The sequence below is a fragment of the Bubalus bubalis genome, chromosome 6 (assembly GCF_019923935.1).
Source record: "Bubalus bubalis isolate 160015118507 breed Murrah chromosome 6, NDDB_SH_1, whole genome shotgun sequence".
In the NCBI taxonomy this organism is placed as follows: domain Eukaryota; kingdom Metazoa; phylum Chordata; class Mammalia; order Artiodactyla; family Bovidae; genus Bubalus; species Bubalus bubalis.
The window spans coordinates 8,707,454-8,778,444 of NC_059162.1; the positions used below are offsets into that span (position 1 = coordinate 8,707,454).

At 44.2% G+C, this 70,991-nt stretch overlaps 2 protein-coding genes and 4 pseudogenes across 2 annotated transcripts; 3 read left to right on the top strand and 3 right to left on the bottom strand.

Moving 5' to 3' along the window:
• Positions 1–1,397: 1,397 nt before the first annotated feature.
• Positions 1,398–11,932, top strand: LOC123465871 (intelectin-2-like). Its single transcript, XM_045165988.1, has 8 exons — positions 1,398–1,527; positions 1,756–1,819; positions 2,431–2,541; positions 3,517–3,764; positions 4,091–4,249; positions 4,653–4,773; positions 6,050–6,153; positions 11,596–11,932. Exons 1-8 carry the CDS (start codon positions 1,516–1,518, stop codon positions 11,746–11,748), a joined length of 972 nt encoding a protein of 323 aa, XP_045021923.1. The 5' UTR covers positions 1,398–1,515; the 3' UTR covers positions 11,749–11,932.
• Positions 11,933–15,152: 3,220 nt separating this feature from the next.
• LOC123465870 lies at positions 15,153–15,989 on the bottom strand (annotated as a pseudogene).
• A 12,033-nt stretch (positions 15,990–28,022) lies between these two features.
• LOC102402805 (intelectin-2) lies at positions 28,023–35,019 on the top strand. Its single transcript, XM_045166213.1, has 8 exons — positions 28,023–28,034; positions 28,324–28,387; positions 29,020–29,127; positions 30,077–30,324; positions 30,654–30,812; positions 31,207–31,327; positions 32,328–32,431; positions 34,756–35,019. Exons 1-8 carry the CDS (start codon positions 28,023–28,025, stop codon positions 34,906–34,908), a joined length of 969 nt encoding a protein of 322 aa, XP_045022148.1. The 3' UTR covers positions 34,909–35,019.
• Positions 35,020–37,832: 2,813 nt separating this feature from the next.
• LOC102403777 lies at positions 37,833–40,727 on the bottom strand (annotated as a pseudogene).
• A 6,565-nt stretch (positions 40,728–47,292) lies between these two features.
• LOC102403457 lies at positions 47,293–47,864 on the bottom strand (annotated as a pseudogene).
• A 21,488-nt stretch (positions 47,865–69,352) lies between these two features.
• The window catches only part of LOC102402167, an 8,974-nt pseudogene continuing 7,335 nt past the window's right edge, over positions 69,353–70,991 (top strand).

Genomic DNA, 70,991 nt, shown 5'->3' on the forward strand with positions numbered 1-70,991 from the left:
ATTGCCTGATTAAGTGGTATTAGTTGTCATTTCCCTATGGCTGTAGCAAACAGCAGACATGTATGGGAGACAGGTCAGTCCTCTCTCCATCTCTCTCTGCAACCCTGTCCTCTCTGAAAACAAATTCAGATGGTTGTGATGTAGTAGAGTGCACGGGTAAGTGTAAGTTATTAATAACATTCCAGGCCTTGGATTAGATAGCTGTTTGTATGTGTGTAAGGCATTTGCCTTCCTCTGCACTGAACAAGCATGGTGGCTCCTGTATCTTGGACAGCAAAGAGATATGCTGCTGGAGGCCCAGGAAGGACAGGAAGTAATGTCCTGAGCACCAGCAACTGATCCCCCAGAGCAGCCCCAGCAGCAGAGGTGGCGGAAATGAGGTATCACAAGGTCAGTGGTCAGCCAGAGTCTGGGCAGTGGACACTGCTGAAAGGAGTTGGGCTGGCATGGGTGTGGAATGGAGATGTAGAACATTGTAAGCAGGTGTACCCTGGGGATTATGGGCTTCAAATTATTCCCTCCTAATAATGGGAGGGAATGATACCCAGAGAAATTTCAGTTTACTATGGATGCTAGTTGAGCTGAGTGGAACTCCCAGGCTGGTGGACCCTAGAAAGTTACACTGCTCCACTGAAAAGTGTTAACGATAATTGCAGTGTGGTTATATATGAGATATCTCTATTAATAAAATACAAACTTATCTATGGGTAAGAGCCTTCATGCATGTAACTTACCCTCCTTTTGCCCAGAAAAAGTGTTGTGTACGTTTGTGTGTGAATATAGAGAGAGGGTACACATGATAAAGGAAATAGGGCGAAACACAAACAGTAGGTGGATCTAGGTAAAGGCTATATTTGTGTTTATGAACTGTTTTTATTTTTACAATATTCTGTAAATTTTCAATTATTTCTAACTCTAAATAAATACAAGAATGACATGACAGTGTGACATCACATAATTAGGGGTTGGAAAAAGGCCATAGCAGGACAGGAGAGTATCCATCAGCTTCTCCAGGGGGTGAGGGTGTCAGGGAGGGCTTCATGGCAAAGTTTCAGGAGAGACTGGAAGGATGATGACTTGACAGAGGTGTGTGAGGCCTGGGGCATCTGACTGAGGTGGGAGCAGGAAAGGCTGCAGGGGAGAACCGTGAGGCCCCGTCCATCCCCAGAGTCTGTTATGGAAGGGAGCCCTGTGTGAGTGTCACCTGTGTGCCCAAGAGTGCTGCCTCCTGCCCCTCCAGCCAGCCACACATTCCTTCTCATTGCCTGGGCCTGAGGCTCCGGAAGCTTCAAAGGAAGAATGCTCGAGGGCGGGGCCTGCAGCCCAAAGTAGGCTGGGATGGGCGGGGCCCATATGCTCAGCACTTTAAGTACCTCAGACCTCCCTGCAGAGGCAGCAGCTCTGAGACTCCTCCTGGTTGGGTGCTCTCAGCTCCTGGCATCTGTGAGGAAGGAAGCAGAGAGCTAGCTCCCTGTGCTGAGTCTGAGACAGGATCCCAGTGTGTGAGGAGCCACAATGCCAGCTCAGGTCTGGTCTTGGCCTTAAGAATGGGGAGTTTAAGAGAAAGGAGACTGTGGCCCCTTAAGGATTTGTAGGGTTGAATGGGGTGGGGTCTGTTCCAGGAGGTTCCAGAGCGCCCAGAATCCCATCACTTTCCGTTTGAGTTTTCCTTACTCAGAGAGTTCAAAGAGAAAGGATGGAAGGGAGAGAAAGGATGAACCAGCCAATGACCTTGTGCATCTCCTTTCTACTTAGGGGACAGGAGTCAGGTTTTCCTTCCTGCTGTTCCTCTCTGTGGTCACCAGAGGGCCGAGTGCAGGTAAGTCACTCAGGAGCAGCAGTTTCATCAGCTCAGATGTGCAGTGGAGTGTAGAACCAGGTTGGATGCTGAAGTCCTGGACTAGAGGGAGAGTCATGGAGATGCAGAGAAGCCACACTTTGCAGCCAAATTGAGCTGTGGCCAGAGTGTTGATTGCTGGTCTCTCTGGATGTTTGGTCTGAAGCTAAGGCCTGTCCTGGGGCTCCATCAGTGCCTCTGTGTGGCTGAGGGGGCTCAGGGGAGCCATGATGGTGAAGACTGAGCTTCCTTCTAGCAGCTCCTGCTCCTATGGCCTTGGCCTTGGGGTTCCCAGAGGGTGCTTGGTGGTCAGGGCTGTGTCCAGGGAGCATCCTTCCCTAGTCTTCATCCTCACAATTCCATTTACCACAGTAGGCATAATGAGAGTTTTTGTGTTTAATTGGTTGTGGAGAAGAATGCAAGTGTTGAGTATGTACTAGATTGTGGTCAGCTAGTCTTAGCGGAGAGAATCCTGACCTCTGGGGCCTTACAGTCTAGTGATGAGCCTGTGAAGTGGGAAGGGGCTAGGAGCCAATGTCCAGGAAGGCTGGTGTGAGCGGCATGAGACTGAGAATTATCCTCACATCCTCTAGCAGGGACACTTTCTGTTGAGAAGGTTTGGGAGGAGGAAACCTGTGCTCCTTACCTGTCTTTCCTTCCAAGAAGCTGCAAGGAAATCAAAGAAAGGTGCCATAAAGCAGGTGGTGAGTAATAACCCAACTCAGCATCCTTTCCTTTTAACCACTTTTTAGCTAAACAGATCTTGGTCATGGAGATCAAGAGGGGGTGTGCCTACCGCTCCTGTCTGCTCTGACTCCAGCTTCCAGCCTAGGAGATTTCTATTGGGAATTTTGAGGCTTTTGGGTCCAGCCTAGTTGTCGGAGACATGATCTTCTGAACACAGGGAGAATGTGGTGTTTCTGGTGAGTCTTAGCATGATGGCTGTAGCTCCAGTGGGTGTAAGATTTTTCCCTGCTTGTAAGCTAAGAAGTTAGTTCTGCCCTAGTGTCATAGATTCTGGTAGAAAACATGAGCCTCCAGAGGCAGAGACATAGAGCTTTATTACTCACAATTACAGAAGTAGCCAGAGCATCAGCCTTTTCCTGTGCTGGTGTTCTGGGTCCCATCCCATCCCAGTGATGTGAAAAGGGCCAGGAGATATCTGCCCATGTAGTTTGGTTGCCAAGTGGCTTTTTTTTTTTTTTTTTTTTTAGCCAAGTGGCTTTTAAATTGGGTTCGTCAAGCAAATGTAAGCCTTTTAGATAAGACAGTTTATTTTCTCTGGGGCTGAGTACAAGGAAGAACTGTGCAGTTAGGGAATCTGAATCTCATATAATGGGCAGTGACCATGCCTGCCCTTACCTCTGAGTTGCAGAGGCTACATCCTGATGTAGACTTGAGATGTGGTCAGGTGTGATTTCTGGCCTCTTCTGGCCATAAGAAGGCTCTATCCCGAGGGAGATACCATCTCTGTCTCCTAGGATGTTCGCTCTACAAAGTCTTTGAAAAGGTAGCATGGAACAAAGGCAGTCAGTGTCCACAGAGAATTGTCCTCAACAAGCGGATATGTGTGGGAGCCTTCAGGATACATTTCTGACTTCCCAGAGTCTTTCTGGTTGTGAGTCTGAGGTGGACCGTGTGCTCTCAGACAGGGGGTCTCTGGCTGGTTCCCTCTGTAGATGGCCTGTATCACCTCCGTACTGAGAATGGTGTCGTCTACCAGACCTTCTGTGACATGACCTCTGGGGGTGGCGGCTGGACCCTGGTGGCCAGCGTCCATGAGAACAACATGCATGGGAAATGCACAGTGGGCGATCGCTGGTCCAGTCAGCAGGGCAACAGGGCTGACTACCCAGAGGGCGACGGCAACTGGGCCAACTACAACACGTTTGGGTCTGCAGAGGCCGCCACCAGCGATGACTACAAGGTACTGAGCACCCAGGTGGGAAAGGGTGGGAGCTGAGTGTGGCTGGAGCAGAGCATGTGGAAGGGAGGATGGGAGATGGGGATGTGGGTGTGGGGCTGGAGAAGATGAAAGACAGAAGTCCATGTCTTGAATGACAAATTCCTCTCACCAAGGTTGTTTGTGTGGTGGGGTCTCATTGTCTGCTGAAGGGAGGTGGGGTTCTGTGCACTGCTGGGCACCTGTTCCCTGGAGACCTGAGCTCTCAGCTCCACTGTTGACTATGTCTATGGGTCTTTGGCTGGTGGCACCTCCTGGGCTGGTCAGGCTGAGTGTGTGTCCCTCTGCAGAACCCTGGTTACTACGACATCCAGGCCCAGGACCTGGGCATCTGGCACGTGCCCAACAAGTCCCCCCTGCAGCACTGGAGGAACAGCTCCCTGCTGAGATACCACACCAATTCTGGCTTCTTCTGCAGACTGGGGCACAATCTGTTTGGACTCTACCAGGTACCTGGTGCTGCTGGCTGGGGGTGGGGGCACTACCTCTGGTGAGCAGAGAGTCAGGTGTTTGGGATGGGGAGTAAGTCTGCTCTGTCCATATCACTAAGGGCCTCTGCTTGGCTTTCTACTACCTCTGGGTCACTATGAACTAGTGTGCCGCCTCTTTCAGAGGAACTGTGAGCCAGGCAGGGGAAGAAGCCTAGGGGAGAGGATTGGGGGCGGGTAGAGAGTGAAAAGGATAGGGGTCTTGAGGCTGGTTAGGGTCCTAGCTATGGGTGGCAGGGGGGAAATACACCAGCATTATTCATACTGATTCCTGAATAACACCACATGAGGGTATAAAGCCTTTACTGCCCAGAATGGCAGTATCTCTGTTGTCTTCCACAATCTGTGTTTTGGGTCCCTGCAGAAATACCCAGTGAAATACGGAGCAGGGAATTGCTGGACTGACAACGGCCCAGCCATTCCTGTTGAGTATGACTTTGGTGATGCTGAGAAAACTGCATCTTATTACTCACCAAATGGTCAGCGTGAGTATCTGCTTCCAAAGCCCAGTTGTCAACCCTTCTCTGCACTCTCCGGGAAAGTGTAAATAAGAAAAGTTAGTGATCGTTCAGTTCAGTTCAGTCGCTCAGTCATGTCTGACTCTTTGCGACCCCATGAATTGCAGCACGCCAGGCCTCCCTGTCCATCATCAACTCCAGGAGTTCACTCAAACTCACGTCCATCGAGTCGGTGATGCCATCCAGCCATCTCATCCTCTGTCGTCCCCTTCTCCTCCTGCCCCCAATCCCTCCCAGCATCAGAGTCTTTTCCAATGAGTCAACTCTTCGCATGAGGTGGCCAAAGTACTGGAGTTTCAGCTTTAGCATCATTCCTTCCAAAGAACACCCAGGACTGATCTTTTGTAACCCTAATGATCCTTAGCATTTATTAAACACGTACAATATGCCAAGCTGTTTTCTAGGAATGTGACATGGATTTTTGTTATGTAACTATCATGAAAAAACTATAAGCTCAGGCTTCTTAACTAATAACCCTGTTGGATTCTTTTTCCCCCTTAGTTTATTTATTTCTTATTTCCCCTTAGTTTGTTTATTTATTTTAAACCAATACCATATTGTGTTGGTTTCTGCCATACATCAACATGAATCAACCATAGGTATACATATGTCCCCTCCCTCTTGAACCTCCCACCCCATTCTACCCCTCTAGGATGTCACAGAGCCCTGGTTTGAGTTTCCTGAGTCACTGTAAGAATCTTACAATAGTTAAGAGCTAATTAATGTGCACAGGTGAGAACAACTTGCAAAGTAATGAGAAAAATTTGTTTTTGTTATGATGGATAGCTATAATTGTAAGAAGACCTTTTTAGCATGATAAAGCCACAGAACTTGTCTTTGGTGGGAAAATAAGAGTCATTTTACTTTAAAGTCATGGTAATTGGATGAGAAGTGTGCCAGCAGAGACTGATGGCTGCTTCTGATTATTGGTTATTCCTGCTGAACCTCTGGAGGTCTTCTTGCTGATCTGTCAGTGGATTCTCATTTCTCCTATGAGCCTTAGACAGATAAGTGACTTTTGTGAGCCTGAGCCTTGGTCTTCTTGCCCCAGATGGAGGGAGGGTCTCTTTCCTTTTTGAAGGCCAGGATGCAGGAGCCACTGTGGAAAAGTGCTGGGCCCTTTGCCCACAGATTGGCTGTAAGCTGACCTGTTGATTTAGGGAATTCCTGGGCTGGTCAAAGGGAAGATATTTCCAGTTCGTCCTTGGAATCCTTGGCCTTTTCTCTGCCTCTTCTTTTCCAGAAGAATTTGTTGCAGGATTCGTCCAGTTCAGGGTGTTTAACAATGAGAGGGCAGCCCATGCCCTGTGTGCTGGGATGAGAGTCACTGGCTGTAACACTGAGCACGTGAGTTTGGGGAAGATCCCTGGCTTGTCTGGGCGAGTGTATGTGTGTCTATGTTTGTGTGTGTGTGTGTACCTGTCTGGGGTGCTTGATGTGGCTTGCATTTTTACTCTTTTCTGGCATTTTGTAGACATAATTTTTAAATTGTAGCTATTATTTTTTAATTGAGATTCAATTGATCTATAACATTATATTAGTTTCTGGTATACAGCATAGTGATTCTATATTTTTATATATTATGAAATGATCACTGTAACAAGTCTAGCGAACACCCAGCACTACTCACAGTTGCAAATTCTTTTTTCTTGTGACGAGAAGTTTGAACATCTACTTTCTGAGTAACTTTTCAATGTACAATAGTCTTATGACTAGTGCCACGATACCGTACCTTACACCCCAGGACTTGTGTTATGCATGAAAGTCTGGAACATCACCGATGGTCCAGTGATTAGGACTCTGGAACTCCACTGCTGTTGTTGTTGCTCAGTGGCTGCGTCATGTCCCTCTCTTTGTGACCCCATGAACTGCAGCATGCCAGGCTTCCCTGTCTTTCACTGTGTCTCAGAGTTTGCTCAAGTTCATGTCCATTGAGTCAGTGGTGCCATCCAACCATCTCATCCTCTGTTGACCCCTTCTCCTCTTGCTCTCAATCTTTACCAGCATCAGGGTCTTTCCCAATGAGTCAGGTCTTTGCATTAGGTGGCCAAAGTATTGAAGCTTCAGCTTCAGCACCAATCCTTTCAATGAAAATTCAGAGTTGATTGCCTTTAGGACTGAGTGCTTTGCTCTCCTTACTGTCCAGGGGACTCTCTACAGTCTTTTCCAGCATCACAGTTCAAAAGCACAATTCTTTGCTTCTCAGCCTTCTTTATAGTACAACTCTCACATCCATAAATGACTACTGGGAAAAGCACAGCTTTGACTATAGGGACCTTTGTCGGCAAAGTGAGCCTCTGCTTTGTAACACACTTTCTAGGTTTGTCATAGGTTTTCTTCCAAGGAGCAAGCGTCTTTTTATTTTGTGGCTGCCGTCAAATGTCTGTAGTGATTATGTAGTCCAAGAAAATGAAATCTGACTCTGTTTCCACATTTTCCCCATCTATTTGCCATCAAGTGGTAGGATCAGATGCCATGGTCTTTGTTTTCTGAATGTTGAGTTTTAAGCCAGTTTTTTCACTCTCCTCTTTCCCCTTCATCAAGAGGCTCTTTAGTTCCTCTTCACTTTCTCCCATTAAAGTCGTATCATCTGTATATCTGAGGTTGTTGACATTTCTTCTGGCAATATTGATTCCAGCTTGTGCTTTATCTAGGCTTGCATTTTGCATGATGTACTCTGTGTATAACTTAAATAAGCAGGGTAACAACATACAGCTTTGATGTACTCCTTTCCCAATTTTGAACCAGTCCATTGTTCCATATCCAGTTCTAACTGTGGCTTTTTGCCCTGCATACAGGTTTCTCAGGAGGCAGGTATGGTGGTCTGGTATTCCTATTTTATTAAGAATATTTCACAGTTTGTTGTGATCCACACAGTCAAAGGCTTTAGCATAGTCAGTGAAGCAGCACAGATTATTTTTTTTTAAATTGCCTTGCTTTCTATGATCCAGAGTATGTTGGCAATTTGATCTCTGGTTCTTCTGCCTTCTCTAAACCCAGCTTGTACATCTCTGGAAGTTCTCAGTTCTCATACTGCTGAAACCTAACTTGAAGGATTTTGAGCATATCTTGCTGGCATGTGAAATGAATGTAATTGTATGGTAATTTAAACATTCTTTGGCAGTGCCTTTCTTTGGGATTCGAATGAGAACTCACCTTTTCAGTCCTGTGGCCACTGCTGAATTTTCCAAATTTGCTGGCATAATGAGTGCAGCATTGTAACAGCATCATCTTTTAGGATATGAAATAGGTCAGTAGGAATTCCATCACCTCCAACTTTGTCTGTAGTGATGCTTCCTAAGGCCCTTAAGGCTTTATATCTCTCCTTGCTATTCCTTGGAACTCTGCATTCAAATGGGTATATCTTTCCTTTTCTCCTTTGCCTTTTGTTTCTCTTCTTTTCTCAGCTATTTGGAAGGGCTCTTCAGACAACCATTTTGCCTTTGCATTTCTTTTTCTTTGGGATGGTTTTGGTCACCACTTCTGGTAGAGGTTAAGAACCTCCATCCATAGTTCTTCGGGCACTCTATGAGATCTAATTCCTTGAATTTGTTTGTCACTTCTGCTGTATAATCATAAAGGATTTGATTTAGGTCATACCTGAATGGCCTAGTGGTTTTCCCTCCTTCTTCAATTTGAGCCTGAATTTTGCAATAAGGAGCTCATGATCTGATCATGATCAGCTCCAGGACTTGTTTTTGCTGAGTGTATAGAGCTTCTCCACCTTTGGCTGCAAAGAATATAATCAATCTGATTTTGGTACTGACCATCGGGTGATGTCCACGTGCAGGGTTGTCTCTTGTGTTGTTGGAAGAGAGTGTTTGCTATGATGAGTGCGCTCCCTTGGGAAAACTCTGTTAGCCTTTGCCCTGCTTCATTTTGTACTCCAAAGCCAAACTTGCCTATTATTGCAGGTATCTCTTGACTTCCTACATTTGCATTCCAGCCCCATGATGAAAAAGACATCTTTTTTTGGTTTTAGTTTTAGGAAGTCTTGTAGGTCTTCCTAGACTCATTCAACTTCAGCTTCTTCTTAGTGGTTGGGAGATAGACTTGGATTGCCATATTCTGAATGATTTGCCTTGGAAATGAAATGAGATCATTCTGTCATTTTTGAGACTGCACCTAAGTACTGCATTTCAGACTCTTCTGTTTACTCTGAGGTCTACTCCATTTCTTCTAAGGGATTCTTGCCCACAGTAGTAGATATAATGGTCATCTAAATTAAATTCTCCTATTCCCGTCCATTTTAGTTCACTGGTTCCTAAAATGTCCATGTTCACTCTTGTCATCTCCTGTTTGACCACATGGACCTAACATTTCAGCTTCCTATGCAATATTGTTCTTTACAGCTTTGTGCTTTGCCTTCACCACCAGATACAACCACAACTGAGCGTCATTTCCCCTTTGGCTCAGCCTCTTCATTCTTTCTGGAGCTATTTCTCCATCTTCTCAATAGTATATTGGCCAGCTACTGACCTGGGCAGGGGGGTTCATCTTTCAGTGTTATGTCTTTTTGCCTTTTCATACTGCTCATGGTGTTCTCAAGGCAAGAATACTGAAGTGGTTTGCCATTCTCTTCTCCAGTGGACCACGTTTTTCAGGCCCTAATTAGCAGGGACATGTGCTCTAGCCGCTCAGCGTAGCTGGATGACATGCTTAGTACCCTGGCCGTCCTACTGCTAGTCCACATTGAACGTTTAAACCTTCACGAGCCATCAGACATCGGTCAGTATGTGGCTGGGGGTTGAGGCAAAGGCCCTTCTCAATTGGTTCGAAAGTGGGTCCAGAGAAGACAGGAGCTGATGCTGGAGGACTCCCAGGAGCAGAAGGCACTTGCCTTCACCACTGCTGCTGGTCACCCTGGAGCCGATCCGCCACCCTGGAGCCCAGAGTCCATCGTGGAGCTGATCTGCTGCTGCATCTTCATATTTATATTCCTGATGGTTTGAAGATCAATTTCCCACTGTAGGGGGCCCAACTGGATCCCAAGCTGGGGACCTGAGATCTGTAACATACGTGGCATGAACAAGAAAAACGAACTGAAAGTTTATACCTTTTGACCACTGGACATAATTTACTGTATTGAAGTTCAATTTATGTATATTCTCATATATGATTAGCATTTTTATGTTGTGTTTAAAAAGTATTTCTGTTTCTTGGGGTCACAAAGACATTTTCAAATATTTTTAGTAAATTCTAGAAGCTTCAGGTTTTTGTTGGTTTTCCAGTCTTGTAGAAGAGAATACCATAGGTGTGTTGGCTGGAGACTGTCTTTGATGGTATTTTGTGACTGGAGGGGCAAGAAGAAGAGGGTGTCAGAAATATAGAGGTGAGAACATTCACTTAGGCCCTTTTCCTTTCACACCTGCCAGTCTAAGAAATGTGACCCTGAAGGACGTCTTCACCCCTCTCAAATATGTTTGCCCATTTGTCAGTCAAAGTGAGACAACTGTGTCCTCATGAAAGAGCCCTTAGGTTACGATTCTGAGGATAAAGCAGGTGTGGGCCCTGGGAGTGGGGTGGGACGTGTCGCCCCCTACGTTGGCTTCCATGGAGCCTTATCGTGTTCATTGGTGCTCATTTGCATGTACCCTTGCAAGCACTGATTTCATAAAAATACACGATAGAGCACCCACAAAGTGCTTGATATTAGACATGCACAGCGGACAGTCATTTTAAGGAAATCAGACTGAATGGGATGGAGACATAAGTGCACGGTTGCAATGTGGTGTCACCTGCGATAGCAACATAAACAAGGGGCCTGGGGAACAAAATGTAGGAGCTTCTACCTCTAATGATGACACGTAGCTGATTCTCCGAGTTGGGGACATTTTTGTTGAATCTCAAAAGCTGTGTGTAGAGTTCAGCAAGTAACAAGGGCAGAAAGATGCCTGTCTAGCATGAGTGACTAACATTTTCAGAATCACTGGCGTTTGAGAGACCATGGAGGTGTTGAAGGGCCCTTGAGCTGTTGTTTGCTTTTGGAGCATCTCGTGCATTTAGGTAGAAGCAGGAGCTGAAGCTGGAAATACCTACAGGAAGCAGGGTAAGCAGGGACTTATCCATTCTGTCCAGGATGTAGATTTCATGTTGTAGCAGATGTGACTCTTCAGAGGATTTTGAACAGAGGAGTGACCTGATCAGCTTTGATGTTTCTATAACGATGTATAGCCAGGTGGAGGCCATGGATCCAAGAGCAGGGAAATTAGGGGCAGGGAGGTAATGAGGCAGGTGTAAAGATGCAGATGTGAAATGCTGAGGACCCGAGCCAGGGTGTTGAAGGCCAATAAGAGAGAGAATTAGTTTTGTTTTGCTCAACTGGAGTGTTAGATCTAGAGATATGTAGATGGAGACATGCGGCTGCAGTTGCCTATGGGGTTTCAAGCTCAGAAAATATGGACCTGACTTCCGAGATTTAGGAGTTTCTTGACAACGTATGATTATGCTGATACTAGCAAAAGTCATGGGAGAAGATGAGCATCATCAGGAGACTGGTGTGGCCAGAACCGTGGGGAATAGCATTTGTGGGAATCAGTTGGAAATAGCATTTGTGGGAATCAGTCGAGGGAAAAGGGTGCGGTAAAAGGCCTGAGAATAAAGATGAAGGAAGGTAGAAAGGAATTCAGGAAAGAACATGATTTCAGAGTCCACTGGAGGGAGGATTTCTGGCAGTGGAGTGGTCAAGGCCAAGTAGGAAGAGGACCAAAGATTCCAGCGGATTTAAAGATTAAGATCTCCATGGTGTCCACAGTCAACCCCTCCCTATGTCTTCTCTCTGCCCCCCAGCACTGCATCGGTGGAGGAGGATTCTTCCCAGAGGGTGATCCCGTGCAGTGTGGGGATTTCTCTTCCTTTGACTGGGATGGATACGGAACTCACCGGGGTTACAGTTCCAGCCGGGAGATCACTGAGGCAGCTGTGCTCCTGTTCTACCACTGAGACCTGAGTGTATGAGACGTGGAACCCAGCTCCTAAGCCCAGAAACTCAGAGATGGAAAAATGTTTCCATTTTCTCCAACAAGGCAAGGAGAATAAATTACATCATTTGTGACTCTTCAGTTTTTTTGAATTCTTTTTACAAATTGACTGACACCTGGAAGATGTATTAAAATAATGCCTCTTATTCTGGTGACTTTTGATTTACTTTCTGAGTTGGGAACTTCTAGTCTCAGGTCCCAGAACACAAGTTTGCCCCTCTTTCTAGGCAAATCCTGAGTAAGACTGAGGAGCAAGGGAAAGTTTTTCTCATTAACTTTTCCTACCATATTGTTATTGGCTAGTCAAATCAAGCTCTCAATGGAAACATAATGAAGAAAAGGTGAATATTGTTTAGATTCTGTAGGAAAAAAGTTGGGTAGTTGAGACTACCCATTTCTTTTATTTCTGTAGCGTTGACAGTTAAGACATTGTCTCTAAAATGATTCTAGTATGCATTGCAATGTGTGTGTGTTGGGGAGGGTTGTCTCAGCTCCAAGAAATGCTCTGATAACTAGGTGGAGGTCCTACAATTCAACTCAATGTTGACCCAATCTACTATGAGAAATCCTCAGATCCCACATGTGAATGGCTCAGTCCTATACATCTGCCCCTTGAATCCCCCACTTCAACACCAGTTGGAAGCCTGGAAGGACCAGCTATATATTTGAGGGTCCAGTGAATCCCTTCTTTGGTTCAACTAATTTGTTAGAGTGGCTCACAGAACTCAGAAACTACTGGTGATTGATTTATTATAAAAAGATAAAAATTGGGAACTGCCCTATGTAAGAGATGCTTAGTGTACAGTATGGGGACAGTGTAAGGAGATTCCATGCCCTCTCAGCCTATCACCAACCCCGATCGTCCCATCGTTCTCCAATCCAGAAACCCTCTGAACCCACTTCTTTGGGTTTCTTTTCTTTTTCTTTTTAAACAAAGGCTTCATTACATAGGCATGATTGATTTAATCATTTACCAGGGCAATTGTTTCCATCTCCAGCCCTTCTTCCCTCCAGGAGGGTCAGGGTTTGTAGTACTGATAGTTCTAACCCTTAAATCGTGTGGTTAGTCACCTGGCAACCAGCCTACCTCCTTACTGCTACTGCTAGGTCACTTCAGTCGTGTCCGACTCTGTGTGACCCCATGGACGGCAGCCCACCAGCCTCCCCCGTCCCTGGGATTCTCCAGGCAAGAACATGGAGTGGGTTGCCATTTCCTTCTCCCAATGCACGAAAGTGAAAAGTGAAAGTGAGGTCGCTCAGTCGTGTCTGACTCCCAGTGACCCCATGGACTGCAGCCCACCAGGCTCCTCTGTCCATGGGATTTTCCAGGCAAGAGTACTAGAGTGGGGTGCCATTGCCTTCTCCGTGCCTCCTTAGGTGTGATCCAAAAGTTACTTCATTCACATAACACAAGAAACCTTTTTTTTTTGTTTTTTGCTTTTTTCCTCTGATCACTTAAGACATCCAAGAGTTTTAGGAACTCAGTGCCAGAAACAGGATGAAAACAAAATTGATACTTAGTGTAAAGCAGTATCACACTCCCTAGGATGTGAATGGCAGGATCTGGGCTCCCGTCTTCAGTTGCTTACTCAAAAACCGAGCCACGCATTGAATTAGGTCTCAGTGCATCATCTGTACAATGTGAATTCGATGACAACAGTTCTGGCTATGAGCAGAGTGCAAACATTTTATTCCATTTTGTTCAAAAGGCAAATCTGATCATAACTTTCCTCACCTCCCATCTCTGTACTCTTTCTCCATTGCTCCTTGTGGATTAGAGCAGTGATTCTCAAATAGGGTGGGAGATGAAGGAGAAGCAGGTGCTGTTGTCTCTCAGGAGGACTGCCAGATTTGGCAAATACAAACATAGGAGACTCACCTACACTTTATTTCAGATAAAGAATGAAGAATGTTTTTAGTATAAATGTGTCTCCCACAATATTTACCTGGAGACCCTACCCCCAGCGAACACCTGGGAACATTTGGAGACATTTTCATGCCTGGGAGGTGATGTTGTGGGGCTGGAGTGCCACTGGATAGAGGCCATGGCTTCTGGGAAACACCATCCATTGCACAGGACCCCTCCCTCAAATGGAGAGTGATGTGATCTGAAATGTCAGTAGTGTGTTTGAGAAACCCTGGACACAGGAATTGCTTTATTTGTAGAGTATTGACATTCTGAGTTTCTGAACATTTGTAGCTGAGGGCAAAAAGAAAGATTTAAGAAAATGTGTTTAATTTAAAAATTTCACAAAAATCTATTACATTATCGGCCCCAAGTATTTAATAATGTTCTGCATTCAAGTTGATGAAATGGAAATTCATATTCTAAGAGAAGTCAAGAAAATTTAAGTATAAACATTTCTCCACCCCTTGGCCTCCTTGGTCTCCTCTACTGTGCCTTGTGTATCTGCCTTATGCATCCACCAAGCCTCTGTATTGGCAGAAATACTTGCTCAGTCATCAAGAGCACCATTCTCCTAGCACCAAGGCAACTCCTTAATAGGCAAGTTTCCTTCTTGAATTCGTAAGAGGTCACCATGGCTCATCATTTTGTGCTTAGAGATCAGGATTTTATAAATTCTCTACATCATTTAATGTACAGCCGTCTATCTCATAAACCTAGATAGGACTTCCCTGGTGGGCCAGTGGTAAAGAATCTGCCTGCCAGTGCAGAGGACATGGGTTTGATCCCTGCACCAGGAAGATTTCACTTGCTGTGGGGCAGTTAAGCCACGTGCCATGACTACTGAGCCCAAGCTCTGGAGCCTGGGAGCTGTACCTTCTGAGCCCGAGTGCCACCACTACTGAAGCCTGCATCTCCAGAGCCCAGGCTGTGCAACCCGAGCGGCCACCACAGTGAGAAGCCTGCGCACCACCACTAGAGAGCAGCCCCCACTCGCTGCGGCTGGAGAAGGCCTGCGAGCAGCAGCCAGGGCTCAGCACAGCCAGAACACGTAATAAATGAAAAGAGAAAACCTACATAACTAGGTGTGTGCCTCTAACTGGTAGAACAGTCCTTGGAGCTTTTTGAGAGGCTGTTCCTGGGTTACCATCCTCAGTTTAATTTGAATAAAACACCATTTCTTTCATAGATCATTGTATTAATTTCTTCATTGACTAAATAATACATAGGTGACTGGAACACTGCAGCCTTGGCAACTAGATAGATAATTTCTATTTAGCTAGGTAGCCAGTTTACTTAAAATTGTCCACACTTCTAAAATACAGTTCTTTTGTAGATTATCCTTTGTTTTGATGACTGGGTATCAGGAGAGGGAGAACAAAGCCTACTGGTCACAGGGGAATTGTATCAAGATCCATCTTCTGATGTCTCTTCCTAGAGGTTTCTACATTTAGATAAACCTCCCACCCCAGAGAAACTCCAAGTTTATGGCCTCCAACAGTAACGCTCTTCCTGTTTACCAGAAGACACGGCAGCTTCACACCAGATACACTGTCTAAATGAAGCTCATTCCATTTGAACCAGAATTGTTGACTTTTGCAAAAACAGAAGTAATGGGATTCAACTGACATTTAGCTGGAATACCCAAATGAGTGGAGCTGATGCCTAATATCCAAGCAACATTCACTTGACTGTCAAGATCTTTGTATTCTTTTTGTTAAGCGGATCCTCCAAATTCTGTCCCCTGAATCACTCCCTAGCATGCAGCTGGAAGTCCCCAGTCGTGTAATGCACTGCCAAGTTATTCCTTGTCAGGTTGGATTTGGCACTGTACCAGGCCATGGGCTGGAACCCAGCAAGCCAGCCCTCACAGTCAAAACAGCCCTCACCATCAAAGAGAGCTGAACTATGGATTGCAGGTCCAGCAAAACCCAGGTTAATGTCACAACCAAGGTTTATTGACTCTCTCTTGTAAGAAAATTGATTTTACCATTTTTATTTACTATGTTAGTGAGAGAAGGTAGTACCACACTCAGATCCAAGCCTTGACAAATCTGGCCTTCATTTTAATTCAAGTCTGCTCTCAGAGTGTTATCAGTGTTGCACTGTTCTGTGGTAGATCATACAGTATAGGTATTTGGTTCTAAGTTGTCAGGAACTTGACCCGTGTCTGTGTTAGATGATCCAAATGTTGAGAAGGATTTTGTTTTCACATCCAGACAACCCCAAACCAGTCTTCCCTTGAAAATGTCTCTGGCAGATTTTCCAGTGTCACCTCATGACAGAGGAGTACACATCGTTTACACACAGCTCAGTGTGTAGGTCTCAATGGCAAGACTGTGAGAAGAAGTCGTCTGGTGTCTACCGAGGGCGAGCTGCAGCCACAGCTGAGGCCATGGGCTTGTTACAGGTTGGGCGGCAGCTGTCCTGGCTGGAGGGTGAAGTGAAAGCCTTGTGGTTGCTCTTGGCTAAACCTGATTTGTACGGTAGTTGGCCAGCCACTATTCATGTACAGTTGACCCTTGAACTATGTGTGAGTTGTGGGCCAACTCTCCTCACAGTCTAAAATCTACATATAAATTATAGTTGATCATCTGTAACCATAGTACCTCCATATCTGAGGTTCCTCTGTGTTTGTGGCCAACATCTGCAGATTCAATGAGTCACAAATTGTGTAGTCTATATTATTTAATATTGGCAAAGAAAATCCATGTGTAAGTGGACCAGTCTAGTTCAAACCTGCTTTGTTCCAGGGTCAATTGCATTTCCCTCCCTAGTATCTTCTCTTTTTTTCACTTCTTTATTAAATTTTTGTTCCTTATTAGCTCATTCCTAATTTTCCTTACTTCTTATTTATTTTTCATTTCTCTACTTATTTTTGTTACTTCTTGCCTTATTTCACTCTCCTCATGTCAAGGTGTTGCTGAACCAAGATTGAGTCTTATGCCTTGTGTGCAGAAAAACCTGTCTACTGACACAGGGTTGTGGTGAAGGAAAGTGCAGCATTTACTGTAGGTGACAGCAATCATGAGTTCATTTTCTAAGTCTGTCTCTTCCTATTTTGTAAATAAGTTCATTTGTATAATTTCTTTTTAGATTCCACATATAAGGGATATGATACTTCTTCTCTGTCTGACTTACATCACTCAGTATGACACTCTCTAGGTCCATCCATGTTGCTGAAAATGGCATTATTTCATTCTTTATAATGGGCGAGTAATATTCCATTGTGTGTGTGTGTGTGTGTGTGTGTGTGTATGTATGACATCTTATATATATATATATCACATATCTATATCAATATATATGGATCACATTTTCTTTATCCATTCCTCTGTGGATGGACATTTATCTTTTTTCCATGTCTTTCCAACATTGTGTAGTCTTGGCTCCTTTATCGTAGATTAATTTAATCTGATTAATTAGATAGACTATAGGTGCATGAGCTTATTTCTTGGTTTTCTATCCTGTTCCATTGAGCTAAATTTCTATTTTTGTGCCACTACCATACTGTTTTGATGACTGTAGCTTTGTAGTATAGTCTGAAATCAGGGAGCTTGATTCCTACAGTTCCATTTTTCTTTTTTCAAGATTTCTTTGGCTATTTGGGGTCTTATGTGTTTCCACATAAATTTTGAGACTTTTTTTGGTTCTAGTTCTGTGAAAACTGTCATTGGTAATTTGACAGGGGTTGCTTTGAATCTGTAGATTTCCTTGGGTAGTGTAGTCGTTTTGACAATACTGATTCTTCCAATCCACGATCATGGTGTATCTTTCCATCTGTTTATGTCATCTTTGATCTTTTTGATCAGAATCTTATAGTTTTTGAAACACAGGTTTTTGTCTCCTTAGGTAGGTTTATTCCTAGGTATGTTATTCTTTTTGATGCAATGATAAATGGAGTTGCTTCTTGAATTTCTCTTTTTGATCTTTCGCTGTTAGTGTATAAAAATACAATAGATTTCTGTGTATTAATTTTGTAGTCTGCAACTTTACCAAATTCATTGATGAGCTCTAGTAGTTTTCTGGTAGCATCTTTAGGATCTTCTATGCATACTATCATGTCTTCTGTAAACATTGACAGTTCAACTTCTTCTTTTCCATTTTGGATTCCCTTTACTTCTTTTTCTTCTCTGATCGCTATAGCTAACTTCCAAACCTGTGCTGAATAAAAGTGGTGAGAATGGACATCCTTGTCCTGTCTTGTCTTGTTCCTGATCTCAGAGGGAATGCTTTTAGCTTTTCACCACTGAGTATGATGCTAGCTCTAATTCAAGAAAATTAGAGATAGCAGGGGAATATTTCATGCAAAGTTGGGCTCAATAAAGGACAGAAATGGTATGGGCCTAACAGAAGCAGAAGATATTAAGAAGAGGAGGCAAGGACACACAGAAGTATACAGAAAAGATCTTCATGACTCAGATAACCACGATGGTGTGATCACTCACCTAGACCCAGACATCCTGGAATGTGAAGTCAAGTGGGCCTTAGAAAGCACCACTATGAGCAAAGCTAGTGGAGGTGATGGAATTTCAGTTCAGCTATTTCAAATCCTAAAAGATGATGCTGTGGAACTGCTGACTTAATCCATCAGCAAATTTGGAAAACTCAGCAGTGGCCACAGGACTGGAAAAGGGCAGTGTTCATTCCAATCCCAAAGAAAGGCAATGCCAAAGAATGCTCAAACTACCACCTAATTGCCCCCATCTCACATGCTAGTAAAGTAATGCTCAAAATTCTCCAAGCCAGGCTTCAACAATACGTGAACCATGAACTTCCAGATGTTCAAGATGGATTTAGAAAAGGCAGAGGAACCAGAGATAAAATTGCCAATATCTGTTGGATCATTGAAAAAGCAAGAGAGTTCCAGAAAAATATCTATTTCTGCTTTATTGACTATGCCAAAGCCTTTGACTGTGTGGATCATAATAAACTGTGGAAAATTCTTCAAGAGATGAGAATACCAGACCACCTGACCTGCCTCTTGAGAAATCTGTATGCAGGCCAGGAATCAACAGTTAGAACTGGACATGGAAGAACAGACTGGTTCCAAATAGGAAAAGGAGTACATCGAGGCTGCATATTGTCACCCTGCTTATTTAACTTATATGCAGAATATGTCATGAGAAATGCTGAGCTGAATGAAGCACAAGCTAGAATCAAGATTGCCGGGAGAAATATCAATAACCTCAGACATGCAGATGACATCACTCATGGCAGAAAGTGAAGAAGAACCAAAGAGCCTCTTGATGAAAGTGAAAGAGGAGAGTGAAAAAGTTGGCTTAAAACTCAACATTCAGAAAACTAAGATCATGGCATCTGGTCCCATCCCTTCATGGCAAATAGATGCAGAAACAGTGGAAACAGTGTCAGACTTTATTTTTTGGGGCTCCAAAATCACTGCAGATGGTGACTGCAGCCATGAAATTATAAGACGCTTACTCCTTGTAAGGAAAGTTATGACTAACCTAGATTGCATATTAAAAAGCAGAGATGTTACTTTGCCAGCAAAGGTCCATCTAGTCACGGCTACGGTTTTTCCAGTAGTCATGTATGGATGTGAGATTTGGACTATAAAGAAAGCTGAGCACTGAAGAATTAATGCTTTTGAACTATGGTGTTAGACAAGACTCTTGAGAGTCCCTTGGACTGCAAGGAGATCCAACCAGTCCATTCTAAAGGAGATCAGTCCTGAATATTCATTGGAAGGACTGATGCTGAAGCTGAAACTCCAATACTTTGGCCACCTGATGCGAACTGACTCCTTGGAAAAGACCCTGATGCTGGGAAAGATTGAAGGTTGGAGGAGAAGGGGATGACAGAGGATGAGATGGTTGGATGGCATCAGAGACTCAATGGACATGAGTTTGAGTAAACTCTGGGAGTTGGTGATGGACAGGGAGGCTTGGCGTGCTGCAGTCCATGGGGTTGCAAAGAGTTGGGCACGACTGAGAGACTGAACTGAACTGCTGATGGTAGCTGTAGGTTTGTCATATATGGCTTTTATTATGTTTAGCTATGTACCCTCTAGGCCCACTTTCTGGAGCGTTTTATCATAAATGGGTGTTGAGTTTTTCAACAGCCTTTTCTGCATCTATTGAGATGATCATGTGGTATTATTCAAATTGTTGATATGGTGTATCACATTGACTGGTTTGTGGTTGTTGAAAGTTCCTTGCATCCCTGGGATGAATCCCACTTGATCATGGTATGATCTTTTTAATGTATTGTTGGATACAGATTGCTAGTATTTTGTTGAGGATTTTTACATCTATCTTCATCAGTGATATTAGCCTGTAACTTTCTTTTTTTGTGGTATCTTTGTCTGGTTTTGGTATCAGGGTGATGGTGGCCTCATGAAATGAATTGGGAAGTTTTCTTTTCTCTGCAACTTTTTGGAACAGTTTCAGAGGGATAAAGGTTTGATAACTCTTCCCTAAATGTTTGATAAAATTTACCCGTGAAGCTGTCAGGTCGTAGACTTTTATTTGTTGGGAAGTTTTCAATCACGGTTTCAATTTCAGCGCTTGGTCTGTTCATATATTTTCTATGTCTTACTGGTTCAGTCTTGGGAGACTGTACCCTTCTAAGAACTTGTCCATTTCTACAGGTTGTCCATTTTATTGGCATACAGTTGTTCACAGTAGTCTGTTATTCTCGGTATTTCTATGGAGTTATTTGTAACTTAACCGTTTTCATTTCTAATTTAACTGATCTGAGTCCTCTCCCTTTTTTTCTTGATGAGTCTGGCTAAAGGTTTATCAGTCTGGTTTATCTTTTCAGAGAACCAGCTTTTAGTTTCGTTGATCTTTGTGATTGTTTTCTTTGTCTCTATTTCATTTATTTCTACTCTGATATTTACGATTTCCTTCCTTCTACTAATTTTAGGTTTTGTTTGTTCTTCTTTCTCTAGTTGTTTTAGGTGTGAGGTTAAGTTGTTTATTTCAAATGTTTCTTGAGGTAAGATTGTATTGCTATAAACTTCTTTCTTTGAGCTGCTTTTGCTGCATCCTGTAAGTTTTGGACCATTTAGCTTTTGTTTTATTTTTTCTCTAGGCATTTTTTTATTCCTTCAGTGATCCAGTGGTTGTTTAGTAGCATGCTGTTTAGCCACCACAAGTTTGTATTTCTCAGGGTTTTTTTCTTGTGTTTTATTTCTAATCTCATAGTGCTGTCATCAGAAAAGATGCTTGAGATGATTTTGATTCTCTTAAATTTACCAAGGCTCACCTTGTGGCTCTATAAATATCAATTACGTTCAACTTAGGAACCAGAGATTAAATAGCTAACATCTGTTGGATCATAGAAAAAGCAAGAGAATTACAAAAAAACATGTACTTCTGCTTTACTGACTATGCTAAAGCCTTTGCTGTGTGGATGAAACAGACTGTGGAAAATTCTTAAAGAGATCGGAATACCAGCCCACCTTACCTGCCTCTTGAGAAATCTGTTTGCAGGTTAAAATGCAACTGTTAGAACCGGACATGGAACAATGGACTTGTTCAAAATTGGGAAAGGTGTGCATCATGGCTGTATATTGTTACCCTGCTTATTTAACTTATATGCAGAGTACCTCATGTGAAATGCCGGGCTGGATGAAGTGCAAGCTGGTATCAAGACTGCTGGAAGAAATATCAATAACCTCAGATATGCAGAAACATCACTCTTATGGCCAAAAGCAAAGAGAAACTAAAGAGCTTCTGGATGAAAGTAAAAGAGGAGAGTGAAAAAGCTGGCTTTAAACTCAACATTCCAGAAATAAAGATCATGGCATCCATTCCATCACTTCGTGGCAAATATGGGGAAACAAAGGAAACCGTGAGAGACTTTATTTTTTTTCTTGGGCTCCAAAATCATTGCAGATGGTGACTGCAGCCATGAAATTAAAAGACGCTTAGAAAAAAAGCTATGACCAACCTAGACAGCATATTAGTAAGCAGAGACATTACTTTGCAGATGAAGGTGCATCTAGTCAAGGCTATGGTTTTTCCAGTAGTCATATATGGATGTGAGAGTTGGACCATAAAGAAAGCTGAGTACTTAAGAATTGATGCTTTTGAAGTGTAGTGTTGGAGAAGACTTTTGGGAGTCCCTTGGACTGCAAGGGGATCCAACCAGTCAATCCTAAAGGAAATCAATCCTGAATATTCATTGAAAGGACTGATGCTGAAGCTGAAGTTCCTATACTTTGGCCACCTGATGCAAAGAACTGACTCATTGGAAAAGTCCCCAATACTGGGAAAGATTGAAGGCAGGAGGAGAAGGGAACGACAGAGGGCAAGATGTTTGCATGTCATCACTGACTCAATGGACATGAGTTTGAACAATCTCTGGGAAATGGTGAAGGACAGGGAAGCCTGGCTTGCTGAAGTCCATGTGGTCTTAAAGAGTTGGACAGGACCGAGTGACTGAAGAACAACAATGAACATGACAATAAAAAGAGAGCAGGGATGGTATAGTATTATCAGATAAATTAGACTTAAAAATTTGTAAGAGGCAAAGTATATTATATATTAACAATGGTTCAATATGGCAAGAAGATAGAGCAATTATAAACATTTATGCAACTAAAAACAGACCTTCAAAATATGTAAAGCAAAGATGGACATCACTGAAAGAAGAGATAGTGTATAATAAGCACATAACCCCAAAGGGAAAGGGGTGGGAGACTTTTCGCAAAACTGTAACAGTCCGCGAATTCTTCTTCTAAAGAGTGAAGGAGCTTTCCGTTTCTCTCCTTCCATGAGCTTCTTGGAATGAAGTATTCTCTGCCAAGTTGAGAACTTTGGCTTGTTTTGTAAATTCCCTAGAGTTGCTTCTGTGTCTTTTAGGAGGACAGCTTAGTTGTGCTCCTGCTCAAATACTTGCTCAATAGAGATGAAGACTTTGGTTTTCTCAGGGCTAGATTAGGCTCAGCACAGAATCATAAACTTACCACTTACATAAAATTAATTGACTTCATGCTGCTACTGCTGCTGCTAAGTCGCTTCAGTTGTGTTCGACTCTGTGTGACCCCATAGACGGAAGCCCACCAGGCTCCCCCGTCCCTGGGATTCTCCAGGCAAGAACTCTGGAGTGGGTTGCCATTTCCTTCTCCAATGCATGAAAATGAAAAGTGAAAGGGAAGTCGCTCGGTCGTGCCCGATTCTTAGCGACCCCATGGACTGCAGCCTACCAGGCTCCTCTGTCCATGGGGTTTTCCAGGCAAGAGTACTGGAGTGGGGTGCCATTGCCTTCTCCGAATTGACTTCATGTGAAACAATATACAGTTATCGAATTTGTCAGTTAAAGACTAAGAAGCTAAAATTGAACATCTATCATCCATATCATTTTACATGAAAGACATTAAAAGATTATATTGGAGTATAGTTGATCTACATTGTTGTGTTAGCTTAGGTGTACAGCAAAGTGGAAAGAATTTTAATACTAACAAAATAGAAAGGCCATAACCACAGAATAAATATACTTCTTTAGCTTCAATATATCTAGTTCTTGGGAAAAGAATTTTGTATATTGTATGTGAACCAATTGAAGTATCACTACCTGCCACAATCTTTAGATGACATTTTGTGAATATTTGATTCAGTTTAAATTCCCCTTATAATCTAAATATTTGATTTTGTTCATACACTGGAGTCAATGATTTCTTTGAGAAAAAATATTTACCTCCCTTTCCCCGTGACAGAATCAACCACTTCCTCCGATATATTTTCATAATTTTGAGGCAAGCCTTTATTATACAATTGATAACATTGCAATCAAATATTTATTTTTCACTTATAGCAATTCCCAGGAAAGGGTTGATGGGTTCCCATGTTTATAAGCTAATATTTTATATTTTGAGAATGTCAAGGAAATGAATTACTCAATAGATCCAGATTAATTACAAAAGAAAAAGACTGAGGCATCTGGGAGTAAGAGTATTTAGCAACTGCAAGAATAGACTCCATGTAGGTCTAAAACCTGGGTCTGCCACCAGGACGTTGTGACTACAAAACAAGCTTTCAGTACCCCACTGTGGCTGTTGTTCAGTCACTAAGTCGTGTCTGACTCTTGCAACCCCGTGGACAACAGCAAGCCATGCTTCCCTGTCCCTCACTATCTCCCAGAATTTGCTCAAACTCGTGTCCATCGGGTTGGGGATGCTATCCAGCCATCTCATCCTCTGCTGCCCTCTTCTTCTGCCTTTAATCTTTCCCAGCATCAGGGTCTTTTCCAATGAGTCCACTGTTCCCATCAAGTGGCCAAAGTATTGAACCTGCACGTTCATCATCAGCCCTTCCAATGAACATTCAGGGTTGATTTCCTTCAGGATTGACTGGTGATCTCCGTGCTGTCCTAGGGACTCTCAGAAGTCTTTTCTAGCACCACAATTCAAAAGGGTCAATTCTTTGGCTCTCAGCCTTCTTTACAAAACAAGCTTTCAGTATCCCAGTACACTGTGATATTCTGTAAGGTTGAAATGCTAGTGTACTTACTGGGATAAAATCAGGATGGGCTTTTAAGTGAGAATAGATATGGTGACATTTTTTTTTAAAGGAGTGTAGAATTATTCAGTTTGAAAATTTAATGCAGACTGATCCTCAAGATATATACTGTTACATAAAATCAGATTTCATAGTTTTTAAAAAGACAGTAATGCATGCTATATCTGTATACATGTATACATGTTGCTGCTGAGTCATTTCAGTCGTGTCCAACTCTGTGAGACCCCATAGATGGCAGCCCACCAGGCTCCCCCATCCCTGGGATTCTCCAGGCAAGAACACTGGAGTGGGTTGCCATTCCCTTCTCCAATGCATGAAAGTGAAAAGTGAAAGGGAAGCTGCTCAGTCGTGTCTGACTCTTTGCGACCCCATGGACTGCAGCCTACCAGGCTCCTCTGTCCATGGGATTTTCCAGGCAAGAGTACTGGAGTGGGGTGCCATTGCCTTCTCCATGTATACATGTTATTACCCCAAATATTAGGATTTTGGATATCAGGCACACTTTATTTCAGAATGTCAGTTACAGACACAACCCTTCCTTCCCTGGCTGAGGTTTTCGAACTTTCTAAGGTGTCATCTAATAGTTACATATCCTTTTGGTAGAGGTCACTGCATATGCCTTTGGCCACATATTCTCAATTGTTTCATGTTAGAAACAGTATTCAGCAGAGGATGACACCATGCATTGATGGCCAAAGAATGAACATCTGCAAGGTGACTCAATCCAAATACATTGCTTTATTTCCTCAAATTTTACTAGTCAAATTTTAGAAGTTTGCTATCATGCAACAGCAACGTTTCTCAGCTGTTGGGTTGGGTCTGTGTAACTAGTGAGCTTATTTTACTTGGAATATGCTGTGCTTAGTCACTCAGTCGTGTTTGACTCTTTGTGACACCGTGAGTTGTAGGTGTCACAGACTTCTCTGTCCAGGCAGATTCTCCAGGCGAGAATCCTGGAGTGGGTTGCCAAACCCTCCTCCAGGGGATCTTTCCAACTCAGGGATCCAACCCAGGTCTCCCACATAGCAGACAGATTCTTTTCTGTCTGAGCCACCAGGGAAGCCCTGTACATGGGATGCAAAATAGCAAAATACTTGCTCTTTACTGAGGTGCATATGGGAAAATGTTTTGGGAGCTATTATGTGTGTGCATGTGTGTGTGCCCTTGTTGAAGATGATTTATGAAGGAAATTTTCCACACTGTTTGCCTGCTGAAGACCCAGAATTCGTTATTCCTTTCATTTCTCCTTGCAAAACAGACCAGTTTTTCTCCCAGACCATCTCCCTTGTAATACAGAACCAAGACAGCTGACACGCGGCGCTGACATTGTTTCCCTGAGGTCTTCCTTTAATGCCCTGGTGCAGTCTCACCTCCTGAGACACCACAGGCAAAACATTTAACATTTCCCCTAAAACAGAGCACAGAACACCATCCTTCTAACCTCGAAGATTAGTTTCCTCATCAGACATAAACACACCACCAAGCCAGGGCCCCGTATTTTATGGAGTCATTTCCTGAGGCTGAAAAAAGGATGGTGTGGACTTGTGCCCTGCCTGGTAAAGGCTTCAGCCTGAAACTGACCCTTTCTGCTCACATTTCTTGGCTAGGACAAGTCCCATGGGCCACTTAACTTCACAGAGGAGAGGTGCAGTCTTTCCTGGGCCTCCAAAAAGAAGGGAGTTAATCACAGTGAACAACCCAAGTGACTACCTGAGAAATTGCCTGATTAAGTGGTATTAGTGGTCATTTCCCTATGGCTGTAGCAAACAGCAGAGATGTATGGGAGACAGGTCAGTCCTCTCTCCATCTCTCTCTGCAACCCTGTCCTCTTTGAAAACAAATTCAGATGGTTGTGATGTAGTAGAGTGCACGGGTAAGTGTAAGTTATTAATAACATTCCAGGCCTTGGATTAGATAGTGGTTTATATGTGTGTAAGGCATTTGCCTTCTTCTGCACTGAACAAGTTGGATGGTTTCTGCCACTTGGACATCAAAGAGATGTGGGGCTGGAGGCCCAGGAGTGAGAGGAAGCAGTGCCCTGAACATCAGCATCTGTCCCTGAGAGCAGTCCCAGCAGCAGAGGTGATGGAAATGAGGTGTCAATGGTCAGCATGAGCCTGGGCAGTGGACAGAGCTGAAAGGCGTCGGGCTGACATGGGTGTGGAATGGTGAAATCTAGTTTTAAGCTTTGTAAGCTATGATGAGCCTAGACAGCGTATTAAAAGCAGAGATCTCACTTTTCTGACCCTGTAGTCCTTATAGTCAAATATGGTCAAATGTCCATGTAGTCAAAGCTATGGTTTTTCCAGTAGTCATGTATAGATGTGAGAGTTGGACCATAAAAAAGGCTGAGCACTGAAGGGTTGGTGCTTTTTAACTGTGTTGCTGGAGAAGGGTCTTGAGAATCCCTTGGACTGCAAGGAGATCAAGCCAGTCAATCCTAAAGGTAATCAACCCTGACTATTCATTGGAAAGACCAATGCTGAAGCTGAAACTCCAATATTTTGGCCACATGATGCAAGAGCTGGCTCATTGGAAAAGACCCTGATGCTGGGAAAGGTTGAAGGCAGGAGGAAAAGGGGATGACGGAGGATGAGATGGTTGGATGGCATTTCCGTTTCAATAGAGATGAGTTTGAGCAAATTCTGGGAGATACTGAGGGACAGGGGAGCCTGAATTGCTGAAGTTCATGGGATCGCAAGGAGTCGGACATCACTGAGTGACTGAATAATAACAAGAACATCCCCTGGGGATTTTGGGCTTCAGTGTGGACAGGAAATCTCTTAATAATGGGAGGCAATGAAAGCCAGAGAAAATTCAGTCTGATGAATGCTGGCTGAGCTGAGTAGAACTCCCAGGCTAGCGGACCCTAGCCAAGTACCAGTTACATTAAAAAGAATTAATGATATAAGTTGATAATTGCACTGTGGTTAATATGAGAATATCTGTATTGGGAAAGGACATACTTATCTAGGGAAAAGACCTTCATATATGTAACTTATCCTCAATATGTTAAAGAAAGAAAGGCTGTGTGAGTTTTTGTGTGGATATAGAGAGAAGGCATACATAATAAAGCAAATTGGGTAGAATACAAACTATCTGTGAATACAGGTAGAAGCTATATGTGCCTTTGCACTATTCTTATTTTTGCAATATTCTGTAAATTTTCAATTATTTTAGCCCCCAACTTAAAACAGAATGACATGACAGTGTGGCACATGTCATAATTCGGGTGACAAAGCCCATAGTAGGCTGGGGGAGTATCCGTCAGCTATGACTGGGGGTAGGGGATTCAGGGCAGGCTTCATGGAGAAGTTTCGGGAGAGACTGGAAGGATGATGACCTGATGGAGGTGTGTGAGGCCCTGGGGCATCTGACTGAGGTGGGAGCAGGACAGGCTGCAGGGGAGAACTGTGAGGTCCCGTCCATCCCAAGAGTCTGTTATGGAAGGGAGCACTGTGTGTGCTCTGACCCTGCAGGGCTCACTCCCCTCATGGTGAGTGTCACCTGTGTGCCCAGGAGTGCTCCCTCCTGCCCCTCCAGACAGTTACACAATCCTTCTCATTGCCTGGGCGAGCCTCAGGGACCTTCAAGGGAAGAAAGCCTGAGGGAGGGGCTTGCAGACCAAAGTGGGCTGGGATGGGCAGGGCCCATATGCTTTGCTCTCCCCATAAAGGCTCAGCACTTCACTCATGTCAGGACTGTCTGCAGAGGCAGTAGCTCTGAGTCTCCACCTGGCAGGAAACTCTCAGCTCCTGGCATCTGTGAGGAAGGAAGGGGATAGCTCTCCGTGCTGTGGGGAAGCTGAGTCTGAGACAAGATCCGAGTGTGTGGGGAGCCACGATGCCAGCTCAGGTCTGATTTTGGTCTCAGGGATGCAGAGTTTCAGAGAAAGGAACCTGTGGGCCCTTAATGATTTGAGGGTTGGATGCTGCTGCTGCTGCTGCTAAGTCGCTTGGATGAGGTGGGGTCTATTCCAGGAGGTTCGAGAATACTCAGAATCCCATCACTTTCCATTTGAGGTTTCCATATGCAGAAAGTTCAGAGATCATAATGGGAAGATGAAAAACGATGAATCAGCAAGGGTGGAAGGGAGAGAAAGAATGAACCCGCCAATGACATTCTGCACCTCCTTTCTTCTTAGGGGCCAGGGTCCAGATTCTGCCTCCTGCTGTTCCTCTCTCTGGCCGCCAGAGGGCGGGGTGCAGGTAGGTCACTCAGGAGCAGCAGTTTCATCAGCTCACCCAGGTGCACAGTGGAGCAGAGGGAATAGAGCTGGGCTGGATGCTGATGTCCTGGCCCAGAGGGGGAGTCGTGGAGATGCAGAGAAGCCACACTTTGCAGCTAAATTGAGCTGTGGCCTAGTGCTGATTGCTGGTCTCTCTGGATGTTTGGTCTGAAGCTAAGGCCTGTCCTGGGGCCCCAGTCTGTGCCTCTGTGTGGCTGAGGGGGCTCAGGGGAGTCATAGTGATGAAGACTGTTTTCTTCTAGCTGCTCCTGCTCCTATGGCCTTGGCTTTGGGATTTCCAGAGGGTGCTTGGTGGTCAGGGTTGTGTCCAGGGAACATTCTTCCCTAGTCCTCATCCTCAGAATTCCATTTATCACAGTAGGCATAAAGAGAGTTTTCATGTTTAATTAGTTGTGGAGAAGAGTGCAAGTTAAGTTAAGTCTGTACCAGATGGCGGCTCAGCTAGTCTTAGCAGAGGAGACACTGACCTCTGGGGCTGCAAAGCCCAGTGATGAACCTGTGAAGGGGAAAGGAGCTGGGATTCAATGACCAGGAAGGCTGGAGTGAGCCGTGCGACACTATTAATGAGAATTATCCTCACGTCCTCTACAGTGACCCCTTCTGTTGGGAAGTTCGGGGGGAACAAAACCTGTGCCCCTTTCCTGTCTTTCCTGCCCAGAACCTGCAAGGAAATCAAAGAAAGTTGCCATAGCGCAGGTGGTGAGTAATAAACCAACTCAGCATCCTCTCCTTTTGGCCCCTTTTTCACTACAGATCCTGGTCATGGAGATCAAAAGGGGTGTGCCTACCACTCCTGTCTGCTCCGACTCCAGCTTCCAGTCTAGGATATCTCCAGTGGGAATTTTGAGGCTTTTGGGTGCCATCTAGTTGTAGGAGACATGATTTTCTGAACACAGGGAGAATGTTCCTGGTGTTCCTGGTGACTCTTAGTTTGGCGACCAGAGCTCTGATGACTGTAAGATTTTCTCCTTCTTGTAAATAAGCTAAATAGTTAGTCTGCCCCAGTGTCATAGATTCTGGTAGGCAGAGACATAGAACCTTATTACTCACTATCACAGAAGTAGCCAGAGGATCAGCTTTTTCCTGTGCTGTTTCTCTGGTCCTGTCCCATCACAGTGATGTGAAGAGGTCCAGGAGATATCTGCACATGTAATTTGTTTGCCAAGCAGCTCATAAATTGGAATCATCAAGCAAGTACAAGTCTTTTCTGATATTACAGCTTATTTTCTTTGGGGCTGAGTATGAGGAGGAACTCTGCACTTAAGGAATCCGAATCTCATAAAATGGGCACTGACCATGCCTGCCCTTAGCTCTGAGTTGCAGAGGCCACATCCTGATGTGGACTTGAGATGTGGTCAGGTGCTGTTATCAGGCCTTGAGTGGTCAGAAGGAGGCTCTATCCAGAGGGAGATACCATCTCTGTCTTCTTGGATGTTTGCTCTATAACGTCTTTTTGAGAAGGAAGCATGGAGCAAAGGCAGTCAGTGTTTCTGCTCTTAGATTATGCACAGAGGACTATTCTCAAGAAATGGGTGTGTGTGGAAGCCTTAAGGATACATTTCTGACTTCCCAAATTCTTTCTGGTAATGGGGCCTGACAGGACTCCCCGTTCTCAGACAGGGGGTCTCTGGGCTCGTTCCCTCTGCAGATGGCCTGTATCACCTCCGCACTGAGAATGGTGTCATCTACCAGACCTTCTGTGACATGACCTCTTGGGGCGGTGGCTGGACCCTGGTGGCCAGCGTCCATGAGAACAACATGCGTGGGAAATGCACGTTGGGCGATCGCTGGTCCAGTCAGCAGGGCAACAGGGCTGACTACCCAGAGGGTGATGGCAACTGGGCCAACTACAACACGTTTGGGTCTGCAGAGGCTGCCACCAGCGATGACTACAAGGTGGGTGGCACTGAGTTTCCAGGTGGGAAAGGGTGGGAACAGGGTGTGGCTGGAGCAGAGCATGTGGAAGGGAGGGTGGGAGACGGGGATGTGGAGGTGGGGCTGGAGAAGAAAGACAAAAGTCCATGTCTTGAATCACAGCTTCTTCCCACCAAGGCTGTTTGGGTGGTGGGGTCTCATTATCTACTGGAGGAGGGTGGGTATCTGTGACTGCTGCCACCTGCTTCCCTGGAGCCCTGAGCTCTCAGCTCAAGTGAGGGCTGTGTGTATGGGTCTTTGGCTGGTGGCACCTCCTGGGCTGGTCAGGCTGAGTGTGCATCCCTCTGCAGAACCCTGGCTACTACGACATCCAGGCCCAGGACCTGGGCATCTGGCACGTGCCCAACAAGTCCCCCCTGCAGCACTGGAGGAACAGCTCCCTGCTGAGGTACCACACCAACACTGGCTTCTTCCGGAGAATGGGACATAATTTGTTTGGACTCTACCAGGTACATGGCGCTGCTGGCTGGGAGATGGGGATGGTCTTTTGGTGAACAGAGAGCCAGTGTTTTGGATGAGGACTAAGTCTGCTCTGTTCATTGCACTAAGAGGTACCTCTGCTTGGCTTTCTCCTACCTCTGGGTCCCTGTGAACTAGTGTGCTGCCTCTCAGAGGAACTGTGAGCCAGGAAGCACAAGAAGCTGGAGGAATAACAGGGTGGGTAAAGAAGGAGAAAAACAAGGGTCTTGAGGCTGGTTAGGTTCTGAGCTATGAGTAGGGATGGCAAAGAATCACTATCATTCAGACTGTTGTCTGAATAATGCCACCTGAGGGCATTAAATCCTCTACTTCCCAGTACAGCAGTATCTCTACTCTCCTCAATCTGTATTTTCATCCCTGTAGAAATTCCCTGTGAAGTACGGAGCAGGGAAGTGCTGGACTGACAATGGCCCAGCCATTCCTGTCGACTATGACTTTGGCGATGCTGAGAAAACTGCATCTTATTACTCACCAAATGGTCAGCGTGAGTATCTGCTTCCAAAGCCCAGCCATCAATCCATCGCTGCACTCTTGGGGAAAGGGTAAATAACAATAATTAATGATTGCCAGCACTTATGGAACACATATCAATACAAGACACCAAACTGTTTTCTAGAAACTTGTCATGGTTTTGTGTCATTTAATCATCCTGAAAAATCTATGGAGTTAGAAGAATATAAAGCCAGACTTCTTAATCAATATACTGTGTGATGTAATAGTTAACGAAAGAGGCAAGCTAATGTTCCCAGGTGAGAACTACTTGGAAGGTAGTGAGAAAAATTTGTTTTTGTTATGATGGATAGCTATTATTTGAAAGAAGACATTTGTTCAGCAAGATAAAACAGGAGACATGGGTTTGATACCTCAGTAGGGAAGGTCCCCTGGAGAAGGAAATAGCTACCCACTCCAGTATTCTTGCTGGGAAAATCTCTAGGACCCAGGAACCTGGCGGGCTGAAGTCTATGGCATCACAAAGAGTCGACCACGACTGAGAGACTAACGCTACTAAAGTTAACGTTTGGTGGGAAAGTGTGAACCATCAGTTTTTACATTTACTATTTCAGGGAGAGCAGGTAATGGTAGGTAGGGCAAATAAAGTCATGGTAATTGGATGAGAAGTGTGCTAGCAGAAACCGATGGCCACTTCTGATCATTGCCTATTCCTGCTGGACCTCTGGAGGTCTTCGTGCTGATCTCTCAGTGGACTCTAATTTTTCCTATGAGCCCTAGGCAGACAAGTGACTCTTGTGAATATGAGCCTTGGTCTTGTTACCTCAGATGGAAGGAGGTTCCCTTCCAGCCAAATTCAGAGCCAGGATGTAGCGGCCACTGTCCACAAAAGTGCTGGGTTTCATCCCCTAAGCTTGGAGTGCTGGGAGGTAACCTGACCTGTTTATTTAGGGAATCCCTGGGCTGGTCAAAGGGAAATTGTTTCCAGTTCATCTTTTGAATACTTAGGCTTTTCTCTGCCTCTTCTTTTCCAGGAGAATTTGTTGCAGGATTCGTCCAGTTCAGGGTGTTTAACAATGAGGGAGCAGCCAATGCCCTGTGTGCTGGAATGAGAGTCACTGGCTGTAACACTGAGTTTGTGAGTTTAGGGATGATCCCTGGCTTGTGTGTGTGTGTGTGTGTGTGTGTGTCTATGTGTGCATGGGAAAACTTGATTGGGATGTTTGAATGTAAATCTCCTTGCCTTGCATTTTATTCTTTTGCAGGTATTTTGTGGACATACTTTTTAAATTGTTACTATTGCTTTTAAATTGAGATTCAATGGACATAAAATATTTTATTAGCTTCAAGTATATAACATAAAGATTCTATATTTTTATGTATTTTGAAATGATCATCACAGTAACTCTAGCCAACACCCACCACCACAAATAGTTTCAAATTCTTTTGTCTTGTGATAAAAAATTTTAATATCTACTTAGTAACTTTTCAGTGTACAAATCAGTATTATTAACTACAGTCACTAGTCTATATTTTACATCCCCAGGACTTAGTTTATAACTGAAAGTTTGTACCTTTGTCCAATGGATATAATTTCCTGTATTGAAGTCCAATTTATCTGTATTCTCATATATGATTAGTACTTTGAAGCTGTGTTTAAGAAGTATTTTCCTATGTCGAGATCATGATGATATTCTACATTCAATGGAGAAGCTTCATGCTTTTATTTTTTCCCAGTATTGAGAAGAGAGCACTGTAGTTGTGGTTAGTGGAGACTGTCTCTGAAGGACATTTATGGCTGGAGGGCAGGAGGAAGAGAGAGTCAGAGTGCTAAGAGCAAGAGTATTCATTCACTACCTTTTCCTTCCACACCTGTCAGTCTGGGAAACGTGACCCTGAGGTCAAGGACATCTTCACTTCCCCATTCAGTTACCAGTTGTCCATTTCTTAGTCGAGGTGTAATAGCTGTGTCTTCATGGAAGGGTCCCTAGATTATGATTTGGAGGGTGATGCAGGTGTGGGCTCTGGAAGTAGGGTGGGATGTGTTCCCCCTACACTGGCTTCCAAGGAACCTTATCTTGCTCATTAATGCTCATTTGCATGTACCCTTGCAAGCACTGATTCCTTAAAAATACATGCTAGGGAACCTACAAAGTGCAGCTATTAGAGATGCAGAGCTGACAGAGTCATCTTAAGGAACTCAGACTGAGTGGGAGAAAGATATAAATGCAAGACTGCAATCTCATGTGGTATCACATGTGATAGCAACATAAAAAGGGGCTCTGGGAACACAATCCAGAAGCTTCTGCCTGTACTAACAGCACACAGTTGATTCTGCAGGAAGGCGACATCTTTGCTGAATGTCGAAAGATGTGTGTAGAGTTCAATAGGCAGCAAGGGGCAGAGTAGTGTCCTTGAGCATGAGTAACTGACATGTTCAGAATCACTGGGATTTAATAGACCATGGTGTGTTGAGGGGGCAGTGAGCTGTTGTGTAAATTGTATCAAGGTATGCACATGGTGTAGAATTAAGAGCTGATGCTGGAAATACTTGCAAGAAGTAGGGCAAGGAGGGGCTTTTGCATTATGTCCAGGACACAGAGTTTATGTTATAGGTGATGGGACACCTATAATCTGATGTTATGGGACACATCAGAGGAGTTTGACCAGGTTAGTGACTTGATCACTTTGGTTTAGCAAGGAGGGGGACGTGGATTCAAGAGCAGGGAAATAAGAGTCAATGAGACCATGAGGCAGGTGTAAAGGTACAGATGTGAAATAGTGAGGACCTGAGCCAGGGTGGCCTTGGTAAATTTGAAAGAGCAAGCATGGATGCATAGACAGTGAAATCAGCAGTTCTTGAAGATTAAATGGACGTGGGGGATGGGAAGTGAAAGAGGCAACAGACTTCAGGGTTTTGTTCTGGGTGATTGACTGCTATCAGTTAAGATGGGTGACAAGAAGAGAAATAGACTCAAGGGCAGCAAGAAAGTGAATTAGTTTTGTTTTGCTTAAGTGGAGTTTTAGATCTAGTGATATGTATGTGGAGACATTCACAGGGCAGCTGGATAGGGGGTTTCAAGCCCAGAAAATACCTGGCTGGTCATTCAGATTTAGGAGTATATCTTGGCAATATATGATTATGCTGGTTCTAGCAAAAGTCATGGGTGAAGACAGACCATCATTGTGAGAGTGAGGTGTGGACAGAATTGTGAGCAATAAATAGCCTTTGGGGGATCCATTGAGGAAAAAGGGTGGTTGAGGGGTCTGAGAATAAGCATGAAGGAAGGTAGAAAGGAATTCAGGAAAGCATGGTTTCAGAGTCCACTGGAGGGAAAGGTTTTTTCAGGGGAGGGGTCAAGGCGAGTAGGAAGAAGACCAAACTTACAGGGGATTCGGCCATTAAGAGCTCACTGGTGTGTTTACAGCCAACTCCTCACTGTGTCTTCTCCTGCCCCCCAGCACTGCATCGGTGGAGGAGGATTCTTCCCAGAGGGCAATCCAGTGCAGTGTGGGGATTTCTCCTCCTTTGACTGGAACGGATATGGAGCTCACCAGGGTTACAGCTCCAGCCGGGAGATCACTGAGGCAGCTGTGCTCCTGTTCTACCGCTGAGAGCTGTGTGGTGTGAGACACAGAACCCAGCTCCTAAGCCCAGACCCTCAGAGATGGAAAAATGGAACGCTAACAAGGAGGGGAAGGGAATAAATTACATCACTTTGTGCACTTTGTGACTCTCACTGTCTTTTAATTCCTTTTACAAATTGAAACCTGGAGTGATGTTTTACAATAATGCCTTGTAAGCTGGTGATTTCCACTTTAGACTTCTGGAGTTTGGAACTTCTAGTCTCAGGTATCCCAGACACATATTTGCTTCTCTTTCTAGGGAACCCCTATGGGAGACTGAGGAGCAGGGAAAAATCATTCTTAATTTTACTACCATTCTATTATTGGTTAGTCAAATCAAGCTCTCTGCATGAGTATCTTAAAGAGGAAAAGCTGATTATTATTTAGTTTCAGTAGGAAAAAAAGAAACTGAGGTCACAGCTGTCCATTTCCTTTATTCCTCCAGTTTTGACAGTTGGGACAGTGTCTCTAAAATGATTGGGTACTATTTGCAACATCTCTGTTTTGGGGAGAGTTCTCACAATACCAAGGAATCCATTGACAGCTAGTAGGGTGTCCTACAACTCAATTCCATTTTGACCCAGTCTACCAGGAGACACGTCAGATCCCCATGTGAAGGGCTCAGTCCTACCAGTCTGCCCCTGAATCCCCTACTCCAGACACTGGTTGCAAGTCCAGATTGTCACCTGTGCTTTGACTGACTGGCTGTAGATGGGAGGTTCCAGTGAATCCCTCCTTGGGTTCAATTAAATTGCTAGAGTGGCTCAGAGAACTCAATGAAACAGTTTACCTACTAGATGATGAGTTTATTAGAAAAGGGTGTAACTCAGGAACAGCCAGATGGAAGAGACAGCTGGAGCCAGTACAGGTGAAGAGCCCAGAGCTTCCTTGCCCTCTCTGAGCACAGCGTTTCTCCCCAGTCTCCACATATTCACCAACCCTGAAGCTCTCTAAACCATATCCTTTCGGGGTTTTACACAGACAGGTTTGATTAAATCATTGACTAGGGAAATTGATTCAACCTTCCAACCCTCTTCTCTTCAGGAGAGTCAGGGTGAATGGGCTTGAAAGTTTCAACCCTCTCATTTCAAGGCAGATTCTAACTTCACTAACATGACTGAAGATCTCTGAGGCAGAGTCTGAAAGTAGCCCATTCCAATTGAACTAGAATTGTTGGGTTTTGCAGAAACAGAAGCAGTGGGTTCTGATTGATATCTGCGATGTTCAAATAAGTCCAGCTTGTACCTAGTGCCCAAGCAAGATTTACCCGTGTCAAGATAAATCTCTTTCTGATAAATTGATCCTCCAAATTCTGTCCACAGAATCACACCAGAGCTTGTAGCTGGATGTCCCCAGTCTGTAATGCATTGTAAAGTTATCCCTTGTCAGCTTGGATTTGGCACTGTCCCAGGTCATGGGCTGGAATCCAAAAGCCAGACCTCACAGTCAAAGACAGTTGAATCATGAATTGCAGGTTCATCAAAATCCTGGGCAACATCACAAACATGCTGTCTTGTAAGAAGACTTGATTTTACCATTTTTCTTTACCATGTTAGTGTGAGAAGGTAGTACCAAACTCAGAATCAAGCTTTGACGAATCTGGTTCTTATTTATAATTTAATTCTGCATTGTTCTGTGATTGATCATGCAGTGTGTGTCTTTGGTCTGCGAGCTGCCAGGAACATGGCCTGTGTATTAGATGATTTGGGTGCTGAGCATGCCTTGTCAATGCATCATTTTGCTTTCACGTCGTGACAACACCAAACCAAATTCTTCATTGAGAATATCTCTGGCAGATTTGCCAAGGTCAGCATATGTAGATGAATGCACATTGCTCACACACAGAGTTCTGTGTATAGGTCTGATGGCAAGACTGTGAGAAGAGGTGGTCCGGTGTCTCCTCGGTGAGTTCTGCAGCCACAGCTGAGGCCATGGGGTTTGCTCTGGGTTGAGCAGCAGCTATCCTGGTTGGAAGGTGAAGTGAAAGCCCTGTGGTTGTTCTTGGCTAAACCTGATTTGCATGGTAGTTGGTCAACGATGGTTAATGTACAGTTGACCCTAGAACAATGTGTGGGTTGTGGTCACGAATCCTCCAAACAGTCTAAAATCCACATGTAACTTACGGTTGATCATTTGTACCCATAGTTTCTTCATATCTGCAGTTCCTCTGGGTCTGTGTTCCACATCTGCAGATTCAACAAGTCATGAATTGTGTGCTGTGCTGTGCTTAGTATCTCAGTCATGTCCGACTCTTTGTGACCCCATGGACTGTAGCCCATCAGGCACCTCTGTCCATGGGAATTCTCCATGCAAGAATACTGGAGCGGGTAGCCTATCCCTTCTCCAGGGGGTCTTCATGAGTTGTGTAGTACTATATGATTTAATATTGGAAAAAGCCAACATATAAGTGGACGAGCACAGTTCAAACCAGCTTTGCTCATGGGTCAGCTGTGTTTGCTTTTTTCCAGTATCTTCTCTTTTTCTCACCTCCCTAATAAATCTTTCCCTCTTACTAGCTCATTCCAGATTTCCATCCTTCTCATTTATCCCTTCTTTCTTACTCCTTTTTGTTACCTCTTGCCTTATTTCTCTCTCTTTATGTCAGATTGCTACAAATCCCAGCTTGAATCTGCTAGATGTGTAAAGCCAATCTACTGATGCAGGATTGTGGTGAAGGAAAGTGCAACATTTACTGCAGACTCTAAGTAAGGAGTTTGGGTAGCTAATGCTCAAATCCTGGACCCTGAACTCCCAACTGGGTTTCAGGGAAAAGTGTTTAAAGGCAGGATAGGTAAGAAGGTTGCTGTATGCAAGATCAACAGGTGGACACTTTTCTGATTGGTTGTTGGTGGGGTAATTGGGACTCAACATCATCAACCTTCTCCAACTGATCTGGAGCCCACCTACTTGTGGTCAGCCCCCAGTTACCTTCTTCCATATCTTGTGGGTTTCATTATCTGCAAATCATCTTGAAGGATATGGCTCAGAAGAGATTTGTCATCTGGAAGGAATATGTTTGGAGTCCTGGCAAACTTATGTTTCTTTTATCTTGAAAGCTCAACAGTCAGTTTTATGGGTCTCAGACTAGGAATCCCTGGGTCTTGAGGACCTCTGTGAATTTGTCAGTTTTCTTCTCTATGTTCTTTTCAGTTTGCTTCTGTAGCCTCATGAGCTGCTTCCCCCTCCCTCTCTCCACTAATGGATGTTGCTCTTCTTTCTCTTCTCCTCCAGGGTGGCTGCTACTGCCTCATACTTCCAATCAGCCTCATGAGCTAGGTGCCCTAGGCAGGAAAACTTGCACATAGGTGTCAGATGCACATAGATGTCAAGATGTCACCTTGAGGATGGCAGGGATCACTGTCCACTTTTTCATGTCATAGGGTGGTGGGATCCCATCAAGTACCTTGAGGTGGTCCAGAGTGGCCTGGCCTTGCCTGGTCTTGGGGGTACCATGTCTCACACTGTCAGCCAGAAGATGCAGTTGAGGGTTCGGATTTGGGAGAGGTTGGTGTTCATCCACTTGCGGAGGAAGGCCAGGCACTTCAACTTGTTTCTGTAGAAACTGCCAGGAAATATTGATTCCCCAGCAGTGCAGGAATACCACCTTCTGGCCCAGAAGCACCTTCTTGGTCAGGGTGGCTGCCAGGTAGGCCAGGAGATGGCCTCAGCTATCAAACACCAGGACCTGCCCTTCTCCTGTCTTTGGCAGTTGTGTGGGAAAGAAACTTTTGTTACTTAAACAGGATACTGAGTCTATAGCTGTTTACTTTCGTAATTCATTAAACTGTCTATTTATGCTTTCAATCCTTTTCTGTAAGTGTATAAATTTTTTATAATAAAGTATTTTTTTAAACAATAAATCCTAAATAGTTCACAGGGAGAAGCTGGACTGGATGCAAGTTTGGAATGGGGCAGCTTTAAGTCACACTATTCTCTCTCCACACAGACACAGACTGACAATTTCTTTTTCCTAAAGTAGATTTTGAATTATGCTGTTGTGGACTGGTGATTAGTGATGAATCTAAATTCACAAAAAACAATATTCTTTCATAATCAAATATTTATTTACTCTTTTACATTCTTACTAACCTTTGACTGTGAGGTTCACAACAAACTGTGGACAATTCTTCAAGAGATGGGAATACCAGACCACCTGACCTGTCTCTTGAGAAATCTGTATGCAGGTCAGGAAGCAACAGTTAGAACTGGACATAGAACAACAGACTGGTTCCAAATAAGGAACGGAGTCCATCAAGGCTTTATATTGTCACCCTGATTATTTAACTTATATGAAGAATATGCCATGAGAAATGCTGGACTGGATGAAGCACAAGCTAGAATCAAGATTGCCAGGGAAATATCAATAATATGTAGGTAACACCACATTTAGGGCAGAAAGCAAAGAAGAACTGAAGAGCCTCTTGATGAAAGTGAAAGAGAGTGAAAAAGTTGGCTTAAAACTCAACATTCAGAAAACCAAAATCATGGCATCTGGTCCCATCACTACACGGCAGATAAATGCAGAAACAATGGAAACAGTGAGGGACTTAATTTTTGGGGCTCCAAAATCACTGCAGATGGTGACTGCAGCCATGGAATTAAAAGTCGCTTGCTCCTTGGAAGAAAAGTTATGAAAAACCTAGACAGTATATTAAAAAGTAGAGACATTACTTTGCTGACAAAGTCCATCTAGTCATAGCTATGGTTTTTCCAGTAGTCATGTATGGATGTGAGAGTTGGACTATAAAGAAAGCTGAGCGCTGAAGAACTGATGCTTTTGAAGTGTGGTGTTGTAGAAGACTCTTGAGAGTCCCTTGGACAGCAAGGAGATCCAACCAGTCCATCCTAAAGGAAATCAATCCTGGATATTCATTGGAAGGACTGATGCTGAAGCTGAAACTCCAATACTTTGGCCACCTGATGTGAAGAACTGACTCATTGGAAAAGACCTTGATGCTGGGAAAGATTGAAGGCGGGAGGAGCAGGGGATGACAGAGGATGAGATGGTCGGATGGCATCACTGACACAATGCACATGAGTTTGAATGAACTCCAGGAGTTGGTGATGGACATGGAGGCCTGGCGTGCTGCAGTTCATGAGGTCAAAAAGAGTTGGACATGACTGAGCGACTGAACTGAACTGAGCATTCCTCCACACTGTAAACATTTCCAGCATGTTCCCACACACAGTCCAGCCACAAACTCTTCCACGTCTCCCCAGTTGAGCCTGTCCTGTACTGGAAGATCTGTTGGCTGCAATCCCCACCTCCTAGCATCTCCCTCGCTTTCCCCAGCTCCTCTTCATGGCCAGAGCTCTAATGTTCCTTGTGCTTCTACAGTTTCCTTCCTAGCTTCTCTCCCTGATTCCTAACTTCTGGTGCACGGGAAGTTCAGAGATGAGAGAAATTGATCTACAGGGCACAAGGGCACAAAATGGGGAAGAGAAAGGCAGAGAGGGCAAGTGCCAGGTGTTCTCATAATCCCACTGACCAGCAGCATTGGATCGCTCTTCCTTTCAGGTATGTGAGAAATGTGACGCTAAAGGCCATCCTGACAGCCTGTTTCCAGGACCACTTCTGATGCTTTTTATCTTAGCCTGTGTCCTCCACACGTGGAAATCTGAGACAAAGATGCAAGTGCCAACACACGAGCTGCTATATGCCAATTCAGAAAGATAAGGACCAGGAAAAAAAGAATGCAATGAAGAAAAGCCTCAGGAACTCTGTGATGTATGATCACTCTGCCTGTCTTTCTGTCTTTCTTTGGCAAATTAGAATTATTTTTATACATATATGCTAAAATACCCATGTAGTTCTGCTGTGCTATTTGCCCTAAAAAGGCGGGGTGAGGCAGAGTGAAGAATCCCAGTGCATCTGAGGGGGCCTTTCCACAAAGTAGAGAATGGTAACCCTGTCCCCAGGCTACTGTCCCTCTTGCTGTTCCCAGTCCTCAATTCCTGCAGCAGGAAACCCCTATGGTCTGGCCCTGGCACTGGGAGAGTAGAAGGTACCTGAAGGGCTGGGTGAGTGAATGAGGACGTATGACCTTTGAAACATAAAAACACTGCAGTGTTGGGAGCAGGCTCTCTGTGGCTCAGGCAGCTGACTGGGCCTCCTGCTCTGTGGCACAGGTGGGTGGGTGTGGGATGGCCAGTCCTCCAGGAGCAAGGAAGGCTCTGTCTCAACAGAATACTTTCTCAAAGTTGTTTCTGGTACAAAATGAATGTACCAGAGATGTGAGGTATGGAGCTGCAGAGGCCAGGCCAGCCACCCTCCCCAGACCTCAGGTCATGGTGGCACAGGTGAGGCGGGTGGGGGTGCTGCTGCTCTGGGAGGACTTACAGGTGCCTCTAGAAGGAAGCACAGTGAGTTTGTGGGTTTGTATGTGCATTTAGAGAGAGGGAATACATGATAAAGCAAACGGGGTGAAATACGAAAAAATATAATTCACATTCTTACTAACCCTCCTCCACCCTGTAAACGTTTCCTGTGAATATTTATTTTTCAAAACAAAAATGAATTTAGGTAGAAACTATACGGATTTTTTTAAGTAATATTGTTATTTTGGCAATGTTCTATAAATTTTCAATTATTTCTAACCCAAAAGTAAATAAAAGAAATACATGACAGTGTGGCATGCCACAATTGGGGGTTGGAGAAAGTCCAGTAGTAGGACAGTGAAGCATCCATCAGCCTTGCCTGGGGTGGAGGTGCCAGGGAAGGCTTCATGGAGAAGTTTCAGAAGGGACTGGAAGGATGACGACCTGATGGAGGTGTGTGAGGCCCTGGGGCACCTGACTCAGGTGGGAGCAGGACAGGCTGCAGGGGAGAACTGTGAGGTCCCGTGCATCCCGAGAGTCTCTTATGGAAGGGAACACCGTGTGCGCTCTGACCCCGCAGGGCTCGCCCTCCTCATGGTGAGTGTCATCTGTGTGCCCAAGAGTGCTGCCTCCTGCCCCTCCAGGCAGTCACTCATTCCTTCTCATTGCCGGGGCCGAGCCTCAGGAATCTTCAAGGGAAGACAGCTCGAGGGCAGGGCCTGCAGCTCAATGTGGGCTGGGATGCGCAGGGCCCACACTTTGCTCTCCCCAAAGGCTCAGCATTTCACCCACCTCAGACTCTCTGCAGAGGCAGGACTCTAAGTCTCCACCTGGCGGGAACTCTCTGCTCCTGTCATCTGTGAGGATGGAAGGAGGGAGCTCTCTGTGAAGTGACAAATCTGTTCTGAGTCTGAGACAAGTTCCAGGTGTGTGAGGAACCACAATTCCAGCTCCCTGGTCTTAGTCTCAGGGATGAAGAGATTTCACAGTCCAGTGATGAACTGGTAAAGTGGGCAGGGACTGGGAGATGATGGCCTGGAAGGCTGGTGTGAGCAGCTTCAGACTGTTAGAGAATTATATTTGCATCCTTTAGCAGCATCCTGTTCTCCTGAGACATTTTGCAAGAGCAGAACCTATGCCCCTTTCCAATCTTTCCTGCCTCGAAGCAGCGAGGAAACCTAAGAAAGTTGTGGTGAAGCATGTGGTAAGTAATAAACCAATCCAGGATCCTCTCATTTTAAACACTTTTAAGCTGAACAGATCCCCGTTATGGAGATAAAGAACAGTGTGCCCATCTCTTCTGTTTATCCTGGTGACTCTTGAGCATTGATGAGTGTAAGATTTTCCCCTTCTTCTAAGCTAAAGAATTAGCCACTCACAGTTTCATAGATGCTGGCAGAAAACAGGAAACTCCTGGCAGTGTGGCAAGGAGATTTATTATTCACAGCAGTCGCCAGAGTATCAGAATTTTTTTGTGCTGGTTTCCTGAGCCTCAGTCCCAACAGAAGAATGGCAAGAGGGCCAGGAGGCAGCTGCACAGGTAGTTTGTTTGCCAAGCAGGCTGACAAATTTGGCTTGTCAAGAAACAGCAAGAGTTTTTCCTACCAGAGAATTTATTCTCTGAAGGATTGGGTCCAGGAGAGGAACTCTGCACTTAGAGAATCTGAATCTCATATAATGTGCAGTGACCATGAGAGAGCAGCCAGTGCCCTGTGTGCTGGAATGAAAGTCACGGGCTGCAACAATGAGCAAGTGAGTTGTTGGACAACATAGACAACAACCTGTCTGTGTTGTGTGTGCATGAGTGGGCACCCACCCTATGGAGTATGATGCTATGCTTCTCCGTGGCTTGTATTTTTACTCTTTTGCTGATATTTCGTGAACATAATTTTTAAAATGTTACTATCTGAATGTGAAAGTGGAGAGTGAAAAAGTTGGCTTAAAGCTCAACATTCAGAAAATGAAGATCATGGCATCCGGTCCTACCACCTCATGGGAAATAAATGGGAAATAGTGGAAACATTGTCAGACTTTATTTTTCTGGGCTCCAAAATCACTACAGATGGTGACTTCAGCCATGAAATTAAAAGATGCTTACTCCTTGGAAGGAAAATCATGACCAACCTAGATAGCATATTCAAAAGCAGAGACATTACTTTGCCAACAAAGGTTCGTGTAGTCAAGGCTATGGTTTTTCCTGTGGTCATGTATGGATGTGAGAGTTGGACTGTGAAGAAGGCTGAGCACCGAAGAATTGATGCTTTTGAACTGTGGTGTTGGAGAAGACTCTTGAGAGTCCCTTGGACTGCAAGGACATCCAACCAGTCCATTCTGAAGGAGATCAGCCCTGGGATTTCTTTGGAAGGAATGATGCTAAAGCTGAAACTCCAGTACTTTGGCCACTTCATGCGAAGAGTTGACTCATTGGAAAAGCCTCTGATGCTGGGAGGGATTGGGGGCAGGAGGAGAAGGGGACAACAGAAGATGAGATGGCTGGATGGCATCACTGACTCGATGGATGTGAGTCTGAGTGAACTCCAGGAGTTGGTGATGGACAGGGAGGTCTGGCGTGCTGCGATTCATGGCGTCGCCAAGAGTCGGACATGACTGAGCGACTGATTTGATCTGATCACTTTTTAATTGAAATTCGATTGACATTTAACATTATATTAATTTCAAGTGTATGCCATAATAATTCTATATTTTTATACATTGCATATGATCTGTATAATAAGTCTAGTCCACCCCCACAAGCATATGTAGTTACAATTTTTTTTTCTTGTGATGAGAAATTAATATCTCTTCTCTCACAACTTGTCAATGTACAATATAGTGTTAGTTACCATTCTGTACAATATATCCCCAGGACCTATTTCATAATTGAAAGTTTTTATCTTTTGACCACTGGACATAATTTCCTGTACTGAAGTCTAATTTGTTTGTATTCTCATGTATAATTAGTACTTTTATATTGTGTTTAAGAAGTATTTCCATATGTTGAGGTCATGAAGTTATTCTCCAAAATTCATATTAACTTGTAGAAGCTTTACGTTTTTGTTGTTTTTCCAGTCTTGTAGAAGAGAGCACCATAGTTGTGGTGACTGGAGACTGTCTTTGAGGGCCATTTCTTGGCTGAGGGGGAGGAGAAAAAGGGAGTCAGAGCTCTAAGAATAATGAAGTTCACTTAGCACACTTTCCTCCCACACCTGTCACTCTGAGAAACGTGGCCCTGAAGTCCAGGACATCTTCACTTCCCCCTGCAATTATTAGTTTGTCTATGTGTCAGTCAAGAGGCAGCAGCTGCAGCCTTGTGGCAGGGCCTCTCGCTTATATTCAGAGGATAATAGAGGCGTGGGCTTTGGGGGTAGGCTGTTTTCCCCACTCTGGCTTCCATGGAGCCCTATCCCATTCATCTGTGCCCATTTGCATGTGCTGTGAGCTGTGCATGTGTGCTCAGTCATGTCCAGCTCTCTGCAACCCCATGGACTGTAGCCAGACAGGCTCCTCTGTCCTTGGAATTTTTTAGGCAGAAATACCAGGGTGGGTTGCCATTTCCTACTACAGTGGATCTTCCCGACCCAGGGATCCCACTCTTGTCTCTGGTGTCTCCTGCATTGGTAGGCAGATTCTTTACCACTGGGACACCTGGAAAGCCCCATGTACCCCTGCAAAAACTGATCTTTCAAAATGCATGATAGGTACTTTATTACAAAGCAACAGATACTAGACATGCATAGCTGACAGAGTCATTAAGGAACTCAGATGAAGTGGGACAGAGATATAAATGCATGATGGCAATCTTCATGACGTATCACCTGTGGTAGCAACACAAACAAGGGGCCCTGGTTTATGAAGATGAGCCATCATCCAGATAGTGAGGTGTGGACAGAGCCCTGAGGAAAAGCATTTATGGGAAAAGGTAGGCTAGCAGGCCTGAGGGTTAATATGAGGGAAGTTTGAAAGGAATTCAGAGAAGTACATGGTTTCAGAGTCTACTGGAGGAGTGGGTTTTATGGACGGGGGAACAAAGCCAAGTAGGAACAGATTAAAGATTCCAGGAACAGACTAAAGATTCTGATTTGAAGATTCAGAGCTTGTTGGTGTCCACAGCCAACCCCTCACTGTGTCTTCTCCCTGTCCCTCAGCACTGCCTCGGTGGAGGAGGTTACTTTTCAGAGAGCAGTCCCTTGCAGTGTGGGGATTTCTCCTCCTTTGACTGGAATGGATATGGAGCTCACCAGGGTTACAGCTCCAGCCGGGAGATCACTGAGGCAGCTGTGCTCCTGTTCTACTGCTGAGAGCTGAGTGTATGAGACGTGGAACCCAGCTCCTAAGCCCAGACCCTCAGAGCTGGAAAAATAAAATGCTAACAAGGAGGGGAGGGGAATAAATTACATCACTTTGTGGCTCTGAGTCTTTCTGAATTCATTTTGCAAATTGACTGAGACCTAAACGGAGGTTTTAAAATAATGCCTTCTTTGGGTTGATTTCCATTTTAGATGTTCTGAGTTTGGAACTTCAAGTCTTGGGTCCCAGACACAAGTTTGCTCCTCTTTCTTTGGACTCCCTGAGGGAGATAAAGAACAGGGGATGCCATTCCTTAATTTTCCTACCCTACCATTATTGGTCAGTCAAATTAAGCCCTCAACATAAACATCTTAGAGCAGAAAAGATAACTATTATTTAGATTCAGTAGAAAAAAAAGATTGAGGTCACACCTGCCATGTCCTTTATTCCTTAGGGCAGTGTCCCTAAAATGATTTTAGTACTAATTGCAACATCTGTGTGTTGGGGTAAGTTCTCACAACATCAAGCAATTCACTGACAACTAGCTGAGTGTCCTCCACCTCGACTCAAATTTGACCTGATCTACCAGGTCTAATCAAGGCTATGGGTTTTCCAGTAATCATGTATGGATGTGAGAGTTGGACTATAAAGAAAGCTGAGCACCAAAGAATTGATGCTTTTGAACTGTGGTGTTGGAAAGACTCTTGAGAGTTCCTTGGACTGCAAGGAGATCCAACCAGTCCATCCTAAAGGAGATCAGTTGTAGGTGTTCATTGGAAGGACTGATGTTGAAGCTGAAACTCCAATAGTTTGGCCATCTAATGTGAAGTACTGACTCATTTGAAAAGACCCTGATGCTGGGAAAGATTGAGGGCAGGAGGAGAAGGGGACAACAGAGGATGAGATGGTTGGGTGACATCACTGACTCAATGGACATGGGTTTGGGTGAACTCCGGGGGTTGGTGATGGACAGGGAGGCCTGGCATGCTGCAGTTCATGGGGTCGCAAAGAGTCGGACACGACTGAGCGACTGAACTGAACTGAAGTGAACCAGGAGCGATCCTCAGATCCCCATGTGAAGCCTGCCTCTCGACGCATCCAGCGCAGACACCAGTTGATATGGGGTGACACGAGCACTACTGGGTGGAGGCCAGCCCCTGCTGTGAAACGCCGGACGTAGTACAGGACGCCTTCCCCAAATGCAGAGTGATCTAGAACGTCAACAGTGCTGTGGCTGAGCAACCCTGGATAGAGGGTTTTGTCTTTACTTTTTTAAAAACAATTTTCACAAAGGTCAGTTTCATTTTGGTGGTTAGTACATTTAACAGTTAAATAGATTTAAAAATGCAAGGTGAATGCTTTTAAAAATGCTCCATGAATGCGGCATTGATAACTAGATAGATAATTTCACAAGAGACCAGGTAATATGAAATTGTCTAAACATTTAAAATATGGTTCTTGTGTAGATCATCCTTTGTTTTGATCACTGGGGTTCAGGGGTATGTGCATTCATGCTAAGTCACTTCAGTTGAGTCCAACTCTTTGGTTCCCCATGGACTGTAGGCTGCCAGTCTCCTCTGTCCATGAGATTCTCCAGGCAAGAATGCTAGAGTGGGTAGCCATGCCCTCCTTTAGGGGATCTTCCTGAGCCAGGGATCGAACCTGCATCTCTTATGCCTCCTGCATTGGCAGGTGGGTTCTTTACCGCTAGCACCACCTGGAAGCCCAGGAGGGGTAGTTAATCCTACTGGTCACAGGGCAATTGTGTTAAGACCCAATCTTCTGATATCCCTTGCTAGAGATTTCTACAGCTGGATGAACTTCCAACCCCAGAGAAAGGTCAAGTTCATGGCCTCCAGGCAGTATGTTCTTCCTGTTTACCAGGACAGTGTTAGGTTCACACCGGGCACAGAGGCTGAGTATAGCCTCCTCCAACTAAACTAGAGTTGTTGGTTTTTGTACAGACAGAAGCAGTGAGATCCAAGTGATATTTAGTTGTAATGCCCAAATGAGTGCAGCTGGTACCTAATGTCTGAGCAACATTCACCCAAATGTCAAGATGAATTTCTTTCTGATACATTGATGCTTCAAATTCTGTCCCCAGAATCAGTGACATTGTGTTTAGCAGGAAGTCCCCAGTCCTGTAGTGCCCTGCAATGTTATTCCTTGTTAGCTTTGATTTGGCACTGTCCCAGGTCATGGAACCCAGCAAGCCAGCCCTCACAGTCAAGGACAGCTGAACCATGGATTGCAGGTCCAGCAAAATCTGAGTCAACATCACAACCAAGGTGTATAGACTCCCTCTTGTAAGAAGACTTGATGTTACTATTCTTTACCATGGTAGTGTGAGAAGGCAGCATTGAGTCTCAGACTCAAGCCTTGTCTAATCTGGTCTTCACTGGTAATTCGATTATGCCCCCAGAGCTCTGTCAGGTTGCGCTGCTCTGTGACAGGTCACACTGTGTATGTGTCTGCTTTCCAAGTTCCCAGGGACTTGTGATAGTCGCTCAGTCATGTCTGACTCTTTGCGACCCCATGAACTGTGGACTGCCAGGCACCTCTGCCCCTGGGGTTCTCCAGGCAAGAATACTGGAGTGGGTAGCCATTCCCTTCTCCAGTCCTGGGAACTTGACCAGTATCTATATTAGATAATCCAGGTGTTGAAAACTTTGTGTCAGTGCATGATTTTGTTTTCTCATCCAGATGACCCGAAACCAGTCCTTCCTTGAAAATATCTCTGGCAGATTTGCCAAGGTCAGCCCATGAGAGAGGAATACGCACTGTTTACCCACAGCTCAGTGTGTTGGTTTCAGGACTATGAGAAGGGGTAGTCTGGTGTCTCCTGAAGGTACAGCATGCAGCCACGGCTGAGGCCACGGGCTTGCTATGACTTGAGAGGAAGATGGCCCGGAGAAGGGTGAACTGAAAGCCTCATGGCTGCTCTTGGCTAAACCTGACTTGTGTGGTAGTTGGTAAGCTACTGTTAATGTACAGTTGACCCTTGAACAACATGTGGGTTGTGGGCACCATTCTTCCTCTAAAGAGTCTAAAATCCACATGTAAGTTATAGTTGATCATGTGTACCCCTAATTCCTCCACATCTGAGGTTCCTCTGTGTTTGTGGTCCACATGTGCAGATTCAATGTCATGAATTGTGTAGTCTATATTATTTACTATTAGAAAATAAAACCCATGTGTAAGTAGACCAGTACAGTTCAAAGTTGCTTTGCTCCAGGGTTAACTGCATTTGTTTTGTTTTTCTGGTGTCTTCTATTTTTTTAACCTCCTTATTAAATCTTTGTTCTTACTCAGTTCAGTTCAGTCGCTTAGTCGTGTCTGACTCTTTGTGATCTCATGGACTGCAGCATGCCAGGCTTCCCTGTCCATCACCAACTCCCAGAGCTTACTCAAACTCATGTCCATTGAGTTGGTGATGCCATACAACCATCTCATCCTCTATCGTCCCCTTCTCCTCCTGCCTTCAATCTTTCTTGGCATCGGGGTCTTTTCCAATGAGTTAGTTCTTCACATCAGGTGGCCAAAATTATGGAGCTTCAGCTTCAGCATCAGTCCTTCCAATGAATATTCAGGACGGATTTCCTTTAGGATCGACTGGTTTGATCTCCTTGCAGTCCAAGGGACTCTCAAGAGTCTTCTCCAACACCACAGTTCAAAAGCATCAATTTTTCAACACTCAGCTTTCTTTATGGTTGAACTCTCACATCCATACATGACTCTCGGAAAAATCATAGCTTTGACTAGATAGACCTTTGTTGGCAAAGTAATGTCTCTGCTTTTTAATATGCTATCTAGGTTGGTCATAGCTTTTCTTCCAAGAAGCTAGCGTCTTTTAATTTCATGGCTGCAGTCACCATCTGCAGTGATTTTGGAGCCCAATAAAAGAAAAGAAAAGTAGGAAAAGAAGAAAATTTGTTCCAAGAAAAGAAAATTTGTTCCTTACTAGCTCATTCCTGATTTTCCTTCCTGCTAATTTATTTTTTCTTCCTCTATTTATTTTAGTTACCTCTTGCCTTATTGCTGTCTTGTAATGTCAAGGGGTTACTGGATCAAACTTGAGTCTGCTGGCCTGTGTGCAAAAAAGCCAATCTACTGACACAGGATTATGGTGAAAGAAAGTGCAGCATTTACTGCAGGTGACAGCAAGAAGTTTGGGTAGCTAACGTCACCCTCCTCCCCCAACCCATGGCTCTGATCTCACCATTGGTTTTCAGGGAAAGGGTTTTAAAGACAGGGCGAGGAAGAATGCTGTGTGGTGCAGGATCGGCTAGAGGATGTTCTTCTGATTGGTTGCTAGTGAGGTAGTTGAGGGTCAATGTCATCAATCCTCTGGTTTCAGTGATCCAGACTCTGCCTGCTTGTGTCAGCATGTGGTTAACTTTTCTACCCAATGGAGGTTTTTGTACCTGCAAATGATCTTGAAGGATATGTGTCAGAAGGGATTTTCCATCTGGAAGGAACAAGTTTGGAGTCCTGACAAAATTTTATTTCTTATGGAGGTCAGTGAATCCATAGCATTTGCTTTTAAAAACTCATTAAATGGTATATTTTTGTTTTATATCCTTCTCTGTATGTGTTAATTTTTACAATGAAGTTTTCTTCTTAGCATAAAACATAAAAAGTCACTTGGAGAAGCTGGGCTGGATGTGAGGTGAGGATGGGGGAAACATTTCATTTTTTCTCTATGCACACGCATACTGTCAATTTTCTTTTCTAGCCTAAAGTACATTTTAAGTTCTGTTGACAAGGACTCCTCTTTGGTGATGCATCTGAATTCAAAAAAGCAGTAGTCTCTCAGAATCAATTATTTCTTCCTTATTTTAATTCTTCCAAACCTCCTCCACCATCCAACAATTTCCAACCTGTCATTACACACAATCCAGCTTCAAATTCCACCCTGTCTCCCCATTTTAGGCTGTCCTGTACTGGGATGATCCCTTGGCTGCAGTCACTACCTCCTAATATTTCCCTCACTTTCCCCTGTTTCTCTTCATGGTCAGTACTCTAACAGTTTCTTGCTTCTTTTTCTACAGTTTCCTTCTTAACTTTTCTCCCTGTTTCCTATTTTCTGGTGCACAGGGATGTTCAGTGTGAGAGAAATTGATCTACAGGGCACAAAGGCACAAAATGGGGAAGAGAAAGGTGGAGAGGGCAAGCACCCTGCATTCCTACAATCCCACTGGCCAGCAGCTACGGGTCACTCTTCCTTTCAGATATGTGAGCACTTTGATTCTAAAGTCCATCCTCACAGCCTGTCTTCAGAAGCATTTCTTTGGTGTTTATCTTAGCCTGGGTCCTCCACAAGTGGAAACCTGAGGCAAAGATGAAAGTGTTAACTCTTGACTGTGGACCTGCCAGTGCAGAGAGATGAGGAGTAGGAAAAAATGGGAGAGATGAAAGCTGTGTGATTTGTGATCATTCTGCCTGTCTCTTTATACTGATTCTGGAAGAGACACGGATGAGGCAGAGGACTGACCCGAAATCTGTCCCAAGTCGCATGATGCAGTGTCTAGAATGGGACAGTGAGTGGGTGATGACAGCTAATTCCACATGAAAAGCAAGGACAAGCGTGAGAGAAGGAGGGAGGAGAAAAGGCGGGAGGGGTCAGGGGATTGAAAAAAGCAAAGAGAGAGAGAGAAAATCTAGGGAGAGTCAGGAAAAAGACGGTAAAATTGAGGTATTGGGAAGGAAGGTCACTGAGGGAAGAGAGGGGAGAGAAGGTCTTCAAATGTCCCAGCGACACCACATGCAGTAGGAACAAGCCGTCCCCACTGAGCTCTGCTCAAACTGCAGACTCATGAGCAACAGAAGTGATTGTTCTTTGTTTCGCCAGTGTGTTTGGAGTGGCTTATTGTAACTGATCCAACCTCCATGCTGTGGAGTCTGAGCCTGGTGCTCTAGCTGAAGACATGGGTATTTTGTTGGGATTGTGGATTTGATTCTGCTTTACAAGACCCTTGCTGGCAGCAGTGTGGAGAAGGTGTTGCAGTGGCCAACACTGGACACAGAAGACTAGGAAAGGGCAGGAGGCTGCTTCAGGGGTGGAGGCTTCAGCTGGACCTTGACCTATGGTCACCAGCATCATCCCGGAGGATTCCTGCTAAGTCACTTCAGTTGTGTCCGACTCTGTGTGACCCCATAGACAGCAGCCCACCAAGCTCCCCCGTCCCTGGGATTCTCCAGGCAAGAACACTGGAGTGGGTTGCCATTTCCTTCTCCAATGCATGAAAGTGAAAAGTGAAAGTGAAGTCGCTCAGTCGTATCCGACTCTTAGAGACTCCATGGACTGCAGCCTATCAGGCTCCTCTGTCCATAGGATTTTCCAGGCAAGAGTACTGGAGTGGGGTGCCATAATGTGAAGCAATAAAGATTGTTTCACTCCTGGCCAAAGGCTGATTCAGCAGTGGTCATGTGTCCTGTCTCTGGCCAATGAGAAATGAGGAAAAGTATACTGGGGCCTCTGGGAAAATCTTCATTTCTTCTCAAAAATAGCCAGAGGAAGAGAATCTCCTTTTCCCTCTGGATGTGTTTTAGTCTTATAGATTATTATAGGTTGCACTTTATTCTCCCCAAATTCATACCAGAACCCTAACCCTAAGTACCTCAAAACATGACTGCATTTGAGGGTCAGGCCTTTAAAGAGATATGTACTTAAAATGAGCCCATTAGCGTGCGCCTAATCCACTTCTTTATATCTTTATAAGTGCAAGCACTTTGACAGCACACATTGCTAGGGATGCATGCAGAAAGGAAAGGCCACGTGAGGATGCAGTGAGAGTTGGCCATTTGCACATCAAGAGGAGGCCCCTGAAGGAACTGGACCTGCCAACACTTGCTCTTGGACTTCTACTTTCCAGAACTCTGAGAGAAAAAAGATCTGCTGCTTAAGTTCCCTTTTCCTTATTAGTCTCTGGTATTGTGTTATGGTAGATCTGGAAAGTGAAATTATTAGTTGTGCCTGACTCTGGAGTGTAGCCCGCCAGGCTCCTCTGTCCATGGGGATTCTTTGCTCTGTGAGGTGGGTCAAATGGTAAAGAATCCGCCTGCAAGGCGGGAGACCCTGATTCAATCCCTGAGTTGGGAAGGTCCCTTAGAGAAGGGCTTGGCAACCCACTCCAGTATTCTTGCCTGGAGAATCCCCATGGACAGAGGCGCCTGGCGGGCTACAGTCCATAAGGGCTGCAAAGAGTTGGACACAACTGAGCGAGCAAGCACAGACCTAGAAAAGTATTGTGCATCAGCAGACATTTTACCCTCAGCCAGAGGATTAGCCAGGGTAGAGAGGCTGAGAGTGCCCAGGTCCTTGAAGTCACTGAGCTGGTGTCTAGTCAATCAAGCCTGAAACTGCCTTGCCTCTGAATTTCCTGTTTCATGAGGTGATGTATATGCTTTTTTAAGTTGCTTTGAGATAGGTTTTGTATTAGTTCTAGTTAAAAGCCTTGTAACTGACCTGAAAGTGAAAGTTGTTCGGTCGTGTCCAACTCTTTGCACCCCCATGGGCTATACAGTTCATGGAATTCTCCAGGCCAGAATACTGGAGTGGATAGCCTTTCCCTTCTCCAGTGGATCTTCCCAACCCAGGGATTGAACCCAGGTCTCCTGCATTGCAGGCAGATTCTTTACCAGCTGAGCCACAAGGGAAGCCCTGCAACTGATTTAGACCTGAACGAATCAAATATCAGGGGCAGTGAGGCTTAAGGGCAGTGGTGTGGGAAACAGATTAAAGAGGAAGTAGGAGGTAGAATGAATGGGACACAGTCACTGGCTGTGACTGGATGAAGGTGGTTAGAAGGTGTGATGTTCCTAATGTTACTTGTACCATTTCCCCAGATGCCATCAACTGTTAGGTTGCTCCTTAACTTCATACCACATAGGATGAAATGCAGAACAAAATGGAAGATGTCAAAATATGAAAAGTTACGTCTTAGAAGTAATAAAAGAACATACTACAAGCATAAATTTTCTTTGGGGTTTTCTTCTTGGGCAGTGTTTTATTTCCTTTATCAATCTGTCTCATATTTTGTGTAAATCAGTGCTTTGAACCTACAAAGACAGGAAATGTTGGCTTAACAACAACAATAACAAAAGGTTCAGTCTTTTCCCAAGGCTTGAGATATGATCAGTGGTATAATGAAGTTATGTATTAGGTATGTGATATCACTGTGGAGGAATGGATCAATTCTATTATAGCTGAAGGAAGAATCTGAGAACAGAGGAATGCCACTGAAATAGAAATGATAGAGGAAGCTTGAAGCATCAGGGTGGTTTGTACTGACTTATCCTCCCATGTGTAGTGTCTGCATCTGTTCATGTGCAGTAAATGTTCACTAGTTTGTGTGACAAAATGAGAAGTTCAAAGGTAAAGTAGTGTCACTGTGAAAACAATTTATTTCAAATGAAGATTTTTATGTATTCTGAGATGATCATTTCCAATTTTGTTTTTAAAATGTGTTTTTTTCTAGGAAATGGTGATGATGGTCGATGTTCAATTAAAAACATTTTTGTGTGTGTATTTTTCCAGAAAGATACAAAGAAAAAGCCAAAACCATCACCACTCTTGTTAGCCTCGTACTCATGTGTTTTCACTCGGAAAATACAGAGGTCCATGAAATTCTCAGATCTGACACTATGCTAAGAGGTGACCTTTAACATGTATCTTTTATAGCCTGTGGTGTATCAAGAGAGAAAGCTCTCAGTGTCCACCTGGATGTCGGCTCTCAGCTCCTGGCCACAGGGTGAAGAGAAAAGAGGGCATCTCTGGCTGGAAGCAAGTGCTACTGAGACTCAGACAAGGTGTGTGAGTGCAGGAGCCCGGATTCCAGGTCAGAGATGTGTGGAGGACAAGGGATCCTTAGCCTTTGCGTCTCTGTGGGACTGGACAGGAATTAGGGGTAGAGACTGAGAGGTCATCAGGAAGGCAAACCTTTGTTTTGTTTTTTTCTTAGATTACGAGGATCCCACCCAGCTTCTTGCTATTTCTCATATTGGCCACTAGAGGGTGTGGTGCAGGAGATCTCCTAGAATCGCACTTCTCCCCTCTCCTCTTAGGTGTCAGTAACAGAACTGGGCGGGTCCAGCGTCCTGGTGCCTCTGGGGCAGAGGGGATGTCTTTGAGCTGCCCAAAAGCCACTTTGTGCTCAGACTTGAGATGTCTGTAGGCTGAGTGCTGATTTCTGTTGGCCAGTGGGACCTAACATGGTGTTTGGTGAGGAATGCTGTGGGTTCCACCCTTGTTCCCTGAGTGGCCCTCAGGGGCCTGTATTAAGAACTGTGTTCCCTCCCAGTCTCTCCCCACTCCAGTGAGCTTGGCCTTGCGATTTCCAGAGGGAGTTGAATGATCTGTTTTGTGCCTGGGACTGCTCCCTTCCCGTCTTCCTCCCCACAACAAGAATAACAATGGCATTCAGAAATGTGTGTTTCTCTTCATTTTCATTTATGCTTTTTATAAAAAAGAAAAGTATGTTTCTTAATATCATGTCATCTGATCTTTAGTAAATTCTAATCACTGTTTACTAATTTCATTTTTGGTATAATGAAATAGGCTGAGAAATGCTAAATATAATTGTAAGTCCCTTGACTGTTGTGAATAATGTTGCAATGAGCACTGGTGTATAAGCATCTGAGTCTTTGTTTCCTTTCTTTCATCTTTTAAAAGTTGACTCATATTTTTATTTTGGTTGCATTGAGTGACAGGTGGAATCTTATTTTCTATTTCCATGACCAGGAATTTGAACCCATTCCCCCTCCAGTGGAAGCATGGAGTCTTAACCACTGGATCATCAGGGAAGCCTGAGACAAGGGTCTTTATCTGTGGCAGGTGACTCTCAAGGTTTATCTCTTCTTCCTCCTCTGCCTTCAGCCTGTCCCTCTCCCAGTCAGGATGAGGCAGCTTCCCTGCCAGGGAGAACCTCAGATCTGATGGGGGAGTGATGAGTGTGGGGGCACAAAAGGGACAGTTTTGTGCATTCCTCCTCCTTGTGCCAGTCTGGTCCCCATGGTTCCCTCCAGTCATGGTCCAAAGCAGGTGTGAGGTTGTCTGCACATGTGCCTGCGTGCACCTTAGCAAGTGTGCAGGGGGTAGCTACCCTCTGCTGTTGTGGGAGAGGAAAGCCACATGAACGGCATGTGACTTGCTCAGTGTTTGGAAGGACAGATATCTGTACAAACACATAATTATCATCTGAAGCATATTAATATAACAAAAATATTACTGAGTGGTTGCCATGACACTCTAACTCTGCTGGAGTGTAGAGTGGTGATGACTCATGAAAGGTAACTTCTGAGTGTATCTTGGAAGATGTACAGGAGTCTATGGGAAATCAGGGCAATTTAGGTTGAGTGAATAGTCTTTAGAATCATGACTATTTTAGAGAGATCATGTTATGGCAGCAACTTGGTTTTCAATTTTGGAGCATGGAATGTTTGTTGGGCAGATGCAGGAGGTGATGCTGGAAATATTCACAGAACCCAGGTGATGCGGGAACTTTTTACATGATGCCAATGATTTTGGGTTCATGCTGTATGTGATGGGAGCATTAGAGAATTTTAAAGGAAAGATTGACCTGGTCATCTTTGTTTTACAAAGATCATGTTGGTATCACAAAGGTGACAGTTTCCAGGGAAAGAGACTAGGAACAAGGAGGTCAGTAAGGAATAGGTTCAATAAGCCACATGAAGGCTTGAGTAGGGCAATGTCCATGGAGAGGAACAGTGGGATGTGATGAATTCAAAGATTTTTACATTTATGACCAGTGGTGCAGGGGGAAGATGGGAAGGGAAGAAGTTTAGAATCACCACTTGGTTGTCATTTGGGTGACTGAGAGTTAGGATGTCTAGATAATTGACTGGTATGAGATCAGTGAGGGATAGAACTGACTGTTTTGGTCACATGTGGAACTAAGCTGCCTTGAAGATATCTAGGTGGCAGTTGAATTTCGAGGTTTAGCCCAAGAAACCTCTGGATCAGAGACAGCAATGTGGGGGCCATCAGTGAAATTTTCTGAAGCCAGGGGTTCATGCAGTCTATAAAGGAGAGAATGTGTGTTCTTTCTTGGGGAACAGTACTTGAGGAACTCATGAAGGAAGAGTCTAGCCAAGTAACCTGAGAATAAATGTTCAGAAATGTTGAAAGGATGTCAGGAGAACCCCATGAACAGTATGAAAAAGCAAAAAGATAGGACACTGAAAGATGAACTCCCCAGATAGGTAGGTGCCCAATATGCTACTGGAAAAGAGCAAAGAAATAGCTCCAGAAGGAATGAAAATCCTGAACCAAAGCAGAAACAATGCCCAGTTGTTTGGAGGTGAAAGCAAAGTTTGGAGGTGAAAGCAAAGTCTGATGCTATAAAGAACAATATTGCATAACAACCTGGAATGTTAGGCCCATGAATCAAAGTAGATTGGAAGTGGTCAAAGAGGAGATGCAAGAGTGAACATGGACCTTTTAGAAATCAGTGAACTAATATAGATGGAAATGGGTGAATTTAATTCAGATGACCATAATATCTACTACTGTGGACAAGAATCCCTTAGAAGTAAAGGAGTAGCCCTGATTGTCAACAAAAGGGTCGCAAATGCACTGCTGCTGCCGCTAAGTCACTTCAGTCGTGTCTGACTCTTCGCGACCCCATGGACAGTAGCCCACCAGACCCCTGCGTCCATGGGATTTTCCAGGCAAGAGTACTGGAGTGGGTTGCCATTTCCTTCTCCACTGAAATGCACTGCTTGGACACAGTCCCCATAATTGCAGAATGATCTTGGTTCGTTTCCAAGGCAAATCATTCTATAGCAAAGTAATCCAAGTCTATGTCCCAATCACTAATCCCGAAGAAGTTGAAGTTGAATGGTTCTATGAAGGCCTATGAGATCTTCTAAAACTAACACCAGAATGTTGTCCTTTTCATCATAGGGGACTGGAATGCAAAAGTAGGAAGCCAAGAGATATCTGGAATAACAGGCAAGTTTGGCCGTGGAGTACAAAATGAAGTAGGACAAAGGCTAACAGAGTTTTGCCAAGAGAATTCACTGGCCATAGCAAACACCCTCTGCCAACAACACAAGAGAGACCTGTACACATGGACATCACCAGATGGTCAATACTGATATCAGATTGATTATATTTTTTGCAGCGGAAGATGGAGAAGCTCTATACAGGCAGGAAAAAGAAGACTAGGAGCTGACTGTGGCTCAGATCATGAACTCTATTGTAAAATTCAGACTTAAATTGAAAAAGTTAGGGAAAACCATTAGGCCATTTAGGTATAACCTAAATCAAATCCCTTATAATTGTTCAGTGCAGGTGATGAATAGATTCAAGGGATTAGATCTGATAGAATGCCTGAAGAACTATGGATGGAGGTTTGTAACACTGTACATAAGGTGGTGATCACAACCATCACCAAGAAAAAGAAATGCAAAATGGTTTCCTGAGGAGGCCTTAAAAATTGCTGAGAAAAGAAAAAAAGTGAAAGGCAAAGGAGAAAAGGAAAGATATACAAGAATAGCAAGGAAAGATAAGAAAGCCTTCTTAAGTGAACAAGTCAAAGAAATAGAGGAAAACAATAGAGTGGGAAAGACCAGAGATCTCTTCAAGAAAATTAGCGATACCAAGGGAACATGTCATGCAAAGATGGGCACAATAAAGGACAGAAATGGTATGGACCTAACAGAAGCAGAAGATATTAAGAAGAGGTGGCAAGAATACACAGAGAACTATACAAAATAGATTTTAATGATGTGGATAACCATGATGGTGTGATCACTCACCTAGAGCCAGACATCCTGGAGTGCAAAGTCAAGTGGGCCTTAGGTAACATCTCTATGAACAAAGCTAGTGGAGTTGATAGAATTACTGCTGAGCTATTTCAAATCCTAAAAGATGATGTTGTGAAAATGCTGCACTCAGTATGCCAGCAAATTTGGAAAACTCAGCAGTGGCCACAGGACTAGAAAAAGTCAGTTTTCATTCCAATCCTAAAGAAAGGCAATGCCAAAGAATGTTCAAACTACCACACAATTGCACTCAATTCACATGCAAGCAAGGTCATGCTCATAATCCTCCAAGCTAGAATTCAACAGTACATGAACCAAGAGCTTACAGATGTACGAGCTGGATTTAAAAAAGGCAGAGATCAAATTGCCAACATCCATTGCATCATAGAAAAAAGCAAGAGAATTCCAGAAAACATCTGCTTCACTGACTTTGCTAAAGCGTTTGACTGTGTGTATCACAACCAATTGTGGAAAATTTTTAAAGAGATGGGACTATTGGACCATGTTACCTGCCTCCTGAGAAATCTGTATGCAGGTTAAAAAGCAACAGTTAAAACTGGACATGGAACAGCAGACTGGTTCAAAATTGGTACAAGAGTAAGTCAAGGCTGTATATATCACCCCTGTTTATTTAACTTATATGCAGAGTACATCATGCAAAATGCTGGGCTGAATGAAGCACAAGCTGGAATCAAGATTGTCAGAGAAATATCAATAACCTCAGATATGCAGATGATACCACCTTTATGGCAGAAAGCGCAGAGGAACTAAAGAGCCTCTTGATGAGGGTGAAAGGGGAGAGTGAAAAAGCTGGCTTAAAACTCAACATTCAAAAAACAAAGATCATGGCATCAGGTCCCATCACTTCATGGCAAATAGATGGGGGAAATAATGGAAACAGTGACACACTTTATTTTCTTGGGCTTCAAATCACTGCAAATGGTGACTGTAGACATGAAATTAAAAGACGCTTGCTCCTTGGAAGAAAGCTATGACAAATGTAGACAGAGTATTAAAAAGCAGAGACTTCACTTTGCTGACAAAGGTCCATAGAGTCAAAGCTTTGGTTTTCCCAGTAGTCATGTATGGATGTGAGAATTGGATCATAAAGAAGGCTGAGCACCAAAAAATGGATGCTTTTGAACTATGGTGTTGGAGAAGACTCTTGAGAGTCCCTTGGACAGCAAGGAGTCAAACCAGTTAGTCTTGAAGGAAATAAATCCTGAATATTCATTGGAAGAACTGGTGCTGAAGCTGAAGCTCCTAAACTTTGGCCACCTTTTTCGAAGAACTGACTTATTGGAAAAGACCCTGATGCTGGAAAAGATAGAAGGCAGGAGCAGATGGGGACAACTGAGAATGAGATGGTTGGATGGCATCACCAATTCGATGGATCTAGGTTTGAGCAAATTCCAGGAGAGGGTGAAGGAGAGGGAAGCCTGGTGTGCTGCAGTCCATGAGTTCACAAAGAGTTGGACATAACTTAGGGACTGAACAACAAGAAGGTGAAGAACTTATATAAGGAATAATGAGGACCAAAATGTCCACTTGATTTGGCCACTTAGATGTCATTGGCCGCAGCAGGAGATGTCTCATTGTCACACCTTCCTCTCCTTGCTTCTAAGCACTGGATCACTGCAGGAGTAATCTTCCCAAAGTCTAACCCCTTGCAGAGTGGGGGTTCTCTGGTTTTGGTTGGCATGGACGTGCAACTCAAACTAATTTCAGCAACACCTTGGGGATAACTGAGGCAGCTATGCTTGTTTCTATTGTTGAGAGCCTTGTGATATGAGACCCAGAGCTCTCCTCCCGATTTTGGGATTCCAGGATGGAGAACAACCCACCTACTAACTAGAATGTTATTGGTTGAGGAGACAAGAGTAATGCCATGCGTTCAAGGCTTGGTGTTTCTGAGACGGCTTTTCCTTAGAGGCAGGAACACTGTAGGGCATTTCCAAAGAATGTGTATTGTTCGAGTTGATTCTCCTTTAACGACGCTTGTGCTTGGATATTAGGGCCCAGGAATCCTGACTGAGGTATATGCTGCTCCTCCATTCTCCTTTCAGATTGCCTTTAAAATAACCAAAATATTAAGGCTGGAGGAGAAGCATTTTATTCTAACCTTTCCTAACTCAACCACATGAATTGATCAAATTTATGTCCATCACCTGAAGACCCTAAAGAAAAGAAAGTGTTTAATTTGAGGGGGCACTAATGCAAATGGGGTATATTGTAGCTGTGGTTGTTGGGGATTTCTCCTTAAGGATAGATGGGGTTGGCAGGCCTGTCATGATGGTTACCCTTCTTGGAAAGTGGGTTGACAGCGTCTTGGGTTCCCTCTTCAGGGACTTATTGAGAAGGAGCCAAGCGGCCAAATCACCCTTAATGTGTTATCAGTACAGACAGGATGTGGATAACTTCAGTCCTGACCCAAGACTAAATCTTAGGCATCTTACGGTGTTTTCTTCTTGGATGCAAATCTGTTGATAACACGCACTCCCAATTTTCTCCCCTTTCAGGTGTCAGTTATTTTTTAGTGGCTAGAACATGAAGCACCAAGTTCTTAGGCCTTGGGGAAATTAGGAGATGAGGAGGAAGGAGAGGAAGAGGAAGGACAAAACAGAGAGGAAGGGGGAGGGAAAGAAAGAAGTTTCCTAGGATGTTTATTTCTCTTTAAACTAGATTTATTTGGCCCTGAGTCGGGAAGCGTTGGTATTCCCTCTGCAGGCTCTCTTCCTCTATTTCTTCGCATTTCCTCAACCACTTATTGTCTGTTCCCTGTTCTTTCCTGCCTTGTCTCTTCTCCTCATTCTCTTCACCTTCCTTGCCTCGTCTCGCCATTCTCTATCTCCAAACATAGATGTCCCTGCCCCTCATTGCTCTCAGCTGCCCTTCCTCTGCCTGCAGAGGATGACAGGGAACTTGAATCTGTTTCTCCTGTTGTTGGTGCTTCCCTGTGTGTGACTCACCTCTGTGCCAGGGTGTACAGATAAGAGGTGGAGAGATAAGGATAGTTTGTCTGTTCCTACCTTCCTTTATGAATTCATTCCAGCAATATCTACTGAACATCATGCTAGTTCTTGGGTTACATGTGGGGGTGCAGTGGTAGAGAAAACAGATGCGCTCCATTCTAGAAATGTTGTGTTGGAGCCCACAGGCTATTTCTAGGCAAGGTGATAAGTGCTCAGATGAGGACAGGCAAAGGAACTGTGGGAGAACAAAGCACTCACAAGTCCAGAAAAGAATGCTAGGGAGTACGTCTCTGAGAAGGTGACTTGACTTTGATTGTGATCCCTTTCACCCTAGAGGGACCAGAGAACTCTGAGGTGGGAAAGTTTTCACTTGTCATTGTTTTTATTGTGCCCCATACCTGTTATCTGAATGTTTTAAAGTCCAAGCTCTGGAACTAAATGTATTTAGTCCAGATCTTTGCTGTTGTTCTGTCACTATGTCATGTCCGACTCTTTGTCACTGGATGGACTGCAGCACGCCAGGCTTCCCTGTCTTCTCGATCTCCCGAAGTTTGCTCAAACTCATGTGCACTGAGTCAGTGATGCCATCCAACCATCTCATCCTCTGCTACCCTCTTCTCCTATAACCTCCAATCTTTCCCAGAATCAGAGTCTTTTCCAGTGAGTCGGCTCTTTGCAACAGGTGCCCAAAGTATTGGAGTTTTAGCATCAGTCCTTCCAATGAATATTCAGGGTTGATTTCCTTTAGGATGGACGGGTTTAATCTTGCAGCCCAAGGAACTCTCAAGAGTCTTCTCCAGCACTGTAGTTCAAAAGTATCAGTACTTCTGTACTCAGCCTCTTTATGCTCCACCTCTTATTCTATATATGACTCCTGGAAAAACCATAGCTTTGACTGTATGCACACTTGTTGATGACAGAGGACGACAGAAAATGAGATGGTTGGATGGCATCACATACTTAATGGACCTGAGTTTGAGCAAACCCTGGGAGATGGTGAAGGACAGGGAAGACTGGCTTGCTGCAGTCCATGGGATTGCAAAGAGTCAGACAGGACTGAGCAATTGAACAACAACAGCTCTTGTTGGCAAAGTGACATCTCTGCTTTTAAATAAGATGTCAAGGTTTTTCCTAGCTTTCCTTCCAAGGAGCAAGTGTCTTTTAATTTCACACCTGCAGTCACCATCTGCAGTGATTTTGGAGCCCAAGAAAATACATTCTCTCACTGTTTCCACTTCTTCATCTTCTAATTCCCATGAAGTAATGGGACAGGATGCCATGATCTTAATTTTTTGAATGTTGAGTTTTAAGCCAGCTTTTTAAATATCCTCCTTCAGCCTCATCAAGAGGCTCTTTAGTTCTTCTTCACTTTTTGCCATTAGAGTGATATCATCTGCATATCTGAGGTTGTTGATATTTCTCTTCTAATTTTGATTCCAGCTTATGTTTCATCCTGTCTGGCATTTACAATGATATACTCTGATTGAAGTTAAATAAGCAGAGTGATGATATACAGTCTTGTCCTACACCTTTCCTAATTTTCAACCAGTCAGTTTTTCCATGTCTAGTTCTAACTGTTGCTTCTTGATCTGCATGCAGGTTTCTCAGGAGTCAGGTAAGATGGTCTGGTATTAACATCTCTTTAAGAATTTTCCGCAGTTTGTTGTGATACACACATTCAAAGGCTTTTGAATAGTCAATGAAGCAGAAATTGATGCTTTTCTGGAACTCTCTTGCTTTTTCTATCATCCACCAGGTGTTCGCAATTTGATCTCTGGCTCCTTTCCCTTTTCTAAACCCAAGTTGTATACCTGGAAGTTCTTGGTTCACGTACTGCTGAATCCTGCTGCTGCTGCTGCTGCTGCTAAGTCGCTTCAGTCATGTCCGACTCTTTGCAACCCCATAGACAGCAGCCCACCAGGCTCCCTCATCCCTGGGATTCTCCAGGCAAGAACACTGGAGTGGGTTGCCATTTCCTTCTCCAATGCATGAAAGTGAAAAGTGAAAGTGAAGACGCTCAGTCGTGCCTGACTCTTAGCGACCCCGTGGACTGCAGCCTACCAGGCTCCTCTGTCCAAGGAATCCTAGCTTGAAGCATTTACAGCATAACTTTGCTAGCATGTGAAATGAGCACAATTGTATGATAGATTGAACATTCTTTGGCATTGCCCTTTTTTACGATGAAGCCTATACTGTCTCCAAACATCTCACTTTAGATCTGAAGATGTAAATAGGTTGAAAGTGAATAAAAGTGAGGAGAGGGGAAAAAGATAACCTATGAAAATGACAATAAAAAGAAAGCAGGGAGGTATACTAATATCAACAAAGAGAATGGAAATTTGCAAGAGACAAAGGACACTATATATTAGCAATGGTTCAAAATAACAAGAAGATCCAGCATTTGCAAACATTCGTGCAACTAACAACAGACCATTAAAATATATAAAGCAAGGATGGACATAAGTGAAAGAAGAGATTGTTCTACAATAAGCCTGTAACCCCAAGGGAAAGGGGTGGGAGACTTAGTTGCCAAAATAGAACAGCTCCTGCATTCTCCTTCTAAAGGGTGAAGGAGCTTTCCCTTATCTTTCTCTCCTTCTATGAGCTTCTTGGAATGAAGAGTTCCCTGCCAAGTTGGAATCTTTTCTTGTTTTGTTCTCTAGGGTTGCTTCTGTGTCCTTTAGGAGGAAAGCTTAGTGGTGCCTCTGCCCAAATACTTTGTCCAATAGAGATAAGGACTTTGGTTTTCTCAGGGCTAGATTAGGCTCAGCACAGTCATAAACTTACAACTTACATAAAAGTCATCTACTTCCATGGGAAACAATGTAAAGTTACCAAATTTAAAAAATTCCCAGTTAAAGACTAAGAAGCTGAAATCGAACATCTGTTATCCATAGAATTTTACATGAAAGACATTAAAAAAATTTTTTTTTATTGGGGTATAGTTGATTTACAATATTGTGTTAGTTTCAGGTGTATAGCAAAGTGGAAAGATACATTTTAACAATAACAAAATAGAAAGGCCTTAACCACAGAATAAATATAGTTCTTTAGCATGAATATATCTAGTTACTGGGAAAAAAATTTTGTATTATGTATGCCAACCACTGGAAGTATCATTACCTGCCACAATCTTTAGATGACGCTCTGTGAATATTTGATTCAGTACAACCCCCCTCCCACTCATAATCTAAATAGTTGATATTATTCATATTATTCATCTCACACGCTAGTAAAGTAATGCTCAAAATTCTCCAAGCCAGGCTTCAGCAATATGTGAACCGTGAACTTCCATATGTTCAAGCTGGTTTTAGAAAAGGCAGAGGAACCAGAGATCAAATTGCCAACATCTGCTGGATCATGGAAAAAGCAAGAGAGTTCCAGAAAAACATCTATTTCTGCTTTATTGACTATGCCAAAGCCTTTGACTGTGTGGATCACAATAAACTGTGGAAAATTCTGAAAGAGATGGGAATACCAGACCACCTGATCTGCCTCTTGAGAAACCTGTATGCAGGTCAGGAAGTAACAGCTAGAACTGGACATGCAACAACAGACTGGTCCAAATAGGAAAAGGAGTACGTCAAGGCTGTATATTTTCACCCTGATTATTTAATTTCTATGCAGAGAACATCAGGGGAAACGCTGGGCTGGAAGAAGCACAAGCTGGAATCTAGATTGCCGGGAGAAATCTCAATAACCTCAGATATGCAGATGACACCACCCTTATGGCAGAAGGTGAAGAGAAACTAAAAAGCCTCTTGATGGAGGTGAAAGAGGAGAGTGAAAAAGTTGCCTTAAAGCTCAACATTCAGAAAACGAAGATCATGGCATCTGGTCCTATCACTTCATGGGAAATAGATGGGGAAACAGTGGAAACAGTGTCAGACTTTATTTTTTTGGGCTCCAAAATCACTGCAGATGGTGCCTGCAGCCATGAAATTAAAAGACGCTTACTCCTTGGAAGAAAAGTTATGACCAACCTAGATAGCATATTGAAAAGCAGAGACATTACTTTGCCAACAAAGGTTCATCTACTCAAGGCTGTGGTTTTTCCTGTGGTCATGTATGGATGTGAGTGTTGGACTGTGAAGAAAGCTGAGCACCGAAGAATTGATGCTATTGAACTGTGGTGTTGGAGAAGACTCTTGAGAGTCCCTTGGACTGTGGGGAGATCCAACCAGTCCATTCTGAAGGAGATAAGACCTGGGATTTCTTTGGAAGGAATGATGCTAAAGCTGAAACTCCAGTACTTTGGCCATGTCATGCGAAGAGTTGACTCATTGGAAAATACCCTGATGCTGGGAGGGATTGGGGGCAGGAGGAGAAGGGGACGACAGAGGATGAGATGGCTGGATGGCATCACCGACTTGATGGACGTGAGTCTGGGTGAACTCCAGGAGTTGGTGATGGACAGGGAGGCCTGGCATGCTGCGATTCATGGGGTTGCAAAGAGTCGGACACGACTGAGCGATTGAACTGAACTGAACTGAACTGATACACTGGAGTCAATGATTTCTTTCAGAAAAAATATTTACCTCACTTTCCCAGTGACAGAATCAACCACTTCCTCCAATGTATTTTCATAATTTTGAGGCAAGTCTTTATTATACAATTGATAACATTGCATTCAAATATTTATTTTTCTCTTATAGGATTTCTCAGTAAAAGTTGATAATTTCCCATGTCTGATAACCTAGTATTTTCTATTTTGAGAATGTCAAGGATGAATTACTCAATATATCCAGATTAATTACCTAAGAAAAGACATCCTCTGATATCTGGAAGTAAGAATATTTAACAACTGCAATAATAGACTATAGGCAGCTCTAAAACCTGAGTCTGCAACCAGGATGTTGTGACTACGAAGCAAGTTTTCAGTACCCCATTGTTGTTTTTCAGTTGCTAAGTCGTGTCTGACTCTGCGACCCCATGGACTGCTGCAAGCCAAGCTTCCCTGTCCCTCACTATCTCCTGGAATTTGCTCAAACTCATGTCCATTGGGTTGGTGATGCTATCCAACCATCTTATTCTCTGCTGCCCTCTTCTCCTTTTGCCCTCAATCTTTCCCAGCAGCAGGGTCTTTTCCAATGTGTTGACTGTTTTCATCAGGTGGCCAAAATATTGGAGCTTCAGCTTCAGCATCAGTCCTCCCAATGAATATTCCAGGTTGATATTCTTTAGGATTGACTGGTTTGATGTCCTTGCAATCCAAGGGACTCTCAAGAGTCTTCTCTAGAACCACAATTTGAAAGCATCAATTCTTTGGCTCTCAGCCTTCTTTATATACAAACTTACAGTATTCCAGTACACTGTGATATTCTGTAAATTGAAATGCTAGTGTACTTACTGGGATAAAATCAGAATGGGCTTTTAAATGAGGAACAGATATGGTGACTTTTTAAAAAAGGAATGAGTTTTATTCACTTTGAAATTTTAATGCAAAGTGTTCTTTGAGATATATATTGATATATAAATTCAGATTTCACATTTTTTAAAGACACGAATACAGGTTATTTTACCCCAAATATTAGCATTTTGGTTATTAAGCACATTTTATTTCAGAACGTCAGCACATGCCCAACCTGTACTGCCGTCAGAACCCCTCCTCCCCAGGCTGAGCTTAACGGGCTGCTGAAGATCTCATCCAGTAGTCATGAACCCTTTTGGTAGAGATCCCTGAATATACATTTGGTCACTTATTCTAAATACTCCCGTGTTAGAAACAGTATTCAGCAGAGGATAATGCCATGTGTTGATGCCCAAAGATTGAACATCTGGAAGATGACTCATCCAAATGTATTGCTTTATTTTCCCAAATTTTGCTAGTCAAATTGTAGAAGTTTGATATATCATGTAGGAACAATATATATCCCTCCCAAAATACATCATGCTTGGATGTGTGTGTGTGTGCGCCTTGATTGAAGATGATTTATGAAGAAAAATTTCCACAGCATTTGCCTATTGAAGACCCAGAATTTGTTATTGCTTTCATTTCTGCTTGCAAAACAGACCAGTTTTTCTCCCAGACCCTCTCCTTTGTAATACAGAACCAAGACAGCTGACACGAGGCACTGACATTGTTTCCCTGAGGTCTTCCTTTAACGCCCTGGTACAGTCTGTACATCACACACCTCCTGAGACACCGCAGGCAAAACATTTAGCATTTCCTCTAAAACAGAACACAGAATGCCATCCTTCCAACCTCGAAGATTAGTTTCCTCATCAGACATAAACATACCACCACACCAGGGCCCCGTATTTTATGGAGTCATTTCCTGAGGCTGGAAAAAGGATGGTGTGGACTTGTGCCCTGCCTGGTAAAGGCTTCAGCCTGAAACTGACCCTTTCTGCTCACATTTCTTGGCTAGGACAAGTCCCATTGCCCACCTAACTTCATAGAGGAGAGGTGCAGTCTTTCCTGGGCCTCCAAAAAGAAGGGAATTAATCACAGTGAACACCCAAATGAGTACCTGAGAAATTGCCTGATTAAGTGGTATTAGTGGTCATTTCCCTATGGCTGTAGCAAACAGCAGAGATGTATGGGAGACAGGTCAGTCCTCTCTCCATCTCTCTCTCCAACCCTGTCCTCTCTGAAAACAAATTCAGATGGCTGTGATGTAGTAGAGTGCACGGGTAAGTGTAAGTTATTAATAACATTCCAGGCCTTGGATAGATAGTGGTTTATATGTGTGTAAGGCATTTGCCTTCCTCTGCACTGAACAAGCTGGATGGTTTCTGCACCTTGGACATCAAAGAGATGTGGGGCTGGAGGCCCAGGAGTGAGAGGAAGCAGTGCCCTGAACATCAGCATCTGACCCCGAGAGCAGCCCCAGCAGCAGAGGTGATGGAAATGAAGTGTCATAGGGTCAGTTGTCAGTGCTCTGAATCCTTGACATCGATTCCTTTCGAGGAATTGGGCTGGCTTGGGTGTGGAATGGGGAAATTCAGTTGTCAGCAGGTGTAAAACATCCCCTAGGGATTACGGGCTTCAGTGTGGACAGAAATCTCCTAATAATGGGAAGAAATGAAAGCCAGAGAAATTTCAGTCTGATGAATGCCAGCTGAGCTGAGTAGAACTCCCAGGTTAGTGGACCCTAGAAAAACACCTGTTACATAAAAAGAGTTAACGATACATAATTGATAATTTCACTGTGGTTATATGTGAGAAATCCCTACTAGAAAAACACATATTTATCTAGGGAAAGGGCCTTCATGGATGTAACTTACTCTCAATTTGTTTTTAAAGAAAAAGCCTGTGTGAGTTTGTGTATGCACATAGAGAGAAGGCACACGTGCTAAAGCAAATTGGGTAAAACACAAACTATAGCTGAATCTAGGTAGAAGCTATCTGTGTCTGCACTAGTCTTATTTTTGCAATATTTTGCAAATTTTCAATTATTTTAGCCTCAAAATTACAACAGAATGACATGACAGTGTGGTACATGTCATAATTAGAGTGACAAAGTCCCTATTAGGCCAGGGGAGTATCCATCAGCTTTGCCTGGGGTGGGGGTGTCAGGGCAGGCTTCATGGAGAAGTTTCGGGAGAGACTGGAAGGATGACGACCTGACGGAGGTGTGTGAGGCCCTGGGGCATCTGACTGACGTGGGAGCAGAACAGGCTGCAGGGGAGAACCGTGAGGTCCCGTGCATCCCGAGAGTCTGTTACTGAAGGGAGCACTGTGTGTGCTCTGACCCCGCAGGGCTCGCCCTCCTCATGGTGAGTGTCACCTGTGTGACCAAGAGTGCTGCCTCCTGCCCCTCCAGGCAGTTACACAATCCTTCTCATTGCCGGGGCTGAGCCTCAGGAACCTTCAAGGGAAGAAAGCTTGAGGGCGGGGCTTGCAGCCCAAAGTGGGCTGGGCCCACATGCTTTATTCTCTCCACAGGCTTAGCACTTCACTCATGTCAGGACTCTCTGCAGAGGCAGTAGCTCTGAGACTCCACCTGGCAGGAACTCGTGGTTCCTGGGATCTGGGAGGAAGGAAGGAGGAAGCTCTCCGTGCTGTGAGGAAGCTCTCTGTGCTGACTCTGAGATAAGATCCGAGTGTGTGGGGCACCACAATGCCAGCTCAGGTCTGGTCTTGGTCTCAGGAACGGGGAGTTTCAGAGAAAGGAGCCTGTGGTCCCTTAAGGATTTGAGGGTTATTCCAGTAGGTTTGAGAATGCCCAGGAGGCCATCACTTCCCATTTGAGGTTTCCTTACTCACAAAGTTCAGGCAGCAAGGATGGGGAGATGAAAAATGATGGATCGGCCAATGATGTTGTGCATAATTTTCTTCTTAGGGGCCAGGGTCCAGATTCTGCCTCCTGCTGTTCCTCTTTCTGGCCGCCAGAGGGCGGGGTGCAGGTAGGTCACTCAGGAGCAGCAGTTTCATCAGTTCACCCAGGTGCACAGTGGAGCCGAGGGAATAGAGCTGGGCTGGATGCGGAGGTCCTGGCCCAGAGAGGAGTCGTGGAGATGCAGAGAAGTCAAACTTTGCAGCCAAATCGAGCTGTGGCCTGAGTATTGATTGCTGGTCTCTCTGGATGTTTGGTCTGAAGCTAAGGCCTGTCCTGGGGCTCCATCTGTGCCTCTGCATTTGGCTGAGAGGGCTCAGGGGAGTCATGGTGGTGAAGATTGTGGTTCCTTCTAGTGGCTCCTGCTCCTATGGCTTTGGCCTTGGGGTTCCCAGAAGGAGATGGTATTCAGGGCTGTGTCCAGGGAACAACCTAGTCTAGTCTTCATCCTCACAATTCCCTTCCTTGTAGCAGGCACTATGATAGTTTTCATTTTTAAACAGTTGAGCAAAAGAATGCAAGTGTTAAGCCTGTAGTAGATTGTGGTCAGGTATTCTTAGCTATGAGAATCCTGACCTCTGGGGCCTCACAGTCCAGTGATAAAATTGTAAAGTAGGAATGGGCTGGGAGCTGTTGGCCTGGAAAGCTGGTGTGAGTAGCATCTGAATATTAATGAGAATTATTCTCCCATCCTCTAGCAATGATCCCTTCTGTTGAGAAGTTCTGGGAGGGTGAAAAATGTGCTCCTTACCTGTCTTTCCTTCCCAGAAGCTGCAAGGAAATCAAAGAAAGTGGTAGTGAGGCAGATGGTGAGTAATAAACCAACCCAGTACCCTCTCCTTTCAGTTACTTTTTAGCTAAGCAGATCCCGATTATGGAGATCAGGAGGGCTGTGCTCCCCACTCCTGTCTGATCTGACTCCAGGGTCCAGCCAAGGAGATTTCCAATGGGAATTTTGAGGGTTTGGATCATGTTATGGGAGACATCTGTACATGTAGTGGGTTTTCCAAGGAGGTTGACAGATAGGGTTGGTAAAGAAACTACAAAATTCATATCAGAGAGTTTATTCTCCTTTAGGGCTAGCTAGGTCCAGGAAAAGAACTCTACACTTAGGGAATCTGAATCTCATAAAATTGGCAGTGACCATGCCTCTCCTTTGCTCTGAGTTGCAGAGGCCACATCCTGATGTAGACTTGAGATGTGGTTGGGCACTATTATCAGGCCTTGAGTGGTCAGAAGGAGGCTCTATCCAGAGGGAGATACCATCTCTGTCTTCTTGGATATTTGCTCTACAAAGTCTTTGAAAAGGTAGCTTTGAACAAAGGCAGTCAGTGTTTCTGCTCTTAGATGACCCATAGAGAATTGTCCTCTAATAAGCAGGTATGTGTGAGAGCCTTCAGGATACATTTCTGACTTCCCAGAG

Excerpts from the sequence above, each read along its gene's own strand:
- LOC123465871 (XM_045165988.1), top strand. Across the intron at positions 4,250-4,652 it reads ATCTGTTTGGACTCTACCAG|AAATACCCAGTGAAATACGG; the intron begins GTACCTGGTGCT and ends GGGTCCCTGCAG. Across the intron at positions 4,774-6,049 it reads TTACTCACCAAATGGTCAGC|AAGAATTTGTTGCAGGATTC; the intron begins GTGAGTATCTGC and ends CTTCTTTTCCAG.
- LOC102402805 (XM_045166213.1), top strand. Across the intron at positions 31,328-32,327 it reads TTACTCACCAAATGGTCAGC|GAGAATTTGTTGCAGGATTC; the intron begins GTGAGTATCTGC and ends CTTCTTTTCCAG. Across the intron at positions 32,432-34,755 it reads CTGGCTGTAACACTGAGTTT|CACTGCATCGGTGGAGGAGG; the intron begins GTGAGTTTAGGG and ends CCTGCCCCCCAG.